Genomic DNA, 63,805 nt, shown 5'->3' with positions numbered 1-63,805 from the left:
TCATAGGTGGAGTCTGCGTTCCCCTCACGTTGAATCTGGACAGGCTTATGTTCCTTTGCTCAGTAGCGAATGGTGGAAATGACCATTTTTGGATCTGTGTGTTGATATCTCTTATAAGTTTGGAAGATTCCTAACCATTATTCTCTTTATATATGTCTTCTGTTCCATTTTCTTTGTCTTCTCCTTCTGCACACACAATACTCAATTTTGTCCCACAGATATCAGAGTCCAGGATGCATTTTTTCACTCTTTTTCTTTGTATTTTAGTTTGAGTAATTTCTGTTGGCCTACTTTCAACTGATTTTTTTCTTCTGTTTTATCCAGTTTGCTTAAATCACATTTAAAAAATTTTCTGAATGTATCTCTCATTTCATTTAAATTTTTTCCAACAGTCTTAATCTTTATGCTGAAATTCCCCATATGTTCCTGCATGTTTTTCACTGAATCTTTTAACATGTTTGTTGCAGTGAGTTTTCAGGACCTGTCTGATAATTCTAATATCAAGATCATATCTGGGTCTGATTCTATTGACCATTTCTTCTTTTGACCATAAGCCCAAATTTTTGGATCATCCAACATTTCATAATTTTGGATTATGTGTCAGATAGTATATATAAAAAACTATTGAGAATGAATCAAGGAATATTTACTCCCAGAAAATGGTACATGCCTTATTCTATTAGGTAGCTACTCTGGGTGCCTATCTCAGTCTAACTATAGTTGAGCTGGGTCAGAATTTGTTACAGGTTTAATTAGATTCAATCAGCATTGGCTTCAAATATTTTTGAGGGCATGATCAAGGCTTTTTTTCTACAGGAAGGAGGTTTGTGTAGAGAGCTCTTGTACCTTATGCCCAGTCACCAGCTTTCTGAGCCTTGGAAGGTCTCCGTGCTTTATAACCTAGCTGTTACCATTTTGTTTGCTGGATAGTGGTCTCTGTTCTCCAGTCATGTTCTTGACTTTCACTCATGTCCCTGTGAGATCTCTCCTTACCCTGCTATTCTATCTCAGGTTTGGAGGGCTGTTACAGAATACCGTAGAAGGATTTTACTCTTCTGCTACTCCCTTAGTCTTCAGCAGCCAATGCCCTGGATTAGTTAAAGACCTGGATTGCTCTGTAGGGGTCTTTCTCATTTGGGGAAGATCTGTGAACCTTGAGATAGTTGGGGAAAGAGCACTCTTCTCTGACCACAGACTTTGAAATGTGTAACCCTTGTACTAAGTGAAGGTTCATGAGTTAAAGCTGGCAAGTAGTTGTAGACTCACTCTGTGCCTGGGGCCTCCTGGAACTGTCATACTAGTTCACATATGGGCTTTAGAAGATGGTTAAATGATCAACTGGTTACTCTTTGTTTCTCATTCTATGCAGTCTTCTTTCTACAACCAATCCGTATGAGATAAAAGCAACTGTGAACTCTTCTTCCTAAGAATGTCTTATTTCTCCTGGATTTTGGTTCTTTTAGGTGTCTTTAGGTCTTCAGTTCTCTAATAGTTTTTTGTTTTGTTTTGTTTTTAACTATAAATTTATAGTGTTTCTGGCTCATTCTTGTTAGGATGGGACTAAATGGTCTTTTATAAATCCTAAAGAGATATTCATTTTTTTTTTCTAATTTGCAGTAGTTTCTCAGTTTTCTCTATTAAAGCCCATAACTCTTATCAGATAATGCTTCTACAGCTACAGTTCTTGCTTAACTTTTGTAACTGTTCCCTAAATTGCTGTTCAGACTTACAGGGAACTGTAACTACCTGTTCTTGTTAGATCTGAGCTGCTCCACTACCCTTTGTTGGTTTCCTTTAGACTTGTCCACACTTCTAAAAACAGTCTATTAAACTCTTTTTAATTATGCTATTTGAATGAGCCATATCCTTCCTCCTGGACCTCTGACCAATACATTGGTGGCATTTCTCTGAGACAAAGAGATTCAACTCACATGGAGAGAGGAGAGGGTATTATGAAGAAGACAAAGAAGAGTTGCCATGGTTGGGGGAGCAATGAAGTGGTAGCAATGTTGGCAGCATCCAGGAATGAACAGAGGAAAAATAGATCTCCCTGCTAGTACCTCTTTAGTAAGTCTCTGGCTTTTAAAATGGAAAGCTGAGCAACACTAGCTGAGCAACACTGTATTGTTTGGGTTGGAAGGTCATTTTCCAATTAATTTTTGGAATACTTCAATGGAGCCTTCTTGGTGTGGTGGAGTTTGGGGAGGTAAGGAGAGTTTAGAAGAGGGAGCAGAAAATTACACAAACACTATTTCAATCAGCTGCAGTATTCTATTTAACATATATTTAGCACTTTCTATCACGCAATTTACTCTACATGAACCCTTAGGTTCCACATAAGTATCTGAACATTTCTTTATATAAAAGGAACCTTTTTTTGGTAGAAGGTACTAAGAAACAACCAAGCCTTTATTGGCTTAGCTTACTGTATAGAACACAGTGTTAGGTATTAAAAAACTGTTAGATCTACTAATACTAGCTAACATGTATTGAGCACTCTGTGCCAGGCATTGTGCAAAAAATACTTAACATAATAACTCAATTTATGGGTGAGGAACCTGAGGATACAAGATGGTATTTCCACAGTAGACACTCAATAGTGTTAATGGACTGAGGTGAAGACTGTATCATTTAAAAATTTTTCACAATCCTTACTTGTGAAAAAAGAGAAGCTTATTGAAATTCAAAATTGAAAGACAAAAATTCTCTCCTGATTTTCTCTTGCATGAACATATTCATAGTTATTAGTATTTTGCAAATCCCTGTAGAATAAATTTGACCTGACAGGAGTCACATTTATAGGCCATGTACTTTACCTATTTTCTAAGAGTAGCAGAGATTTCATTCTCCTTTCATTCTGTCACTTATTTTCTTCCTTTCATTTTCCCCCACTTCATTGTCCCTTTTAAATCTTTCACATTCATTAATTTATTTCTCCACTAATTCCTTCATTCAAACAAGGCCAGGTGCTTAATTTTAAAATCTCATTCAAAATGGTGCCACGTCATCCACCAGGGCCAAGAACCGAGAGGTGCTGTCATATTTCTCCCTGCCAGCGTGGATCTCCGTCGAGCCCCGCCCTCTTCTCCTCACCTGCTCCCCAGGAAACGACAGCGAGGCCGCTGTCACACGCTCTGGCCTCCAGCTAGGTCCCCTACGGCCTCCGCCCCCTCCCCCTCGCCTCCGGGCCGCCCCGCCCCTCCCGGCTGCCGGCTGGCGGAGCGCATTTATTTGCATATTTCTACCTTTGTTCCCTGCCGGCGGCCAATCAGCGCGCGGGGCGAGGCGGCGGGGGGGGGGCCTGGGAGGGGCTCGGGCTCAGGCTCCAGCTGCGGCAGCCGCAGGTTCCAGAGCGGGTTCGAGTCGCGGCGGGCGCGCAGCGCACTGCAGCCCCAGCCCAGGGCCCCCCACCGCGGCTTCGGCCAGGCCCCAGAGGCAAGGACAAAGAGGCTGTCCCGGAGGCTCCGCCCGAGCCACGTTTACCTGAGGTTGCGGGAACCACAGGCTCCAAGATGGTTTGCGGGGGCTTCGCGTGTTCCAAGAACTGCCTGTGTGCGCTGAACCTGCTCTACACAGTGAGTACCCGGAGCCCGTTCCTCCCCTCCCGGGGGCTTTGCACCTGCTCGGTTGCTCCTTGGTTTTCCTGCCTGACCAGCGACTCTGACTTCATTCCGCACCCCTTTCCCGTCTTCCCACGCTCTGCGCGCCCCTGGCCTCCCCATCAGTGCCCGCCCGAGACCAGGAGCCGGCGCTTGTCGCAGTCTCTTCCTTTCCCTCATTGTGAAGCCGTCGTCTTTCTGGCTCACTGGCCGCGTCTCTGCCACATTGCTCTACCCCGCCCCCTCACCCACCGCCTTGTTTTTCAGTCTTTTGACCAGACCTTCCCACTTTCCCATCGCTATCCCTTCTGATACTCCCTCCTGGCTTCCAAACCCATCTGGGGCGAGTTTGGAGGCGGGAGAGCCGCCTCAGGTTTGAGGACAGTTTTGCAAAAATAGCGTGGTCTGAAACTGACAAGGCGGCATATGGATAGTGTGCATCTTGGTGAGCTCTACGTGCGCTTGTGATTTGAATTGAAGTCACCGAGTAGGTTCACAGGATATCCGCAGCTTCCGAACTTTGTTTCGTGCTTACATAAAGGGTTGTCTTTTTTCTTTTCTTTTTTTCTTTCTTCTTCTTTTTCTTTTTTCTTTTCTTTCCTTTTTTTTTTTTTGTCCGTTTGTTCATACTGGATGCTTTTTTCCATGGGGTCTCCCGTCTTAGTAATAACCTAACTCCATTTTAAGCGAAATCCTCCAGTAAATAAGCAAGCCTCCACCCAGGTCATTTCTTTCTTTGCCAACAAGCTTGGGCCTTTTAGTTTTAAGGGGCAGCCTATTTCTATGATTTCTGAGGCACAATTCTGGGCAAACAGGAGAATGGGGGAGCAGGTTGACGTTTATCGATTGCCTACCACATTCCAGGTTTTACATCCAGGTTTTACATTCCTCGTTCTGAAAGCCATCCGCGGCAAGGGGCATTGTCTACATTTTATATGTCAGATAACAGACCGAAAAGAGTTTTTTAAATAAGTTTACATAGATGGTAGTTGGCGAGTCAGGAATAGAACATAGACTGTGGGATCCAGATCTTTCCATAGGCTTCTCTCCCAGGTGGAAGAAACTTCCTCTTCTGTCATCATCCCTCCATCCTAGTCTTGCTCCCTTCTATAAATAACACCTGGCGGTTTGCAGCACCCACCCTGAAAACAAACCCAGCTCCCCTGCATTAGCAGAGAGCTAGGCCATCTGTGCAAGCTTAGGTTACATCCTTGGAATGGAGAGTCTGCCTGTGGTCACCAACAGGAGAGCGAGGTTGGATCGGTTTACCATCACTGTTCCTTTGTATATGAACATGCTTGCAAAGCTTTGAAGGCAAGTCAGTGAAATAAAGTATGCTTTTCTGGCCAGTTAGTAGGAATCTAATCAACATGGTCACTGATAGTAGATGTGGGGGGTAGGGGAATTGTAAAACACCTGGTGATTCAGCTCCTTGGAATTGGAGAGCCCTGTCAAGTTTCAGAGCAAAATCCACCTTTGTCTCACCTGAAGCATGTTGATGGTATTGATTGTTTATTAAGTAGGCGGTGACCAATTCTCCAGGTATTTTCTTTTATTAGCATGGATGGCCTGCTTAGAACTTCAAATTCACCATTTTGTGCCCTGACTTTTGCCCCCACCCCATGATTTAGTCATCTGTTCACCAGACACTTAGCCTTATACTGTGGGCTTACAGTAGAAGGTCTACTTTGCAGGCTTACTTGACTCAGAGGTCTATATAAATTAATGTGCAATATATATATATTACAGTTAATTATATAGATTAATGTGCAATATATATTAAAAGGCAAGTTATTTTCAGGTGTAGTTATTTTCAAAATATGTCCCTTCTAGTTGTGTTTTCTGTGTATCAGGAAAGCAAGGAGAAAGGTGATTCTAAAGGAACATTTTAAGATTTTTATAGCTAATCCAACTTATTGACCTTCAAAGTGTATTCTATTGATTTTAATAGCTATGCAGTAAACCTTAATTAATTAGAAATTCACAAGGCTATAAAATGGTTAGCATCCTTTTAAATCCTAGACTTTTTATATAAAAAGGATATTTCTTAAGATGAATTAATGTCTACTTCTTATGTATTGTGAATAAGCTTAAATAAGGTCAGTAGTTTAAATTGGAGGTGAATGAAGGGTAAAAGTTGGACTAGGTCTAAAATAGATGCTGAAAATGAGCCACTAGATTCCATATCTTCCCTTGTCTCTCCCTCAACAATTTAAGATGAGAAGTGTGAAGTAGTTGGGGGCAGGGCTGAAGTTGAGGACTTGGGAGACATTTCTTTCTAAGGTAGAAATAGGTGGACCTTTCATAGGTTCCAATCCCACCAGGGTAACTACCTCTAAAATGTGCACAGAGTTGCAGGATTGAGTCTGAGGTCATTTCTAGAAGTGTTAGTGAAGCCAGGATTGCATATGGGAGTGGCAGGTTAAAGGCCACGGCTTGCTTTTGTGTTGAAACATTTTCTTGAGGAACTTAGGACTCTATGAGCCAGACTGTCCACATGCTCAGGTGGCCTGCGGATGAGCCTCAGATGAGAGCAAAATTCATGATCAGGCCAGAAAGCATGTCCCTAAAATAGCTTGGAAGGAACATCCCCCAAACTTGTCATGGACTTCTGATCACTAGCCAAAGGTGCCGTTGATTTGTTGTGATTTATGGTTTGGTCCTTTTAATCAATAGGATCCCTAGTACTGAATAAACTAGTGTAGTGAATATAAATTGTTTATGGATATGGTAGGAAGAGGAGAAAGAGAATTCTCTTCCTCGCACCTTCATGGTGTTATAAGAAAGAGAAAGACTGGCTTCAGAACTTCAGTATAGTTAAAGAGACTGAATGTTTCTTTACTCAAAAAATATTTGACAGGCACTGTTCTCAGTTTGGGAAGACATCAGTGAAACAAACTGGGCTTTAAAATCAATATGGCTTTATGAAGCCTCTTTTTTTTAAATTTACTGTCTTTTCTCCATATGACCTCAGGAGCTTTATTCAGTCAATAAATATTTGCCTAATGTGTATATTCTGCTGGGAACTGTGGGAAGTAATAAACACCTACAAAGGCAAATACCTCCCAACTCTGTGAAAACAAGATCTAGTTGGGATTCATGGAGTCGGAAAATGTGATATAAGGGAATGACTGACTTTAGGTGCCTTAAAATTTAGGATGACGGGATATCTTTGTGGGTTAGAGAAGTTGGGGGAGTGAAGAAGGTATAACGAAACTGGGGAAAACGTAGAAATAGTGTCAATCTTTTTCATACTGCTTAGGATATAAATGCAAATGAAAACTGCTTTGGGAAAATGGTCTATTTTATGTTTAATAGTTTATTTTAGAATACTTTTGATTGAAAATGCTTTGATGAATAGTAACAAACAACTTTTTAAAATTATAATTTGTGGAGAATTTTAAGAATATGAAATAAATGTTATTCTAAAATATGTTAACATTTAGATGATTTATAATTTGTGTCCTTGTGCTTCCTAAGCAGAGAAGAGACTTCTAGGAGTTGCACTGCTGATTTTTAATATATGTATTAAATATTATATATAATACATATTCATATATATGAATAGTTTTTAATTGAGAATGTAAAGAACATAAATGACTGTGATCTTAAAATGAGAAGGGTCATTTCAGAAGTTTGTTTCCTTTTCTGTATTCATTCTTCTAAATTCTTTCCAAGTTTGTTTTATTGATTTTTTTTTTTTTTTTTTTTTGCAATTTTTCCCCCCTATACCTTTGCTTGCTTTGGAAAAAATCACCATACAGCATCAAAAATTATGCTGATTTACATCCATTCTCAGACCCTGATTGACAAAACTTTACATTTTGATATCTCTGAAACTGGATTGTCTTAAAATAGACAAAACATACCATATGTAAAGGTAAAAAAATTTATCTCTGCAGTCTATAGGGAGAGAAAGAATTGGGTTCAGGAAGAAAACTTAAGTTTGAATATCAACTGTACATCTTGCTTGGAATTTAACCTTGGGCAGACAGCTTACTTTATTCGAGCTTCAGTTTTTCCATTTATAAACTGGTGATATTTTTCATTCTCCTTCTTGAGTTTGTAGGATAAAATGGAAAAATATGGATAAATGCTTTGGATGCACTACAGAAGGAAAAAAATTAAGTTGTTACAGCTTCAAGAGTAAAAGGTTTATTTTAAATTTCTGAATTACAAACCTGCTTGTTATGATGAAGATTTTGAAGCAATTGGGATTTCTAGTACTTAACGCTAGCTGGTGTTGACTCAAGCAGGCCCTGTGGAGGCAGGAGTTCATGCCCTCAAAGTAGTAATATTAATCTTTTAGTTGTAAGAAAAAAATGACTGAGGTACAGTAAGTAAAAATATGGAATGATTTACCTGTACCTTTTTTTGAGTCCCATTCTGGTCATTAGAGTGCTAGAAAAATTTGATTTTGTTCAGTCTTAACTCCAAAATAAATGAGAAACACTAGTACTTCAGCCAAAGAAAAATCTACTCATTGCTGTTACTTTCAAATGATTGCACTGATGTCATTTTTCAGAATTCCAATCATCATTTTTCAGATTATTCTTGTTTAATATTTTCATGTGTGGTTAGGTTTATGTTATTTCTGTGTTCTCGTTCAAACTACGGAATGAATTTAAAATATTTAAGTGGTTCTTGGTTATTTTCTTGCATTTTGATTTAAAAATGATTCACTGTTTACAGAACCTGAGATTTTCATGTGATGCTGTTGTGCCGATATTTATAGTCTGCCTTTTTGCCAAGTGTGTTTGTAAAATTTCCCGGCTTTTGATGTAAAAATGGTAACAAAAATGTGCTATTTATGCCATTTCTCACTTGAAGTGAGGTTATTAACTTTCATAAAGTTTAACGACATAAGAGGCATTACAAAGAAAGAAACAATTCATTTTGGGAAAAATTGTATTTCAGCCCATATTCGAAAAGTGAGATTTGAATATTTCACTGGCTTGATTTATATACAGTTTTAAGTGGTTTAAAAATGGGCCATTATCACTTCAAACACATTTGCAGGACTGGTGAAGGCAAGTTAGGTTTAGATCCTCTTTGTTCGTGTTACATTTCATCTGAATTTATACTCCAAATTATTTTGCCACTGTAAAATGAGTGATCCAAACCCATTTGTGATAATAGATGAAAACTCTTAGAGAATCCATCCAAATTCTTTAGCATGCCCTTCGAGATCTTTCACCATCTGCCCCTCCCATCTGCAGCCCTTGACATCTTTTAGCCACAGAGAATTCCCCACACAAAATGCCCTTTGTTGCCTTTCTGTTTTTGCTGATCCTCTGCCCTCAACCTAGAATACCTTGCTCTGTCTTTGTAAAGTTACTCAAATACAGTCTCTTATTTCTTTAGTCAAAAGGCATTGTTTCCTTACATTTTTACTTGGAAATCTTAATACTTGAGTGCCACTCCAGACTAATTCATTCAGATCTGGGGAGAAAGGGAAGGCATGTGATTATTTTTTTACTACCTAATTCTAAATTACAGTGAGGGCTGAAAGTCAGTATTGTAAGATTTTGTTTTACTTTGTCTTTGCCATTGACCATCCCGACTCTCCATATCATAGGTATCTTTGTAGGTTTGCTTTTTTACTCCAGCTAGACCATTAACCATTTTTTTGTTGTTGTTGGCAGAGATCATAGCTTTCTCTTTGTTAGATCCTTCAGTGTGTAGCATTTTCTTTAAAAACAAACAAAGACAAAAAAAAAAAAACCACACACACACACACACACACACACACACACACAAAGGCTATACTCTCTAAATACTCCTTGAATTTAGTTTACAGAATAAGTTGCCCCCTTTTTACCACAGGCAAAACACACCTAATGAAAACTTCATAAAAATGATAAAATGATTATAATATTTAATCACAAAAATGATTAAATATTAGGGGTGCCTGGGTGGCTCAGTCAGTTGAGCACCCGACTTTTGATTTTGGTTCAGGTCATGATCTCAGGGTCATGAGATAGGGCCCTGTGTGGGGCTTGTCTTCCCAAGCAGGCTAATCCTGGCCATATATTAAATATGGACTTCTCTTCCTCTACCCACCCACAACTTCACCACTCTTCATTCTTCTTGCTTCATTTTTCTCCATTTTCATTTTGCTCACTTTCTTACCTTTTCATATGAGGTATCATTTATTTACTTATTTACTTATCATCCACTTCATCCCATAAATGTAAGACCCTCTCTCCTTTTTACATTATTGGCCTAATATATTTTTAGTCTTATATAAATATAAGATGAGCCCGAATAATGTTTTCTTTTATTCATTCCAATAATAAATATTAATTGAACATCAAGAGCAGTAAACAAACCAAACCAAAATGTGCTGCTTTCATGGGTCTTACATTTATGGGATGAAGTGGATGGTAAGCAGCTAAGTAAATAAATGATACATCATATGAAAAGGCAAGAAAGTGAGCAAAATGAAAATGGAGAAGAATGGAGCAAGAAGAATGAAGAGTGGTGAAGTTGTGGGTGGGTAGAGAAAGAGAAGTCCATATTTAATATATGCCCAGGATTAGGCTGCTTGAGAAGACAAGATGGGGACAAAAATTTGAAGGCGATGAAAGACATATCTGGGAAGAGTGTTTCATATAGATGGAACTTTGAAAAGATTGAGGAAGAGGAGCATTCCTGGTTTATGCAAGGGACAGAGATGAGTCCATTTTGACTGGGACAGAGTGAGCAGGGGGTGGAGTGGTGTAGGATGTGAGTCAGAAGGTGGGAGATGCAGATGAGGAAGGGCCTTGCGACCACTGGAAGGATTAGAGCTTTTATACAGAATGAAACGGTAGCCGTTGGTGGCTTTGGGCCTGATTTTTCATTTGAAAGATTGGCGACTGAATTGTGAATGGATTATAGACAGCCGCAGTGGAAGCAGTGAGATCACATGTAAGGCTATTGCAGTAATTCAGGCAAGAGGTATGGAGGGCTTGGACCAGTGTGATATCAGTGTAAGGGAAATAGTCCGATTTGGGGTGTATTTTGAAAGGGGAGCCAACATAATTTTCTGATGGGTTGGAACGGGGCATGAGAAAAAGAGAGGAGCCATGGATTACTCATGATTTATAGCCTAAGCAACTGGCAGGATGGATCTTCTATTAATAGGAATGGGGAGACTGTGGGTGGAAAAGGCTTTGGGAGGAAGATAAAGGGTTCAGTATTAGATGTGATGCCAATGAGATACCCAAATGGAGATATCACACAGCAGTTAGACTGACAATAATGGAGTTCAGGGGAAAGGAGTAGCCTGGAAGTTTAAATCCTGGGAACCATCAACATAGAGAATGGGATTTAGGGTTGATACTGCATTAGATCCACAAGTTATTGAAGATAGATGGAGAAGTGCAGTCATCTGTGGAATGAACCAAAGGCCCCTTTACAGTAAGAGCTTTAGGAGACAAGGAAGAACCAGGAAAGGGGCCTGAGAAGGTAAGAGGAAAACCTGGTAGAGGTTGGTATCCTAGAAGCCAAGTGCGAGTCATTTGAAGGAGGCAGAATTGAACATCTGTCTCAAATGCTGTTAAGTGAGATGAGAACTAAGACTTGGTCTTCAAATTGATCAAAGAAGTCATTGGAAAGAGCAGTTATCCTTTTGCTTTTCACAGGACAAGCTCTGTGACCCTCAGCAGTATGGACAGAGTCCTCATCACTTTCCTCTCCCAACGGCCCAGCACAACGCTGGCACATGGTTGACATTTAGTTGATTGAATGACAAAATCAGTGCAGGGCTGTTGTGCCCGTAGCCCCACTTCTGGTCTCCCAGAACTCCCCACAGCAGGCAGGGGTAGGGGTGCACTTGGCACTTGGTTGGCAGCTGTGAGTGCCACCTCGAACTGTTATCCTTGGAACATGACAAGTCAGGATCCCTTACTTTTGAATCCTTTTATATAACTTCTTCTTAGCAGATATTATGTAACACGTATATGTGTTTTGTGCCTGGTAAGTATAAAATCTGCTTGGCACCACGGAGAACATGAGGAAGGAAAATATGTGACAAAGGCATGTGAGGCTTCTTTGTATCCTTTGAAGAATGAAAACGAAACAAAGAATGGAGGTCCTGGTTTCAACATTAAACATGTAGATATTTGGCAATATCTAGATGATTTGTAGAGTTTTCAAATTTCTGTCCAGATATTTGGCATCATAGAAACACGTGCTTGATCATCGCTGAGTTGTTCTTCAGTTTTCCACAGTAGGCAGAAGTTCAGAGGGCGAGTTGAGTGTCCAAGTGCAGTTGCTCATGATGAACACTGAAGCGGGTACAGGGAAGCCTTTGCTTTCTTTATGTGTCTGTGGATGCTGGGCTACATTTTGGTGGTATAGTCCCTCTGAATCTTACTCCTGTTTTAAATTTCGTATCCTCCACTATTAGCACAACTTCTTTCTTATTTTAGTGCTGACAAAATATTTTTGAATAATTTAATACAAAATCAAATCCAGTTTTTTTCAAATGTTCTATATTCCTCTTTCATCCTCAAAGCAATTCACTTACCCTGGTAGAATTCAGATGCTAAAAAAAAATGTTGAAGTAATGAGAAATATTTTAGGAATAATTCAAGTTTCTCTTTGCATCTTGCTTTGAAATGTGGTGGATATTTGATGAAAGAATGAAAATCGTTTTTATAGGTTATATAGAGAAAGAATAATCTGGAACATCATTGGGCTGAATTTCTTTCCCCCAAATATTATATTAGTTAGGGAAGAAGCATTTCCCTGTCCTTAAAGCATAATGAGCAATTTCATGAGCTCTTTCATTCAGCAGTGTATTTTGAGTATCTCTTCTGTACCAGGCACTTAGCCAGGTGCTAGGAATATCAGAGAAGCATGTGCCTTGCTTATATGGCACTTAAAGTATAGAGGGTTCGTTAGAAGAATTTGAAGTATGGCTGGAGGTGGGGAATAGTGGCTAATGAATTACCTCCAGCAATAATCCAGGCTCCTCACATCCTTGGATTTTTTAACCTGGGATTTGGACTTTATTCTAAGATTAGAGACAACAGATCACCAGCCTGGGAATGACCAGATCTTCCTGGCTTTAGAAAAAGACGAAAGACCACCATATTAGGAGTAGAGTCCAGCCCTAGGTAATAGAAACCCAGCTACTGTTGCTTTAAATAGTAAGCTTTATTATTTTCATGTAGGTAAATGTCCAGATGTAGGTAGTCCAGAGCACGGGCATGATTCAAGAATCTTATCAAGGTCCCAGTCATCATTGATTTCCTGCTCTATCATTCTGGGCACATAACTTTCTTTCTTTTCACCAAATTGCATTGGCAACTCTAGGCATTATGATTTGTTCCATTCCCGAAGGAGGAGGAGACTGTAAAATGCTTATCCTTGGAAAGATGTGTCTTTTGTTGAAATAGTTTTATTGAGCCATTATTTACATACCATAAACTGCACATACAGTAGAAATTTAGTAAGTTTTGATATATGCATAAACCCCTAGCCCCATTGCCACATTCAAGACCTTGAACATATCTATTGCCCCCCATAGTTTGCTTATCCTTGTAATCCCTGCCTCCTGCTGCACAACCCCCTGCTTCCAATCTGCAAGCAACCATTGACCTGCTCTGTGGTGCAGTGTAGGCTGGAGTTAAATTTGCTAAGTCTAGACAGGGTGTTTGCAGACAGGAGATCATGTAGGGCATTTGTCTGGGTCATTGATTTCCCTTCTTGGTTTATCCTCAGAGTGAAGTTTCCAGGAGGTCTTTTCAGCTAAAAGGGAGTGCTCATATTTTTTAAAAGCTTACGTTCAAGGTGAAGGACTTAGCGTTAGTCTAGGTAGGGAAAGTGGTCTCAATTGTGAAGGTAGACAAAGTCTCTGCATGTTGGAAGGTATTAAAAGATTTATGATAAACACTTGGAAGACGAAGCTTGTATTAACCAGAATTCTTTATGGGTTATAGATGAGCTTAAAAGAATATGTTTTTGAGAGAGCACAAACTCTCGAAAGCATAGATAGAATTGGGACATCCAAATAGTTGGATTGTCAAGTATGGCTGGATCAAGGGGCTCAGAAAAGGTCAGAACTCTCTTGCTCCTTTTATCTACTTCTCAGCTCAGCTTGACACTGCTTAGTTTCTTTTTGAAGATAGATCTTTCCATGTGCCAAAACGGCCCCTGGCAGAATCAATGTTAATTGTTCTTATAGCTTGGTATGCCAGAGGAACCCATTTGTTTTTCTTTCAATATCCTTTTATTATGGAATGGAAGAACTGATTGACACCATTGGTTTATGGACCCATCCCATGGACCAATCACTGTGGATAGGAGGATGAGCACCCGTGGTTGATAGGCCTATGTTGTGTGTCTCTACTGCTGGTAGTGGTCAGATGGGACTTGTGAAACAACGTGATTCAGAGGTTTACAAGAGATGAATGTGCTGGGTGGTAAAGGCAAAATACATCTATAATAGAAGTCATTCCTCTTCTGGGCAGGAATTTGATTCTTCTATTCCTCATTCTAGAATATCCTAGCAACTTCATCATTTGAAAAGCTTAGTGTAGTAGTTTAATATTTCAAGACACACTTAAGCTAGATTATAAAGATCGTTATGCACAACGTATTTTTTCTTTTGTTCTGTAATGGCGTTACATGTATCCACAAGTGTACACGTGCACGCATGCTTATTAGTTTTGAACAATTTTATGTACTAGAGTGATGTTGAAGATAAACACTTTTCATTCTTGCTCCCTTATTCTGGGCAGTGCACTGGGCACTTTCGTGTGAATGTAAGTGTATGTGACAACATCCCTGGGTTGGGTTAAAGGAAAGTGAAAAGCACAAAATGAATTCGGTAGTTGACAAATGGAAAAGTCATATGACTAGAAGACTTCACTGTTCTTTTTATGCATGGCTGTGATGCAGCCAGGTCTCCTAGGGAGTAAGTTAAAGAGATGCTATGCAGACCCATAAGGATCTGGTGACAAAGCAAGAATGCTATCTTATGCATTATAACGTTGCTAGTATTATATCTCAGTGTTAAAAATTATTTAACTATAATGCTATGCACTATGATATGGCTCCACAGGGAAGGAAAAAAAACGCACTAAGCAGAAAGTTTGCCACAGTTCTGCCTCTCTGTCCTTGGGCAGGTAGTTTTGTGACTCTTTCACCTATAAGATGGAAGGGAATAGATCACTGGCCAGGTAGCATTGTGCCTTGGTGTTCTGTGAATTTGCACTGTCTTGTGAGCCCTAGTTGAGAATTGCCGTGACCCTTCCACTAGCGTCTTCCTCAGGGTCCATCGCCGTATGAACTGTGGCTTCTCCCAGCACCTCCCCTTTCAGAACTTTGGGAAGTAATGCCAGTCGTAGAGACTCTTCTAATCTTGCTTTGGTGTGTCTTTTCCATTATAGCTCTTCTAATCTCTCTTTTTAGAAGCTCTCTTTATGCGATACATTTCTCTTTGTTTTAAAGAGAAAACAGGAAAGGTTGGTGCTTCCTGCTCATAAAAACATTGCTATCAATGAGTTAACAGATCCATAATCTGTTTTTATCAGTATTCTGTCTCCCAAGGGAAGGAAACTATTTGTCATAGGTCTAAATTTACTTTCTATTACAATTGGTCTCATAGGAAACTGTTGTTATTATTGAACAAAGGATTCTTGCAGTTCCTTTGTCTACCAAGTTCTAGTGACAAACGTAGGCTTTTTAATTATACAGTTAGAATTAATTTTATTGGAATCAATAATTTTTAGATCACTAGTTTGGAAGACTTCATATAGCCCCATTCTCTTCAAAATTACAAACCAACCATAACATATAATTACCACTACTCAGAAATAAATAGTTTCATTACTATCTTTAAAGGGCTTCTTTACAGTAAAAGTTCAACTCTGATGGGCAAATTTAATTAGAGGCATATCATAAACCTTTGGGTGCTATTTCTAATTTTAAAAATTATGAATACTTGAGGGCTTTGTGTCGCAACGTGTCAGAAGCATTTGCCACACAGAACATAACATTTATGTTGTTTTCGATTATTTTGTTTAAAAAACCTAACATATTTTGGGAGTTTATCAGAAAATTGACTAGCCCAAATAAGTTGATGTTTGGACACTTTTACTGTTGTAGTTATAACTGCAGAATTTGTTTGGGATTGGATAGTTAACTCTATGTTCTCTTCCACCTTACAAATGAGAATGTGTATTTGTGGGTGTGCCAACATGCCTGTGCTTGGGAATTGGGTACAAGAAGGAGAGACAGGGTGGTGTCTTTTTCACACATGAGGCCATCCAAGTGTGATCAGTCCAGGGCTTTGTTTTCTGTTGTAAACAAGTGGAGATACAACAAATCATTGGCTACTGCACTCAAGTGTATACCCCCTTCATTCGAAAGCTTTCCATTTTTCTAACTGGGAGCCCATCGCAGGAGAGAATGTGGACAGTCCTTGAAGATGCACAGATGAAAATTAATTTGAAATATTAGAGAGATGAATGAGAATATCTTGATTTATGTGGCTGTGTTTGGGGAATAGTGGAAGCAAAGGCAAGATGAGGAAAGTTGGACCAGTTGACAGAGGAAAGCAAAGCAGGAGAATTTAGAATTGGTGCCATGGTAAGAAAGGGGCTGTTAAATTTTCAAGGCTGGTTTTAATTAGGAAATATTTCATGTGCAGAGAAGATACTATGGTAGACTCTTGGGAACCCAACAGGGTGATTCCATGGATGCCAGTGTTTTTGCCACATCTGCCTGTTTTTTAGAAGTTAGGTGTTATACAGCTAAAGGCCCATTCCATCCCCGTTTCCATTTATCCCCACTCAAAAGTCGTCACTGTCCTAAAATCAACATCTGTCATTTCCAGGCATGTGTATATACTTATGACTATTTGACCTATTAGTCAACCGCAAAGAATATAAGGTGACTTTTTGTGGGGCACCTGGATGGCTGAGTCAGTTACGCGTCCGACTCTGATCTCAGATTCGTGAGGTGGAGCCCTGTGTCAGGTTCTGTGCTGGGTGTGGAGCCTGCTTGAGATTCTCTCTCTTAAAAAATGGCTGCAAAAATTTACACTTTGTCTTGAATGAGTTCTAGGTTCTCCACCTCCTTCGTGTCGTCAGGCTTAATTTGTGCCAGTCTGGTGCATGTGAGAGGATATCCCATTGTTGTGGTTTTTGTTTTCCTGATATATAATGAGATTTAACATCTTTCAGGTATTGATTGCCTTTTGGATTCTTCTTTGGCGAATTGCCTCTTAACTACCTTTGGCTGCTTTACTGTGTGCTTTTTTGTCCTTTTAAATTGATTTGTAGGTATTCTTTGATATATATATGTGCTGCAAATACCTTCTAGTTCTAGGTTTATCCTACATTCGTCTGATGATTTTTATTGTGTAGAATTTTAAAATTTTAATGTGGTGTATAGTGTGATAGGTAAGAACACAGAATCTGTAGCTGTAAAGCCTGGGTTCGTATCCCAGTTCTGTCCCCTCCTTGCTGTGTAATCTTGGGGAAGTTACTTAACATCTCTGTGCATGACTTTCCCCATCTGGAAAATGAGGCAGTAGTACTACCTAACTCTAAGGATTATTGTGAAGATGAAATTAGTTAGTGAATGGAAAGCACTTAGAATACTTCTTTACACATAGTAAGCCCTACATTAGTATGATACTTGATTTTGCGGGGTTTTGTTTAAAAAGTTTTTCTTTAACTACAAAGTCAAAACGTTTTCCTCTATTTTTTTTTTTTCCTAAATGTTTAAGTTTTGCTTTTATATTTAGGGTTTAAATCTATGCTGTGAGGTAGGGACTGCTACTATTCATTTTCAAAACACCCAGGGCTATTAATTAAAGCCTCCACTCTTCCTACTGATTTGGAATTCCATCTCCCTCCAAGCCTACACTGGTGGCTTATTTAGATCTGTGTCAGGTACTTGGTTTTAATTTTTGAGTCATTACGACAAGTTATGATATTTGTTTCGATTTTTAACTTCCTTAGCTTTTTAGTTTTATTTGTATGTTTAATTTTAATAATTAAAAAAAATAAAACCTGTCTAAAAGATGTAGAGTCAGGCCCAGGTTTTGCAGAGCATGGTGAAAGCATGAGAAAGAGAGGTCTGGAACGGTGAGTTGAAGGCGCTGACAAAGGTTGATTTGCTACTAAGAGCGTTTCTTACATATGGTGCTGGTGAGAGTGCAGCTGGGCTGAGAAAGAGTGGAGCAGACACAGCCTCTCTATTTAACCTTAAAAATGTTCCTAGCCCTTTGGCAACAGGGGACATTCATTCTTCCATGGAAATTAATGGATCATTGTATCGAGTTCCACCCTAAAAAACCTGATTGAGACTTTGGCTAGAAATCCATTGAATTTGTAGACTACATTGGAGGTGAATTGATGCTTTATTATAAATAGTGTTTCCACCCATGAACTTGTTAGATCTCTTCATTTAAAGCAGTTTTTCATGTTCATCAATTAATTTCACAATTTTCTCCATGAAGGTCTTATAATACTTTTCTTAGATTTACTTATATGTACCTGATATTTGTGGGGCCTATTACAAATCGCATCCTAAAAAAATACATTAAAAAATTTTGGGGGGTGCATGAGCATGCTGTTGACGTTTGTTCATTGTTCCTATTTATAGCAACTTTTCTCATTCTTACCAATTTTAATATTTTTCAGTCTCTTGGATTTCCCATGTGGCTACTCCTATTAACATGAATAATAACAGCTGTGTTTCTCCTCATCTTTGTTCGATGTTCACTCTTATTCAGTTGTCTAAGATCTCCACTACAATGCAGACTAGAAGGGGTGATAGCCCCTAGTCTTATTCTTGAATTTTGAAGGAAATGTTTCTCAGGTTTTATTATTGAGTATGATTTTTGTTTTGAGTTTTTGATAGCTATTCTTCATCAGTTAAGGACATTTTGGGGAATTTAGCCTTGTTCTTTTTCTTAAAAAATAATTTTGCTGAAGGCCTGTCATTCTTTTCTTTTTTTAAGGAAGCCTTATTTATCTTCTTCTTTCTACTTTCTTTGGCTTTGCTCTATTGGCTCTTTTTCAAGTCTCTATTTTTAAATATGGTTTTGTCCATATTGTTTTAATTTCTTCTTTTATCTTTTTAGCCACTTTAAACATAATAATTTTAGTCTCGTTTGGTTAGTTCTATTACCTCCACTTCTTGGGGGCTCTAATTTTTCTTTTGCTGTTTCTGTTGTATCTCTCTAGTGGCAGATTTTTTTCCCTCTTCTTATATATTTTGTGATTTTTGATTGACAGCAAAGTTTTTCCTTTTTTCTTTGGGAATGGTGTGAGGGCCAGGATTTCCAAACGTCCCTCCTGAATCATTTTGGGTTTGCTTCTGTGAGTTTTCCTTCCCTAAATCCTGTTACTGCCTGTGATCAGCTTTTATCTGAATCGCTTGGCTGATTTATCAGAATCAGCTTCCTGCATGCCTGGGTAGTGACATTTAGACTGCAGACATTTAGACTCCAGACTCTAGGCTTAGAGTTTCTCTTTCTTGCAGAAAGCTTTTTGAAGGGACTGAGAAATCTTTGCTCTCACCCTGGGTGTGGTGGTGGTGTTTTTCTATAACGCCTTACACTGAAAATATAGCTTTCTAGAAATGCTCATAAATGGTCCTAGTTCTCCTTCCCAGTCCTGCCTGGATTGAAACCCAAGTCCCTCCTCTTTAGGGATTGTTCTGATCTGGGAACTCCTTCCTACCCTTCCCACCCAGAACTCCCGCCCACCCCCACCCATTGTATGCTTACACTTTTGACTTTGCATTTTCCCTTCCTTTCCGGCCTGTGGGACTTTCCCATAGTTTCTTGGTGCTCAGTTAAATAAAATATTACAACCTTTTACAATATTTTAAAGTATTTGGAGCAAGAGAGATTCTATGGTAGCTCAGTTGCCAATGATCCCAGAAACCTCTATGGTAGGCTGAATAATGTCCCTCTGCCCCCAAAGGTGCACATCCTAATCTTTGGATATGGATCGTTATGTGACCTTACATAGCAAAAGAAACTTTGAAATGTGATTAAATTAAGCATTTTGCCAAGGGGCAATTATCCTGAATTATCTGGGGAAGCCCTGTGTAATCACAAAGGTCCTTATAAGTGGGATGCAGGAGAGCTAGACTCAAAGAAAAGAGATGTGCTTAGGGAAACAGGGTGTAGACTAAGAGATTTGAATATGCTACGATGCTGGCTTTGAAGATGGAGAAAGTGGTTACAGGCAAAGGAATGCAAGTGTCTTCTAGAGGGTGGAAAAGGCAAAGAAAGGAATTCACCCCCAGAGCTTCCAGAAGGAATGCAGCCTTATTGACATTGTGATTAGCTTAGTAAGACCTATGTTGGACTTCTGACCTCCAGAACTGCAGCAGAATAAATTTGTGTTCTTTGAAGCCACTAAACTGGTGGTAATTTATTAAAGTGACAAGAGGAAACTGATAAAGTCTCTTCACTGTTTTTAAAGGAGGAGTGCTTTGTATTGGTGATAGGGACAGACGGACACCTATAGAGACACAGCAGAGTGAGCTTGGTGAAAAATACTTTTGACAGAGAGGTCTGTTGACGGGAGTAGTCTCTTTCTTCCCCTGCTCAGAAAAAAAAAATCAGAGCAGAGGTACTTGTGAATGTTCTAGATACTGTTTTCAATAATAGCATAATGCCTAGTCTGAGACCTGGAAGTTCTTATTGCTGTGATAAAGTATCCCTCTCTTTTAGTTGTAGATGTTATTTTTCAAAAGAGAAAAGATTCTCATTATTAACGAGTCTGTAAGGTGGTAACTGTGAGAGCAGAAGACAGTTTTCACGTTTTGCTGAGATGTTGCTGCTGTAAATAAAGGATTAGGTCTTCTAGGAGGGTGCCCACTAGGATACCTGAATACTTTACTCCAGCCTCATGGGAGGAGTCCATTAGTGGTAAACTATCAGGCAGCTTTCTGTAATAGTTACGGTTCCCGACCTGTCCAGTGCCCGCCGTGTGAATTGTTCTGTAGGGTTTCCTGGACGAATTGCCACAAACATGGCAGCTTAAACACAATAGAAATTTATTCCCCCAGTTTTGGAGACCAGAAGTCCAACACGAAGGTATCATCAGGGTTGCACTCTCTCTGAGAGCCTCTTCTGTCTTCGGGTGACTGCTGGCATTCCTTGGCTGGGAGCCACACCACCCTCTGCCTCTCCTCTCTCTGTGTCTCCCTCTGCTTCTCTCTTGTAAGGGTACTTGTGATCACATTTAGGGTCTACCTGATAATCCAGGATAAGCTCCTCCTTTTAAGATTTTTAATTTTGTCATATATTTTGCCATATAAAATATTTATAAAATACTTGATAAATATTATATGTTTATTACAAATAATAGAATATTTATATTATTTTTTTTAAAGATTTTATTTATTTATTTGATAGAGACAGCGAGAGAGGGAGCACAAGCAAGGGGAGTGTAAGAGGGAGAAGTAGGCTTCCCACTGAGCAGGGAGCCCGATGCAGGGCTTGATCCCAGGACCCTGGGATCATGACCTGAGCCGAAGGCAGACGCTTAACGGCTGAGCCACCCAGGCACCCCTAGAATATTTATATTCTGTTCTTTTGTTATATAAAGTAATATTCACAGTATGGTCATTTTTTCAGCCCATAACCTGCTCCTTTAGGATTTCTTTGCAGCCATTGGCCTCTTCTATTTATCTGGATTTTTCTGATTATCGTTCTGACCCATCTTGTAAAAATATCTGGTAAAGCAATTGTTAGTCCCATTGTAATTTTTTAGTCTCTGCTACCCTGACTTCTAGAGCAAGGGTCAGCAAACTATGGCTTATGGGTCACATCCATTCCACTGCCTATTACTGTATAGCCTGCCAACAAAGGATGGCTTTATATTTTTAATATATTTTAAAAAATCATAGGAAGAATAATATTTTGGTGCACATGAAAATTCCATGAATTTAAATTTCAGTATCCGGAAATGAAGTGACACTGGAACACAGCTCTGCTCATTCGTTTACCGCTGCTTTTGTGTTAGAGGAGCAGAGTCGAATAGATGGGGCAGAGACTGTGTGATCCATGAGGCCAGGTGATAAATATCTGGCAAGTTTGCCAACCTTTGCTCTAGTAGGGATATCTCATCTCTGGAGTGTATAGTGGGCACTAGTCATTTGTTGTTGGCTATTTGACTTGTGAGAATTTTGTTAATATACTAAGGATTTGGTAGGATTCCCAAAAGGATTCCTTAAAGCAATGGGGTTAGAAGAATTGTAATATCATATTATTCATGCTTCTGATCTTTTTGGCTCTAAGACTCAAATAGAGAAATAGTGATAATGCTGCTCCCAAAATTTAGTTGAATTAGGAAATAGGCATCAAACCCAGGAATTGAAGTTGGCAGGTGTGCTGCTTAATTTTATGTGTCAAATTGGCAAGGCCATGGTGCCCAAATGTTTGGTTGAATGCTAGCGTAGCTATTGATTTGAAGTCATTTTTTTAGACTTAGCATTTACACTCAATTGACTTTAAGTAAAGCAGATTACTCCCATTGTGGTAGGCCTCATCCAATCCGTTGAAAACCTTAAGAACAAAGACTGAGGTTTCCTTTTTTTTTCTTTTCTTAAAAAGGATTTTATTTATTAGACCATGCACATGAGCAGGGGGGAGGGGCAGAAGGAGAGGGAGAAGCAGGCTCCCCGCTGAGCAAGGAGCCCTATGTGGGGCTTGATCTAGGACGCTGAGATCATGACCTGAGCCGATGGCAGACGCTTAACTATCTGAGCCACCCAGGCTGGAGGTTCCTTTGGGAGACAGAATTCTGCCTCAAGACTGTATCATAGAAAACCTGCCTGAATTGTCAAGCTGCTGTCCTCCTACAAATTTGGGACGTGCTGGCCCCACAATTGCATGAGCCAATTCCTTAAAATAAATCTCTATTTCTAAATATATATCCTGTTAGTTCTCTTTCTCTGGAGAACCTGACTGATAGAGCGAGTCCCTCTGTGTGTTGCAAATGCGGAGCCCCTTCAGCGTTTGGTCCCACGACGCAGTGCGGATGCTGAGCACAGCCCAGGCGAAGGCCTGTCCCTGCATCCTCTCACCTTCTTCTTTCACCCCTTGTGGAAGGAAACATGCTATATTTGGATACCACAGAGTCAGGAGTAAGCTCGCTGGTGACGGAGCAGAGGACTTTTTCTCCATCACAGGTAGCTGGAAGTCATGAGAAGATGGCGAGTGAGAAGATAAAAACAAGACAGAAGCAAATGGACCTGCTGATAAGGAGCACTTGAGAAAATGAGAGGGGCCAAGCAATTTCTGGGTGGCAAAGGTTGTAAGAATTCTTCCCTTTCCTTCTCCCTCTGAAAACAAAATCTTTCTGTGTACTAACCACCGTGGAGAACAGCAAGTCCGTGTAACTCCCTAACTTGGTTCTATCATGCTACAAGCAGTTTTTTTCCTTCTCAAGATCTGCTTTGTAGTAAATGGACAAAAGTAAAATAGGTGGGGCACCTGGGTGGCTCCATCAGTTAAGCCTCTGCCTTCGGCTCAGGGATCGAGCCCCAGGTCGGGCTCCCTGCTCAGTGGGGAGTCTGCTTCTCCCCCTCCTACTCCCCCTGCTTGTGCTCTCTCATGCTCTCTCTCTCTGTCTAAAATAAATACAATCTTTTAAAGAATACAAATAGGTGTTCTTTGTCAATATTTAGCAGTTTTACTTGTATCTGTACACATGTAGGAGGTTTTAGATACCAAGATATTTAAAATTTGTGTTACTAAACTATGATTCCACGTATAAAAAATAAAATATTTGAGTAAAAATCCTTTTGAGTGAGTGGTGATTTATTTTATATTTCGAAACAAAGTTTATTGGGTCTTGAAATGGTGCTAGAAAGTTTATATTTTATGTATTTTGATTCCTCCCAACTATGTATTATATGGTCACCTGCTCCAGGAAATGGCTGACACTCAGTGAAGATACTGCCTCTTTCCTGCCCCACAACCCCAGCCCCCAACCCTCCCACATACCTGTTTCAGCTTTATCTTCTATCAGTTCAACATCATATTTACATGGCATGCTCTTTATTTGCTATTTTATTTATTTTTTATTTTTTATTTTTTTAAAGATTTTATTTATTCGACAGAGATAGAGACAGCCAGCGAGAGAGGGAACACAAGCAGGGGGAGTGGGAGAGGAAGAAGCAGTCTCCCAGCGGAGGAGCCTGATGTGGGGCTCAATCCCAGAACGCCAGGATCACGCCCTGAGCCGAAGGCAGACGCTTAACCGCTGTGCCACCCAGGCGCCCCCCTTTATTTGCTATTTTAAAGAAATAATTGTAACTTTGTGTCTTACAGGCGTTGACTGATTTTGAGGCATGCACTCCACCTCTTCACTGGGTTTTATTTTATAAGTGTATAAGTAGATGGAGTATAAAGTAATTTCATCCTGCTCAGAATACCACTTTACTTAAAATAGCTAAAGTCTCCTACGTTGTTTTTGTCCTAAGAGTTTAAATGACCTCTTTCTCTCTAAATTCTAATAGGATACCTGATGACATCTAGAGCAATTTTTTTCAATAATTCTTTGAGAAATTTTTGATTGTTTGCAAGACCCGAGTTCTGTGATAAGTTCTGGGGATATAGACAGATGAGAAGATGGGCCTTCCCTCTCAAGGTACTCCCAGCGTCCTAGGAGAGACAGGCTTGGCAACAGAATGAAGATGTGATGAGGGGAACAGTAGAACCATCTTCGAAGAGCAGTTTATAGAGGATGAGGAAGGCATCACAGAGGTTATAGTGCAACTGGCTTTAAAGGAAACATGGAAAAGTGATTTCCACATGAAGAAATCAATACGTTGGACTGAGATGTACTGGCATCTAGGAGTCTCACACATGCCATGATTTCAAAAGTTTAGGTAGAAATCATTTAGGCTTAGTAAACCAGATGACCTCGGAGGCTTCATATATAATTTCATAGATTATTATTAGGGCTTTTTTAAAGCATGCCTGAGGATGAATTTAATTTGTTAAAACATTACTATCTCCTAAGATCTTGTGTGTATACTAGTATTGAGTTTGAGCAGTCATTTGTAAGATACTGAAAACTGTTCTTGACATTATTATATAAATTGATGTATTCCTCCCCCCTCTGTCTTCCCGCTGCCCCCCTGCCCCATCCCTGGCCCTTTTGGTTGTTTTTGCAGTTGGTTAGTCTGTTGCTCATTGGAATCGCTGCATGGGGCATTGGTTTCGGGCTGATTTCCAGCCTCCGGGTGGTTGGTGTGGTCATCGCAGTGGGCATCTTCCTGTTCCTGATTGCGTTGGTAGGGCTGATTGGAGCCGTAAAACACCATCAGGTGTTGCTTTTTTTTGTATCCTTTTTTAAAAGCAGAATTTTTACCCCAATTGAGTTTGTTCTGACCTTTATCGATTACTCTTTTGATAACTATAACTGATTGGAAATTATCATTAGGAAATGAATTACCAGGGGGCAACTCCTAGCATGACCTATGTGTATTTGTTCCACCAACATAAGGAATGTTTCTTAGGGTGAAATTTGTATGTTCCCACTTTCTCCTTTTCACATCATGAAGCATGTATTCTACAAATTACAGTCCTATTTATATCTTGCAAATTCAGTTACACTGAACTGATTCAGTGACCTCTAGACCCCTTCCAAAAGGTTAATATGTAGTTGAGCATTTCAGTGATTGTTTTTTAGATTTTAATGCTAAGAAACCTTAAATACCTTTATCTATACTTATTTCTTGTTTTATATATGTAAGAATTTTTATTTTAATCTAAACGAAAATCTAATAGATCAGCTTTTAGTTAAATATTAGTATTTTTTATGAAATATCTACAGTGCATTAATAAAAATAATAGTATATATTCTTTGTAAACTTTCTCTAGGCCATTTGTTCTGTTTTCTGGTTGAATTCCTTCTAGTACATTCCGAAGTTGTCAATACCTCTATTTTATGTTATTTTAAGAGTATCGAGAAATACCTTAACTTGAATTCTCAGTACATGATCATTCTGTTACTTGTATTTATTGTTCAGTTTTCTGTATCATGTGCTTGCTTAGCCCTGAACCAGGAGCAACAGGTAAGCAAAGACTTTTTCCTTTTACTTTATTACACCTCATAGTATGTGTAGGAAAAGAGGGGGAGAAATGATCGGAATATAAGATTACTGCTCTTTGCTCAGAATGGCATTTCACTGTAGGCAGCTAAAATCTTTTGTTCCTGATGCATTAGTGGGGCTGACTGGACCCCAGAAGCGCCATCGGGTGTTGCTATTTTTCCCATCCTTGAAGTGGAATTTTCCCTTCCCTGGGTAAAAAGTGCTGCTGCTGAAAGATGGTCACCCAGTCTTTTCTCACCGTTATGCAGTGAAACATTTGTGATACCATTCTAGCAATTACACTTTCCACTCTCTTAATTTGTAAAACAATATACATCTCTGTTTAGAGCAATGGAAAATCTGTCTTGCTTCAGTCTGAGAATCTTTTGAACTAAGTGCTTCTTCTAAAGTGCATATGAAAATTAAGACTTTTCATTCTTGGGATAGAAGCAGTGCTTTAATTTTTGTTGCAGATTTAGGTATTGCCCTTTGAAAACTTTTAATCATCTTACAAAAAGTATTTATTTTAGGTACACTCAGTATTAAAAGCTGCAGGCTCTAGCTTTATACATTTTGTGCAGGGATAACACATTTCAGTGTATATATTAAATGCATTTTCTAGGGCCAGCTTCTGGAAGTTGGTTGGAACAATACAGCAAGTGCTCGAAATGATATCCAGAGAAATTTAAACTGCTGTGGGTTTCGAAGTTTTAACCCAAATGACACCTGTCTGGCTGTAAGTACAAAGTATAAAATATTTTTTGGAGATGTATTATATACAGATGAATAATGATTAACATGAAGGAAATGGAATTTCTAATGCCGAATTGTATTTTTAAAATGCTTTACATATACCCATATTATATTCCCTGTACAGTGTTGTATCATTTGTCTCTTCTCAAGTATCCACTCCTGAGGGTACTAAATATCCCAGAGCCCTGCCAGACCCAGATGCTTGTGGTTCTTTGCCCCTAATTTCTTCCCATTCAATTCCTCTTAGAACAAGTTGTGAAAGAAAAATAAGAGCAGATCAGCCTTAGAGGTACAGAAGAGCTGTAGAAATATCTTGGTTTTGAAGCATATCAGGGTAGTAGGAGGACAGTGGTCTATCCTAAATTGGGGGGCTCTTTAACCAGTGAAACATCCCCAGAGAGGAGAATCCATGGAACTAACCTTCTTTCCTCCCTCCCTTCTTCCCCATTACAGCTCCGTGCTCTTTCTGTGGGAGCCGAGCTAGTGATAGACAAATTAGAGCCATACTGTTGCCCCAGGCCAGACCCCGCTATGAGGATAGACTTGGAGCTTGACTCTGCTGGGAAGTTCACATGCGTTTATCCAGGGAAACTCCTATTACCATCTCTCTGAGCCCTGAGCTGGATTTTCCTTCAATGAGGCCTCTTGTATTAGTTTTCTAGTGCTATGTGACTCGTGAACGCCACTCATGTATTATCTCAGTTTCCATGGATCGGGAGTGTGAGAATGGCTTAGTTGGGTCCTCCACTGAGGAGCTCACCTGGGTGAAATCAAAGTGTTGGCCAGGGCTGCAGTCTCATCTGAGGCCGGGGGTGTTCTCCCAAGCTCAGTGGGTGTGGGCAAAATTTGGCTTCTGGTGGTTGTAGTGCTGAAGTCCCATTTTCTTGCTGGGGGTTCCTCAGTTCCTAGAGGCTGCTCTCAGGTTCTAACTATACAGCCATCTCACAACATGGCGGCATCCGAGTCAGCATGCTAATCTCCATTCTGTTAAGATGATGTCTTATGTAACCACACTGTAAACATGGGAGTGACTGTTTATGGTATCCACAAATCCCATCCACACTCAAAGTGGGGAGGCAATTACTCAAGGTGTGTATAGTGGGCTCGGGATCCTTGGGAGCCATTTAAGAATTTAGGACACTACTAAACAGCCAAGGCCCAAATTGGGTATAATACTCCAGCTACTCATTTTTAGGAGGGTTTAGTGTTTATCTGCTTTTTATAATTGTACTTTGATATAAAAATTCTTTTTTTTTTTTAAATTGATACAGAGCTGTGTCAAAAGCAGCCACCCGTGCTCACTGTGTGCTCCAATAATAGGAAAATATGCCGGAGAAGTTTTGAGATTTGTTGGTGGCATTGGCCTCTTCTTCAGCTTTACAGAGGTATGTACAAATAACTCACTCTCTTTCGACTTTTGTCATAAGGATCTCTGTTTTATATGGCAAGAGGGCATGGGATTTTACCTTAGCATGGCCCCTAACTTACAGAATGTATCTATAAGTATCCTCACTGAGAACCAGTATTGTAATCAGAGGAGCCCTGGCTTGAAATCAGAAGACCTCACAGACCTAGCATTAATATTATACAGAGTGAGATGCTTGATTATTAAATTATGTAAAATTTAATGAACAAATGAAATGAGTTTAGGCTGGGTTATTTCTAGAGTCTCTTCTATTTGTAGAGTTGTATGATAAATTATAATTTTAAATTTAATTTTGGCATAGGTAGGGTATTCACACTGTTTAATATGTATAGTATGTAACACACACATGTACATACATATAAAGATATGCTTTGAAAAATTGCCTCCAAGCCCATCCCCCATTATTTCTAGCCTTCCAAACCCTACAGGTAAACACTATTATTAATTTCTTATTAATTTACCAATCAATATTTATCATATTGATTAATGCACTTATGTTTAATATATGTGTCCATAAGCAAAACCATACTCGTATTGTTTGATAATTTTGGAGGAATGCTAATTCCTTTTGCAGTGTCTTTATTAAACTCTCAATATCTGTGGACATTTTTGATATGGTTGAGTTGACAATATGTATCAAAATTAATTTTTAAATTCCTACATTCTACTTACAGCGCTTTACTTCATGAAGATAATCATATGAGTATGTAAAATGAATAGAAAAGAATGTTCATTGTTTATAACACAAACCCTTGGCCAGCTTTTGTTCTTTGATAACGAGCTTGTTAAATTAGAGTGGGTGGGAAGAGACAGTTTTCTCTGCCCTTCAAGTTCCTTTAGCTAGACTAAGAGTCAGACTGACATGAGACAGATTAACAGGAGAAAATCAAATTTAATAATGTATATATAATGCATATACTGCATTTGTGTATATAATGCATACACTATATGTATATGATGGAGGGTCAATATATAGCACATTATATATATATGTGTATGTGGATATATTTTTTATTCTATTCAGTTTCCTTTTCTTGAGAATGAAAATTCACACCTGGCTGTTATTTAAAAAATGGAGATAAAGACCAAAGTTAATATTCATTTTTTAAAAGAAGTCTCCCTTGACATCTTTTCCTATTCTGAGCATTTTTTTCCGCTTCACTTTTTCTCATGAAAGAGCTGTCTTACTTGTGGGTTGGTTGTGACATTGATTCAAGAAAATTGATGTACTGTTTAAAAACAATTCTGTGCATTATTCCTTTGTTTCCTTTTAAAAGTAAGATTTTTTCCATGAAAACTTAAAAATATAGATAGGAGAAAAACCGGGATGAGCAATCTCCATATGGCCCATTAGCCAGATTTTGCCACATGGTTTCCTTTTTATATTTTGAATTTATTTTGAGAATTTAATTCTTTTGAGCAGCTCCGTTTTCTTCTCATCAGGTTACATTACCTTCAGTTATGCCTTTTTTTTTTTTTTTTTTAAGGACTTTTCTTTTTAAGAGCAGTTTTTGGTCCATAGCAAAATTGAAAGAAAGGTACAGAGATTTCCCATATATCCTTTGTCCTTATGTAGGCATAGTTTCCCCCATTATCACCATTACTCACCAGAGTGGGATGTTTGTTACAACTGATGAACCTCCATTGACATATCATAATCACCCATGGTCCGCAGTTTACATTAGGATTTACTTTTGTACATTTTATGGATTTGGACATGTGTATATGTATCCATCATTAGAATATAATATAGAATATTTTCACTGCCCTAAAAAGCTTCTCTGTTCTGCCTACTCATCCCTCCCCCTACTGTTTTTTTAAAGTATTAATTCTTTTAAGAATATAAACACATGGGGACACTCCTGGGTGGTTCAGTCAGTTGAAGGTCTGACTCTTGGTTGGAGCTTAAGTTGTGATCTCATGGGTCGTGGGATCGAGCCCCACGTCTGGCTCTGTGCTTAGTGAGGAGTCTGCTTGAAGATTCTCTCCCTCTGCCCCTCCTCCCACTCATGCACTCTCTCTCTTTCTCTTTCTCTCTAATAAATAAAATCTTTAAAAACAAAGAATATAAAATCATGAGTCTTAGGTATCTTAAGAGCTAAGAAGACTTGGTGTTCTTTCATGGAATCCTGCTCTATATTTTAATATTTGATATACCATATCCTTTGAAACCTGGCTAGAGATTTTAATAATAATTTATCCAACCTGATATTTTCTGGGTAGTGATTATTTTATAGGTATACTAACTTTTTAATTTTTTTTTTAAAGATTTTATTTATTTATGTGACAGACAGCCAGCGAGAGAGGGAACACAGCAGGGGGAGTGGGAGAGGAAGAAGCAGGCTCACAGCGGAGGAGCCCGATGTGGGACTCCATCCCGGTACGCCAGGATCACGCCCTGAGCCGAACGCAGACGCTTTAACGACTGCGCTACCCAGGCGCCCTAATTTTTTATTCAATATTTTACAGAATCAAAGGAATGAAGCTAACTAACCAATGATTTCCTTTCATTGGTGAGACAGACTTGATTTTGAACTATTTACAATAGCTAAAAATAAATTTAAACCACAAAAGAAACTTTGATTTAGAATCTGAAAAATAGCTGAGACATGTTAACTTTTAACATGTTAAAATTAGCACATGTTCTTTGTAGAAACTTTAGAAAATACAGAAAATTATGAACATGAAAAATTACATGTATTTACTAACTAAAATGGCAAATAACCACTGTTCATATTTTGGCATATTACCTCCTGCCTTTCTATATGTAATAAATAAACATAAAAATAATGTGTAGGCTCATTGCACATATTTCTATGTAATGAGCTGTATAATTTAGTGCCCCACGTACTAGGCCTAGGTTCTAGGGTCAGTGGAGTTCATGATCAGTTCTAGTCAAAATTACCCTTGAGAATCTTTAAATCATTTTAAGCAGCTTTGTAAACTTAAAATCCATGAGTTATCTAACTTTGATCTTTTTTGCATTTCGGGTGTGGTGTCCCTTCTAGACTCTCCCAGGGAGGGAGGGATGAGATCATGGTTCAACAATGGGGCAAAGGAAAAGATCCTCCCATTTTGTCATTTACCACTGAAACGGAGGTATGAACTTTTGGGAAAATGTGGCTTCCAATTATGAGTGTCTAATGTACCCATTTGCTTTGTTTTCCCTGTAACTTACACTATTGGCCTGTATTCAAGGCTGGTAATCAAACTATTTAAAACCTCAAAAATTCTCACCCAAAGCTCTCTCCCTATGTGCCCGTGTTTCTGAGACAGGGGAAAGGAAATGATGCTTGGGCAGGTTGGGGGGCGTCAGAGGAGTTGCTGTCCAGAACAGGTGTGTAAGTATTTCCACACTATAAAAACCAGCCTGACTGAGACGGTAGGTAGAATGTTAGCCTGAGAATGGCCTTCGGTACATCAGATTTCCCATACAACCCCGAACGTGATTGAGGGCAGGGATTCCAGGTTTGAACCACGGTTCTAGGCCTCATGACCTGTGTGACTGCTACCCTGTCGTTTAACCTCTTTGCCTCAGTTCCCTTGCTGATAAAATGAGGATAGTGTTCCATGATGTAGGGTGTTTGGGAGGATTGTTTGAATTTGTGAAGTGTGAAGAACAGAGCCGGTCACAAAGTACTCCTCTTGTGTTTATTAAGTAAATCCCTTTTCCCCTGTAATATATATATGGCAGCCCAAACTTCCCGCTTCCTTAAATTAGACTTAACTTTCCTTGATTCAACTCACAAATTATAGTTCCATCAGCTCTTACATGTTATAATTGAATCACTGCCAGTCGTGAATTTTACAGTAACACAGGGATTCTTACTGTTGTAATGGAGAAAATTTTGGATTGATCATAGTTCTCTAGAAGTAGTTTAAAGGGCTAATGAGTAGTTACGAAGTCAAATAAAATTTAGATGAAAAGTTGGCACAGATCTAAAGTGGAAAATATAATTTGAAATTCATTTTGTTCCATTAAAATTTTGTACCTTTTTCAGTCTAAGAATTTTTGATTATGTTAAGTAAATCAACTTTGAGGTAGCAGAAACAGAATGAGCACATTTCTTAATTTAAAAAAAAATTATATTGGTTAACGCTTTGGTGAACCTGGTGTGGGAAACGACACAGTAATAGGTCAGTACTTTTCTAAAATTAGAGATCCCTGTGCCTTGAGAGAGACAGGAATTATAATATTTTTTAAAGATCTGTGTTAGGAAAATTTGTTATTGTGGGGTTTTTGTTATTGCTGAATTTTTCCTCAACCCAGTTTCTCAATTATCAAGATAATGTCATATTTTAGCTACGCAGACAATTCAGTGCTTGTATTAAGCTCCTATTGCTGCTCTAACAATCACAAATGGAGTTGCATAAAGCAGCACAAATATATTCTCTCCTACTGCTAGAGGTCAGAAGCCTGAAATGCAGGCTCCTCCCGGAGGCTCTGTGGGAGAAGCTGTGTCCTTCCTTTCGCAGCTTCTAGAGGCTGCCTGCGCTCTGGCTCGCGGGCTCATCCTCCATCTTCAAGGCAGCCACGCAGCATCTTCTCTCCGACTCTGCTTCCTGCTGCTTCTGACATCACAGCGCCTTTTCTCGATGTTTCTGATTTTGTGTTGCCTGCCTCTCTTTCATAAGGACCCTTGTGACTACATCAGCGAGCCCGCGCACATAATCTCCCTGTCTCAGCAGCTTTCACCCCATCACTTCTGCCAAGTCCCTGTTACCATGTAAGGTCACCTATTCCCAGGTGCCGGGGCTCATGATGCAGACATCTCTGGAGGGCCAGTGTTCCTATTACTTGTAGTTAGGGCTTCTAATTTGGGCTACTTACAAGACTTGAAAGGGAAAAAGAAATCTCTTCCTCTTTGGACAAATAATGCCAAGAGCTTCAGAGGTTCCAAAGTATTTATTGATAAACCGAAGAAACAGATACAACTGTTACTTTCTCTTTCTTCTTTTTTTTTTTCTTCCATTCCAGATCCTGGGTGTTTGGCTGACCTACAGATACAGGAACCAGAAAGACCCTCGTGCTAATCCTAGTGCATTCCTTTGATGAGAAAACAAGGAACGTCTTTCATATTTGGATCTTGTTCACTTTCTCTAACTTAAAGTTCAACTAATTTGCCTGTTTAAGGAAGCAGTATCTGAGAAATTACATTATTATTGACAGTGGAATTATATATTTTTACTCTTATGTTTCTCTAAATGTTTTTCTTTTCCCATTGCTGAAAAAATTAGAAACTTGTGATCTCCTCTGACCCTCAGTGGTACCTGTAATCTACTGTATTCACAGTGTCTGGCACTGTCCACTGTGGCCTTTCTTAGCATTTTTACCTGCAGAAAACTTTGTATGGCACTATTGTGTTGATCATATTGTAAATCTAAATCTACATCTCACCAGAATAATTAATCGTATGTAGCACTGTGCTGTGTAGATAGTTCCTACTGGAAAAAAGAGTTGAAGTTTATTAAAGCCAGAAAGTATGAGATTGTATTATGTTAAATTCAGTAAGGGAAATCCAAAATCCTGCATTTTTTTTTTTTTTGTCTTTTTAGGAAAGATGTATTGTGGTGAAAATTGTTAACATAAAAGTGATAATTTAGTTCTCGTAGTCTTTTATGATTACACTAATGTAGCATAGAAATAGCTATATCTTTAGGAATGTGTGGTCTAGTTTTTGATTTTTATAGGTAAGTACAGAGGAGATATGATCTCATGAATGTTCTGATCTGTAATATTTGTCTTCAGCTTTTGAAATGGAATGGGTCTGAGAAATTCAGAAAGTATAGCTATATAATATTCATATTCTTTTATAATAATTTGAAGTCCAAAAGACTGCATTTTTAAACAAGTTACTGTTAATGCATTGGCCCACATAGCAAAAAGATATTTGATTATCTAACAAATTATTAAATACCTTTTTCATGAATTTTCTCAGTATTGTAACAGCAACTTGTCAAATCCAAGCATAATTGAATGTGAGGCTCCCATAATTTGAAATTGAAATAGTATTGTGGTTCCGTATATTATGTTAAAAAATTAAAGAATGGAAACCTTTCCTTGTGTATGAATGTTTCAATTAATAGAAAGTAATGGAAGAATTGCTAAATGGATTACGTGAAGTGGAATTTTTTCCTTTATTGCTTTTTCTTTGACCTAGAGCTGAGTGCTGCCCTTGCAGTGTATAATCCGGCCATGGAGATGCACTTCCAGCACTAATGTCTATTGGTCATCCTCTGCGAATTCATTCTTGAAATGTTTCAGTGTTTAATATTTTCTCCATAGTGAGAACTGTTTTTTAGAAGAGAAGTCATTCGTATTTATTTGGGGGAAAATATGTAAGCTCTTTCATGTTACTGACAATTATTAAGTTCTTGTCTTGCATTCTATGTAGAATATAGTGTTTTATTGGTAATTGTGATGATGGATTTTAGGCCAAGAAAGAGGGCAAATGGATGATCAGTAGAATTTTAGAGCATTCTGTGGCTGTGTCACCTCCACAACTCTGGAAGACTGGTTGATCTTTCAAGAAAACCCAATTGTGCAATTCCCATGATACAATAAGGGAGGAAAAGTAATTTTCCCTTTACTCTTCTGAGTTCTTGTCTTAGACCCTGTCTAATTCAAGTCAGATTAATAAGAGAAAAACAGGTTTATTAACATGCATATATATCTGTTAACATGTATGCCTATCTATGTATACGTAAGGTATTACCCAAAACTGAGTAATTCCCCAAGATGGCCCAAGACACCATATTAGATACTGTCTTAAGCTAAAGACTGAATAAAGGTGTGTGTGTTGGGGGTGTGGGAAATGGAGGAAAGGACAATTATGAGGGTTACCAGGAAGGGCACTATAAACAGAGGGAAGGCTTGTTAGCAGATTTAAGTCAGTGACTTCTGCAGTGCTAAGTCTCTTGTGAGTAAGAGTCATCCTTCTCTTCCTGGTACAAAGAAGGAGACACTCTTACATGCAGAGATCTCCTTTCTAAGTGTAAATTCCCCTTAATGAAGGGTTAACTTCTCTGTTTACAGAGCTACTCCTGTGTCTGCATTTTTTTTTTTTTTTCCAGAAACCATGAGCTCAAAATAATCTTGATGCCAAAGAGTGGCATAATCTGCCATCCTTCAATGCCATATTGAGCTCTGGGCAACCCTAACAATGTTCCTACTTACACCATAAGATGAGATTGTAAGTGACACATGGAGCAAGTGAGATTTTTGAATACTGTCTTTAAGGCATTCTGTATTTTCCTTGTTTGCTTTGTTACATTTTGAAGTTCCGTGAGATTCTGGTGTCTCTTAATGTAATACTTTCCTTGGTCCAAATGACTATATTGGAAAGAGCTCTTCCATAGCCGTAGTTTGTGCTCTAATTGCATTGGCCTTGTTTGGGCCAGCCCAGTGATAAATCAGGGCTTGGGAAGCATGAATCTTTAGGGCTACTAAACTATAGGATTATAAGAGTGGGTCGTAACTAACGACTAACCACTCCTCAAGAAATAATACATTTTCAAGGACCAAAAGCAGCCCTGTTAGATTAATTTGGGCTTTCTGTTCCCTCAGGCAGATCTGAAGGTGACGGATTGTCCTGGGAGTCCTCTTGCGATCTCGGTTTGTGTCTGCGTGCAGGGGTACAGCTCACATTGCACAGTTTGTTATAAACCTGCTGGAAAGGCCTCTGAATAGGGTCTCTCCTGAATCCCAAGTGGCTGCTAATGAGGCAGAGACGTCCGGCTGGCCCCAGGATTACAGGAGGGCTGCTACCCACGTGCATAGAAACGTTGTCCATAAATACACGGGATCAGAGGAGGTGTTCAGATCAGGGTCTGTCCTTAAATTACAACAAAGGTCCATATGTATACTCAAGAGCGCCTTTCTCTCTCCACTTAGCATTTACTTAAAAAAGGAAGCTCTAACTCTTTTTTTAAATTTATCTTACTCCTTATTTACATGTTCCATTTAAAGGAATCTTTGTTAGGACATTTGCCCGGTCTGTCTTGATGTGAAGGGTGAAACTTTAGTTAATAAAATGCTAATACAAAGGAAAACTATTAGGCTACAGTTTCCAAAATCAAAGTTCATGTGGCATAAATTCATCTCAGACACTCTGTGATCGGAACAACGAGTTTGGTCTGAAAACCAGTCCTGCATGTTAACCTACAGTAATATGCTGCCAAGTACAACCTTTCAGAGAGGGAAAAGAATCCAGAAGTAGGGCTTTGCGTCCCCAGCTTCCTGAAGCCAAGAACCTCCTCCTCCAGTTTTTCTAAATATTTGTTTAACCCTCTTTAAGTTTATTCATCCTTTTGAAAATGCACCAAGTAAATATGTGAAACAATTTCACTGTATAGCTGGTACTGAACAAATTAGAACCACATTTTTTTTCATAGTATTTCATAGAAAAAATACTTTTAGGCATCGCAATTGTACAAATATCATTCACATGTCAATTGTTTTATTCGAATTGACAATAAAGCTAAAGAGTGAGTTTTTCAGGTTTCTGGAAATGTGAGGGGATTTGTATAAAGTTGCTAAGCACTCGTTATGTTTGGGGCTGGCAGTTAATTTTTATACCTGGCTATGCCAAATGCAGTTAAGGTATGTGCCGTTGGTCAGTGTTTTCTAAACAATTTTAAGGAAACAACCCAATAATGTCCTTTACCCCATTTCTCCACTGAACCCCCAGAAAGAGAGAAAAGAGAACAGAGGTCTTCTTGTCACGATCACAACTGGGTAATTGTAATCATCGACGTACATCCTGAGACAGTGGGCAAGGGGGACAATCAGACTCTTCTACCCTATGCCAGGCTACTTTTCATCCACTTGCCTCTGGAAAATCAGCTTTTGGAATTCATTTTCAAATGACGGCAGGAGGGAGTTGCCTGAGTTAGGTTAGACGGCACACAGTGGGCTGTGGTATCACTTGGAGGGCGAAACCACCATTGCTTACTTTCAGTTTCTGGTTTTTACAGTTTATGAGGCCACAACCTGACAAGTGGCTTTTTAAAAAGTTAGGCTCACTTTACTTGAATTTTGAATTCAGCCTCCTTGGTGAGTAACTGAACGAAGTTCTGTTCTTGCCTTAGAGCCTTTTTTTTTTTTTTTTTAAACTCTCGCCCAGCTACTGTGCTCGCCAGTGACTGACTACTAAATGTAAGGACCTTAGAAGCTACTTAGGATTACCGAATGCCTGAAACACACAAAAACCCAAAGCAGAGCTGAACAGCCGTAGATGATCGTCTGAAGACTGCGGTTCTCGAACAGGTGGAGATGGTTTAACCAGGCACGTTGATCAGCCGTGTAAATGACTCACAGATGATTTATGTTACCAAGGTTTTTCTAAATTACTTACCCTTTCCCCCCCTACGCTGTGGGGCTCCGATAGAACTGATAAAACATCCTTTTTTTTTTTTTTTTTTTTTTTAGTGTGGTAAAATACACATAGCATACAATGTATCATTTTAACTATCTTTAAGTGCGTAATTCAGTGTCATTAAATACTTTCACATTGTGGCCCAACCATCATTCCCACGAGCTTTTTCATCTTCCCAAGCTGACGATGCACCTGGCAAACTATCCCACCCCCACCCCCACCCCCACCCCCTTCTGCTCTTCCTTAGCCACTGACGATTACCATTCTCCTCTGTGTGTCAGGGAATCTGACTCTTCTAGATCCCTCATGTAAGTGGAAACAAAGTGTTCGTCCTTATGTGACTGGTTACTTTACTCACTTAGCACCATGTTTTCGAGGTTCATCCATGTTGTAGCAGGTGGCAGACTCTCCTTCCTTCCAAGGGCTGAAAAGTGCTCCGTTGTAGGCATGCGCCATATTTTGTCGGTCCGTTCAGCCGCCCATGGACGTTTGGGTTGCCTCCACCTTCCGGCTGCCGCGAATCATGCTGCTACGAACATGAATGCACAGAGAGATTTTTCCTGCTTTCGCGTGTTTGGGGTACATACTCGGAAGTGGGATTACTGGATCCTGTGGTAATTCTATGCTTCAGTTTCTGAGGACAAGTCGTACAGTTTTTCACAGGGCTGCACCATTTTGTACTCCTCCTGTGTTACCGACATTTTTCTTCAGTTTGAAATAATGCTCTCTAGACTTACGGCTTTCTTCCTGTTCTCTGTAGTCAAATAGTCAAGATATGCTTTCATCTCAGTTTATTTGAACACAAAGGAAAAATTGTGAGATGACAAGAAAGAACAGGCTTTGCTAGTAATTCCATAAGCTTCATGTAGAAGTTCTTCCCTTTGCATCTTTATTTCTCATTCTAACTGGTGTGTGCACACACTTCCTAGAGTAACAGTTATCTGGAGATACCTAAATTCTTCTTCACTGATTCTTTATGTCTCTTCACAGTGTTTATGTTTATAGATGACACCATGGTGCACCTTGTTTAATACACTATGTAACCACTAGATTTGGTGGTTGCCATTTTTTTTAAAGTCTGTTTAAATTAAATTTAAATTATTTAATTAAATAATGTTGCCACTGGCATCTACACAGAACTCTTGTTTCTCTTGAATGATTTCCTGATTTGCATTAGGACACATTCTCAGAAGGAGAGGATACCATGGCTTTGTGTAACACTTTTCTAGGGGAGAGTCATCGTCTTTGCAATCTTGACATTTGACTTCCCAGAGATTTATTACATCTTAAAAATTATATGTGTTGTTAAAGAAATGTTTTGTCATTCAATAAATTTTAAGGACTTAGTCTTATATCAGCCCAATAAAAAACCCAATTTTTTAAATTTTTATTTTGCTATACTATAGAGGAAACTTGAATGTCTTAGAGGTTGTCATTCAAATTATTTGTTTATATAAGTGAAAACTCTTTTTTTTCCCCTTCCTTGACTCTCAGAGAACTTTCTAAATATAATATTTAACCTTTTTAAACATATGTATCTACTTGTAAGAAGAAAGTCCAATCCCTCTGTCAATATTTTTACTGAAGATTTGTATGTCATTAAATTAATCTTATGTACACAGAACCTATTAGTTAGTATATAGCTCTTTGGTAGTACTGTGAAAGAAAAAAAATTTAAGATGTATATTCTGCCCTGGAAAAGATAATAATGCCAAAGAAAATTTGTCAAGACAAGCAATAGATAATCAATATATCAATATTCAAAGCATTGTACAGACTACCACAGCCATTGATGAGCCAAAGAAGTCAGTGGGGGCTGGGTGATAAAGAAATTCCATGTGACAATGAATGTGAGATTAAACATGTAATGAAGAAATTAATACACAGTTCTAAATTTTGTCATTCAGAATCAAGAGTTGAAAGTAGCAAAAGCTGCTCCCCTATTTGATGCCACTACCTCTCTCAACTTCTCCAAAGGTGAGTAGTGACCTCTGATCTCTGCTCCATAGACATGATGTCATTGCCCTTTGCTCTTCTTCCAGCTTGTCACGTTTTGGTGAAGATGGGAACCACTCAACTAAATTTATTCCAGGGTAGTTGCTCTAAAATCTTGAGAGACCAAATGTATTATAAGGCGAATTCTTAGGATTTCTTTAGGGTATGTTCATGGCTACAGATGTTCTTCAAATGACCTTTTCACAAAATTAGGGCTCTGATGGAGAAAGCTACCTGTCAGAGAATTTTTCTGAGAGGGTTCAATTGCGCAAAATCTAACTAAAGTTGAATTCTTGAAGTAAAGTGTGTACATAGGAATTTCCAGCCAGGGTGGGGAGGGGTTGTCTTCAAAAGAGCACCTGATCTTGGGATGGCTTTCTACATATTCTTTTATGCTAACACACATTCTGTTTTGATACTTCTGTTGATTAAGCTCATGTCTACTTCTCGTCACCCAGTGAGAAACTATCTAGTGAAGTGATAACTCTGTCTTTGGCTTTCATTTCTCCAGTTAAGTCTGTTTTGTCTCCTCTTTGAACATTTAGTGTGTCCAGAAATTCTATGGGGTGAATGAACTAAATAGCTTTTCTCTGAAGGACTAAGTTGAAGGAAAAATAACAGTCTGAACACCCCCAAAAGGATTTATTTATTTTTTTTAAAAAAGCATGGCTTACTATGGTATGCAATATTGTTCTCATACATGTATACTTAAAACCAGATTTTTTAAAAATAGCTGTTGTACTAACAATAACCATAATCTAATCAGCATGTCCATCAGTGTGCCGGTGTTCTCCAAAGTCTTCTAGGATCTTCTCTGGTTCCAAGTCTCAGGGCTAGGCACAGAGGGAAAAGCTTGCAGATGTTTTTTCTCTACAATTCAGTCTTCAGCAACTTGAGAGCTTTCTTCATGTTGTCGAGCACTAATGGGGAAAAAGTTGCCACAGTTGAGATGTCACCAGAAATTATAAAAAATTATAAAAATATAAAAATTATAAAACCCCCTAAACTTGGGTACTTTATCATTGTTGAATGGGGTGCTATTTCATGATAGAGTGAATGGTTGGTAATTTTGTTATACATTTTTTTCCGGAAGTATGTGACATGGCTTTTCCTACAATCCAGTTCTCTTCCAATATTGATCACATGCCTGTTCTACAAAGCACTGTGATATAACCTGTGCAGGATACATGCCATTAAGGAGTCCAAAGTCTTATTAAGAAATATGCCATTATCTTGAGAATGGCCAGGACGTGGAATGGGCTTCTCCGGTCCTCCCCACCCCCACTGGAGGCATCACTCGCTAGTGGACCACGATAATCCTTGCTGTTGCCCAGATGCAGCCTCAGGCCTTCCCCCGCATAATGTTCTAGGTCAGCGCCACTCAATAGTATTTCTGTGATGATGAAAAATATTCAGTGTCAGTGCATTGAGTACTTAAAGTGTGGTTAGTGTGCCTGAGGAATTGAATTTTAAATTTTAATTAATGTAACATTACAGAGCTACATGGAGCTCACGGCTCTCATACTGAGCAGAACTGGTTCTTAGCACGAAACCCAATTGTCTTCCCAGAAGGACTAATTAGATGTCACAACTAGGTACAGTCTCCTGTTGAGGTGCTTTGTCTGCCCTGAGTTTCTTAACTTTTTTTTTTTTTCTTTCCATTTCATGGCAACTCCAGGGAAAATGAGTAGCTTGCCAACTCCTGGGAAACATCCTTCCCTACTGATCTTTAAAATTGAGCTTAAACTCAGCATCAACAAACTGGACTACATTATTTCACTTTCATTATTTGGAAAAAGTATTTAAGGCACGCAGGTTCCTATTACTGTTGTAATAGTACAGTTACCAGTGCACTTGATTCTGTGGTAGGACTTTGTACGATAGGGTGCCTAAGGAAACACTGGAAAGCAGGTAATATGGTCATAGAATCCTCCAAGAGAAAAAGATAGCCAACCTAAAGAATCTTTCATTGAGATTTAAATAAATGAGACCCACGTGACTATGCTTTGCCTGAGGGCACAAGGCTAGTTAGGGTCAAACTGACTCTCTGTGTGTCTGAGCCCAGCTTTCTCCCTCCTCATCGTGGACGCTACTCTTAGTGCAACAGCAATAGACATGTTCACAGGGTGACACTTACGTAGAGGTGCATCTGAAGGTTCATAAGCGTAGAGACGATTCGAGTATCTTCCAGTGATGTCAGCTCTAACTGTCAGGGATGGGTCTACAAAGAAAAACAAATGGGAATGGAGTCGATGTTTCCAAGTAAGCTCTGTTGCATGAGGAAGCCCACGCCCTTGTCCACGGCCAAGGAAGGGAACACAGCGTGTGATCTGCCTCTTGGAGTTCTAGTCCATCTACTCTGCAACCTGGCCTGTCCTGTGGCTGTCAGTCCCCAAAGCAGGGCCTGGAGCCCTCGACAGCTGCTCAGTGCTATTTGTGGGAAGGGTTATGAACCCTGCTGTCCTATCTATAGCAACCTGAAAATAGAAGAAGACATACTGTCAGGGAGGGTGTTGGGTGCTTTGGTGAAAACACGGGCATTCTCCACTAAAGAATTATTTTAAACTTTTGAAATGTTCATGCTGTAACCGCAATGTGTTACCAACAGCAACTTAGATAATTAGAAACCCACATCCAATGCTAGTTTTCAAAACCAAAGGTTGTTTTTAATGAGTAAAAGAATGCAAACCCTTAAGAGCAGCAGAGGTCAAATAAGCATGCAGGGCCCCTATTTTTCACTTTATTGTTATCTAGCTGCATTAAAAAATGGAGATTTAGGAGTCTTCCCTTATGCTTACCTATGTCCCTAGAGGTTTAAATCCATTTTTCCATGTTTCATATTGAATTTGAAGCTATACACTAATGAGAAAAGAAGGGATTTTAAAAATAAGATGTATTGACAAAGGAGGTACGAGGATCTGCACAGGCCTAGAAACCTTTCCTTGTCAGGGAGGATTGAAGGGGCCTAAGTTACTTGTCCTGAAAATCGAATGAAGGAGGCACGTGAGAACCAGTGGCTTGTATGCAGTCTGCCCCTGGTACTTAAGTGGACAATCTGTCATTTCAGAATGTTGGAATGGGCCCCACCGATGTTAATTACAAAAAGCAGACATTTATTTGTTCAACAAAGACTTAAAACCTATTATGCTTCTGCTACGTGCAGAGGATACAAACACAGGGTTAACTCTTTGTAATAAATTAACATAAGAAAAGCTTTTGAAACACCCAACCGTGGGCTCACAGGGCACCGGCAGCCGGCTGCTCCCGGTACCGCCGCCACCTCCAGAGCTTCAGGAAATACCTCCTGCCTCCCATCCCTGCAAGATTCTGATTTAATTGGTTAGAGGTGTGGCCGGAGCAGCTTGGTTTTTTAAATCTTCTAGGTGATTCTAATATGTAGCCAGTGTCTACACTCCTGAGCTGAGTTGGGTTTTTTTTGGAAGGAAGTGAATGTGGGTTAAAATGCCCTTAGACAGAAATAAATTCTATGAAAAGAACTCCTGCACAGAGTGTCACCAGATGACCTATAAAGTCCCTATATAAACGCTCTAGATTTTCTAAATCCTAGCATAACTGAATTTATAAAATTAGCTCGAGTTCAGCCTTCCTCCTTTTATCCGTCATGCGTTCCTCTCCCCTGTTCTGTGTATTTAGTGTGAACTTGGGAGGGGCGCAGAAGAGCACGGCTTGATTAGTGTGAGCTCTGCCTAGTGATGGGTTTATTTATGAATTGTTCTTAAATCAGTATGACTTGGCTCAAAGCCAATCTCAATTCATGTGTCCAATCATTTAACAGATATTTATGCCAGCCTACCACAGGCGCTGAAAGTATGATGGTCAGAAGAAACAGACACTGTCCAGGCCACAAGGAGCTGTAGTCGTACGGGGGAAAATAGATACTGAAAAATCACCCAGTAAGGACAAAATTATAACTGAGGGAAGAGTGACTACTGAGAAGAGCATGGTGCCACAAGAGCACATAGTGGCGATTGTGCCAAGTCAGTGAATGACAGTGGTGACTAGGTGACGGGGAGGCACATGGGGGAAGCAGAAAAAGCTTTCCAGCAGAGGGAACAGCCTATGAAAAGTACCAGTGGCTGAAAGGAGCATGGCTCCTCTGATTTCTTTTCTGCCAGGCCATATTCCTAACTTGCTCACAAGTAATTACCAAAAAATGTCAGAAAGAAAAATCCAACATACAGATTGGAAGGTTGCCTGATGAAAAATAAGAATTTACCTGCCTGATGTATTCAGGAAAATGGGCACTACATTTAAACAGCTAACAAGGTGCTTCCTTCTCCGACGTATTTGTGACAGGACATGAGTTCATGTTAGCAGATGAGAAACAAATGTGGAAATAGATCGAAGCTTGAGTTTTCTAATGAAGAAATGTGGAGAAATGTAAAGGAATGTTACAGCCCTTACTAGGGCGCGGCAGTGGCATCGGCCATGATGGAGTGGCAGATGAGGGAGGGGGCATCAGAGGAAGAGGTACGGCAGCCCTTGGGCAATTATCGGTTTGCTTAATCCCGTTGTCATTTTTACTCACCAACAAACATGATCCTGGGGACATATTGGCCATCAGGAGAAAGGTGTTTGTCAGTTGTTTCATACTAAGATTAAAAGAAAAGACAGCTATTAGTTTGTCTTCTCCAGGTATTATCAAACTCGTTAATATAGAAATGGGTCTGTTCCTGGGCTAGGTGTCTTGAGATGCCATAAGGCACATCTCTTCCACAGAGAGCTTATAATACAGAGTTACACACCTGAAATAATAAACAAGAGTCAACCGTAATGCAGAACCTGAGATAGCTGAATGAGTATGATAAAGAGCAAAAAAGTTCAAGAAGGGAGAATATGGAAGGAGTTGTTTGGGGAAGACATCTTGGATGAGATAGGAAGAAATAGTGAAAAAAGTCATTTTTGGAGAAATTGCAGAAACAAACAGGCTTATCTTACGACACTCATCTTTAAGGAATGCACGTCAGTTGAGAGACACAGGAAGGAAATTGAGTATTGAGGATCCCGTTGGTGCGGTGTTAGGAAGGATGACGCGCAGGTGCGGTGGGTGACCAGAGCAGGGCATTTAACCCTGTGTGCAAGTTCGACTAAGCTCTCTGAAGTGGGTAGGGAGGAGTCCTTAAAAAATGAAGAGAAGTCAGGTACGTGGAAAACAAGTTTACTCCAGGCAGCGGGTAGAGATTGCCCAAAGGTAGAGGAAATGCACAGCACTTTCTGGTAGAACCATGGGTTTTGGGAGGACTGAAGTACAGAGGACGCATGGGGCAGTGGCGAGAGAAGATGCTAGGGAACTGCTTCTGGGGCCGGCTCTTGAGAGGTCTTGCACCCTGTGCCAGTGATTTGCATGCGTTCATAAATAAATCAGAACCCCTGGAGGGATTTAGAAGTACCGTAATCCCAGTTTGGGTTGTAGAGTCATTACCCTGATGGCCATGTGGGGTTAGCTGGGACTTATTTTGTAGGCAGGGAGCCACTTAGTAATACAGTAGTAAACTAGGCAAAGAGAAATTCTTACACTAAACAATGGTCGTCACTTTATAGGGAAGTAACTGATAGCAAGAGTATTTAGAAGTTAGAAGCACAAAGTTTCTTCACTGCTGGAGGTGAGTAGGAGAACACAATCTTGAATGCAACTTTTAGTAAAACACAGAATAGGGAAAGAAGAGCTGGCAGAAAATCCTGCACCTAGCTGGTAAATTCCGTGTTGAACATGTTGAGTTTCAGCTAATAATGCGGAAGCTGGACCACGGTTGCACACAGAGTTGGAAATTGCTGCGTGTTTGGGTAAGATTTGGGAATTACCAGGGTGTGGGCATTGATTCAAGGCAGATGTGGATAAAGTTGTCCACAGAGAATATAAAATATTAAAAAGAGAATATAAAATAGTAAGAAGAAAAGTAAGTCAAGCAGAGATTCACCAAGTCACTAATAATAAAAGGTAGAAAGAGGAAGAGGAGCCTGTGGAAGGGAGGCGAGGACGAAGTACTGATATGAATGCTCTTTGAAGAACCAACCTTTGTCAGCTTGTGAAGGGGGGGAAAAGGAGAGAAGGAGGAGGGAGGTGGGGGAGAAGCGAGGGAGAGGACGTAGGGTTTGGTGGAGTAGTTTTGTGAGTTGTTGATTGTGTGCTTGTTTCCTTTTGGAAGGAAAGTGGAACCTGTTTGTATCTGAGTAGAAAGAACTTGGGAGACAGAAAGCTTGACCTCAGGAAGGGTGTTGATGGTGAAGTAAGGTGGGGCTGCGTGAGGCTAAAGCTTGTGCGCCGACTGGCTTTACACAGCCGGTAAACTGCCACTCCCGGGAGAGAGGAGCTGAGGACTACGGAGGGGTGAAGAGAGGCAGGACTGAAGGGAAAGGGGCACAGGAAGAGATCTGCAAAGACAAAAGCCTTCTAATTTTTACAGCAATAGAGAAAATCCTGACCACAAGAGCCTATTTTTCAGACATCCTAAAATTGCTAATTACTAAATAAAAGTACAGCCATGCCAGATAGATTATTAGTAAAATATCTTTTTTTCTCTGTAATCTGTGAGATGAGATCTCTGGAACAGACCCCAGTCAGTGGCAGTGTGACTAACATACATAAGAGAAATGAATCATCCGTTTTGAGTAATGAGCCACGGAGAAATGTCAGGGATGATGACAAGTGAACTTACAACCAGATTGAGGAGGACAAACTGCTCTGCCAATTTCTGGATTTCTTTATTTTCAGCAAACACTTTCTTTAAAGCTAGAATAGACAAAAGAGTCATTAAGTATCCATCTCATTGCTGGCCAAAACCATTGCTCTCTAGTATATTTTAAGCTGAGCTGTATTTTTAATATAAGATCCAACTTTGCCTTTTTAGCAAATGATTAGGGAAGTACTGTCTAGGCCATTGACTACCTTTGCTGCTTGCCATTCCCTCATTCATTCATCCATTTTTTTAACCCATATTTATTGAGTGATTATCATGTGGTACAACCTGTTTTATGAAAAAAAAGAAGAAGAAGAAAGAAAGTAATGCGCTGTCTTCCTACAGCTCAAATGCTTATGTGGGGAACAGACCATAAACAAGCAAACAAATACATTATCTAATAACTTCAGGTGGAGATATGTACTTTGAAGAAAAACAAAGCAGGGCAAGAGATTTAAGAGCTATAGAATGTTCAAGGTAGAGCTCTCAGAGGAGGGACGTTAAAAGAGAGAAAGATCCATTCGAAGAATTTGGGGGTCTGTCATGCTAGGCAGAGGCTGCAAGAGCAAAAAAGCCCTAAGGCAGGAATGAGCTTAGGTCTCAGAGGAAAAGCATGAAGGCCAGGCTAGATGGTGGAAAGAAAAAACAATGGCACACGGGAAGAAAGCAGAGATAGCCAGGGGACAGGGTATGTCCAGCCTTGTAGGCCATGATCAGGAATTTAGATTTTATTTACTTGCGATAAGAAGCCACGAGCACGTGAGTGAAAGGGTCTGATTTCTGTTTAACAGCCTCGCTCTGGAGTCGGTATGGAGAGCTAAGTGTGGGGTGATCAGTTAGGTGGCTGTAAACAGTTTACTAGACAAGATGTGATCTTGGCTTGGATCGGGGCCATAGAAATGAGTCAATAAGAAGTGTTGGCTTCGGGCAGGACCTACAGGATATACGGAGCCCAGGACAAAACAATATTATGGAGCCCCTTATTCAAAAATTACTACGAATTTTAAGGCGGCAACAACCAGAGTTTTAAATCCAGCAGAAGACACTTCCAGGCACCGGGCCTTGTGTGACCACACCACTTGCACACCCATCAAGCTGGGGCTGGCTTCTGGATCTATTTGGAAAGTAAAGCAGTGGTATTTGCGGAGGTAGTAGATATGAGATATAAGAGAAAGCAAGAAGCCAGGGATGAAGCCTAGAGTTTGATTTTTTCAAAATGCACATCACTGGTGAACACAAAGTACGGAAATATTTCAAGTTACTTTGTAATAGGGTTTTATTACATAAGGTGTTCTGTTTTACTTAACTGTACTAGGTGCTAAGGATGAAAAGATGAACGACCTGAACCTTGTCCCTAAAGCTAAAAGCCTATAAAGGAAACGATAGAAGAATAAATTACCTTGACTGTGGGGGCATTCATCCAAGTGATGAATAATCATTAAGGGTTTGTTGCTGCCGGAGACAAGGAGAGATTGGGTAATTCTTAATGAGTTAAGACTTCACGTATAGCTGCCTACCACTAGATGGTGCTCTTGTGAGCTTTGAGGGAGCGCTACCCCTTGTCTTTACCTTGTCTTGGATTTGTACAAAGCTTCTTCGTAGGTCTGAGTCCAGATGAGTTGATCACCCCAGCCTAGAACAAAAGGAACCGGGATAGTTAAAGCTATTACAATTTCCGACTAAAGCTGTTGAAAAGCAATGGTAAAGACTGGCATAAATATAGACTAGATACTAATCGAATGCAAAACCCTCTACAGAAAGTAGAAACAATGATAAGCTTCAATAAATTTAGAAGAAACACGTTCAAAAATATTTTTGGCACACAAGCCTCGGTTGCTCAATGAGGTGGCACCGAAAGCCCACCGGAAGCTGACTCCTACCTCTGGAGAGGGTCTGGGGCAGTTTGGGTCCAGAGTCCTTGGTGTCTTTCTTAGCTCCTGATTTTGCTGTGATATCTTTGGCCAGAGTGTAAGAGAGGGCGACAAGGAGCAAGAATGCTGACACCGAGATCTTCTCCATGGCAAATCTGATGGGGAAAACAAACAAGGAAAATGTCAGTAAAACAAAAGGGAATTAGCAGCCTCCTCAGCCTTCAGTCTGCATCAGGGCCCTGGGATACGAAGGAATTGACGTTTAGCTGAGACTGAACACCCTCAGCCGGTAGGAAAAATCTCCCTTCCGCAGTTTCCCCGAAGGATGCTAGTGCGACTCTCTATCGACTTTCCTATCTATCAACAGATACAGACCCGTGCAGATATAAATGTACCGACCGACTTCTTCACAGACACCTACAGTATACAAATAGGTATACAGATGTATTTTAAGAAAATAGATGTATATACTCTTACTGCTAAGCTGTATATACTCTTAATTTACATTCAAATTTTGTATTTCAAAAATTTTACTCTTGGAAGCCACCTTAGGGGTTACCCCCTCCATTTGCACTCCCCATGGCTCATTTCATAGATGAAGAATCCGCAATTCAGGGAGATGAAGGCTCAGGAGAAGGGTACAGAGCCAAGTACTCTGGATCTTGCCATTTTTTCGTGCTGGCTCCCATCCTCGCATCCTGAAACAGTTACACTAAACACACACACTTCTTTAGCCTTCTGTTGAAATGGGGACGTGGACATTAAATAGTAAGATCTAAGCGAAACGAATCTTATTTAAATTCAAACCTGCCAACTTCGTCACTTAACTGAAAGCTTAAGCCCAGATAACTCTCCCCAGTGTAACATAGACTCAAATTCCATTTACTAGTTCTGAGTTGACTGAAATATGTCCACGCAAGTTTGTTCTATGAAACAATTCTTGGACCTTCTCTATGGGCCTGTATCAGTAGGTGACTGTGGGCATGTCTTTTCATGCCCAAAAATATTCTATGGGTCTTGTAACACAGAGAAACCAACCCCGCATGTGTCTGTTTGTCAATTTTTTTTCCCTTCTAGTATTTCAGTTATTTCTTCAGGAAACTTATGCAACTACAAAGCAGATGCCTATAGACAGGAAAGTGAACGGTGAGGTAAGCTCGATGAGTAAGTGAGAGAGTGCGCTGACTAGTAAAGAGAGTTGAACCAGCAAATCACTGTGATTATCTGTCACGTGCAGAATTGGAGCTGGGATTCCAGGAAAGACAAAGACTGGAATCGCTTGACAAAGAATGAAATCGCTTCACAAAGGCTCACTAATATCAGAGTAGGTCTCAGTAAACTCTGCAGAGGAAGCTGGATGGCCTTTCAATGCTCAGTATTTTTAAGGGGGGGAAGTTACTCAGGTTCTGATACCTTGAGTGGGAATCTTTGCTAGGCGTTAGCTGTTTTTTAAAAAAGCATATGAAGTTACCAAATTTGGATGATGCATTGGTTCCAACTGACCAGTTATCATCTATCCAAATCATAGTACGTGGCCACAAAATGTCTTACTCAAAAAGACAAAGAAAAAGCAAGGATACACTTTCTTCATTTTCTACTCGGATAAAAATGTGTACTATAGGTCAACAATTCCCAGCCTTCTTAGTACAAAGACTTCTTTTTAACATAGAAGAGGAAAAAACAACAACAGGAACTTTGATGTGAGAATAATTGTACCTTTAAAATATGAAAGTTGATTCAGAAACATATGACAACTGCTTGGAATTTATCAACAAACATTTGGTTTTTGTATTTTATTTAGAGCAACAACATCTCTTTATATCAGAAATAATCGTGACTCAGGCGGTGAAGCATTTTATCTACGTGGCTCATCAAGGGTTCTTGCTGCATGCTGCCCTTGTCATGCTCCCCTCGTCATAGCCCCCTCGTCATACCCCCCACTCGTCATACCCCCCTCTTCTTACCCCCCCCCGTCATACCCCCCCCCCCCCCGCCGCCATACCCCCCTCGTCATAGCTCCGCAGCTCACCGGTTGGAACTATTGACATAATGCATGGGTTTTATGGCAGGATGACTCACTGAAACCTAATTGTCACTCCCGCTGTATAAATACACTGCTGCAGGTTCACTTTCTGGGATTCATTCTATCGAGTTTTCAGAAGTAGACTCTGCTCTGCAAGGGTCCTGCATAAACCGCCTCAAACTAAGCATGGGAGACAGAATTTGGATGCGTGCACACACGCACTCTAAGGAACCCGCCCTTTTTACGGGTCACTGTATGTCTGTCTTCTTATCCTTAGCAGGGAATGGACTTGCAGGAGGTGTCAGTATCCCTGCTCATAAATGCTTCAGGAATGGTCAGATCCCTCCACTTAGAGCCCCTCCCATGAATTTCAAGGCTGAAGATGCAATAAGAACCTCTTTACAGCAGACGGAGAAAGAGAACTGTTTTTTTCTGATGTGCAGTAATATTGTGAATTGCAGTTCCTAGCGGGCAGTCCGAGCTGAGATTTGCCAGGCCTGGGGCCTGTGAGAAGCAGAGCATTAGATGGTGAGCAGTGCACGATGACAGAAGATGTTAGGCCCTATCCTAGGCCTGAACCCGGTTAGAGCTCACCCACTCTTACACCTCTTGTTTCTAGAGGGAGAAAGCATTACCTTGAAACAGCTCAGGAATGCAGCCCTCTACCAGCTCTGGCTACAGAAAGGCCCCAGTAAGCTTTTGATGGAAATTCCATTATTCCCCCTCCAGATCCCTGGGAGATACCTTGCACTTGTCTCTCTGTTGATTCCTACAACTTTACAAAGTAATCAGAGCGAGTGCCCTGCGGAACAGCCTGGTCAGGAGCCTTACCTGATTTCCCCACCCACCTGTCCGTGTGCGCCAGCCGGCCTCAGTGCGGTCCAAGCCTCCTAGTGTGCTGCCTCAGCCCGAGCCTCTATTTATGCAGGGAGCACACCTCAATCCCACCCACTAATCCCATATTTGCATGTTGCCAACTCAGAAAGCAGCTTTCCTTTTCCCCAGCAAGGATCTTCCCAGGGCTAAAGAGTTCCTTGTTTTTAAAAATAACATTGCAAAGGATCTGCTTTTCAGTATGCATGTTTTTAACTGTTTGTGAAAGTATATTGTTAAGAGATTTGGAAAACATGGGCAGAGTGCCAAATCCAGGTAAACTTTAAATGAAGACATTTGATTTGCCTGAAGGCTGATTTGTCTTTACAGGATTGGATGGAGTGTGCGGTTTGTAGATTTTTTCCCTCCCCCTTGGGCAGATTGCCTTTAGTTGAGAACACACAAGAGATGATTCACAATTCTAACTCCTCCAGTCATTTGACCTGCTACCCTCCATTGTAGTACAAATTATTTTCCACCATACACTTCCTCTTCCTGGCAAACAAAATGTACATTCCCAATGGCTATGAAGAAATTACAAATCAAGCAGTCACGAAGTATTTCAAAGCTGAGGAAGTTATTGAAAAAAGATACCTAATACTGAGTTTTTATTAATTACACTGTAGTTGAATAAATATATGCAGCAACTTCCCACAAAAAAGTGCAAAATTCACAGGCACTCTCTTAGTTAATGGCAAACTTTCCTGCTAGGCATGCAGAAAGTCATTTACCTCATTTTTCAGACCTCGAAACTAAGATCTGCAACTAGTTTTTTTCACTCAAGATTATGCAATTATCCACTAAAGATTTTAAGACTGAACTCAGATTTTCTATAAAAAATTTCAGTCCTGAGTTTTGTTCATGAAGCTATATGCAATCCTTAAAGCTCGGAATGGATAAATCTTTAGCAAAATAAAATTAACTAATGGGATACAAACCCTATAAAAATAATTTTTTAAAATGAGTTAAGGTCATAGTACTACAGAACATTTTCAAGTATATATATTTTTTGATAAAGCCAAAATTCTCATGGGCAAAATAGTGACTCCCCAAATACTGAATTTTCTTTCACTTCTAAATAAGTTTACAGAGGTAATTTCTTTAGAAGTTTGATTGAAGACTCGTTGGCTCAGTTGGTTGAGCTTCTGACTCTTGATTTCTGCTTAGGTCATGATCTCAGGATTGTGGGATGAGCCCCGCGTGGGGCTCTATACTCAGCAGGGAGTCTACTTGAAATTCTCTCTCTCTCTCTCTCTCTCTCTCTCTCTCCCTCTCCCTCTCCCTCTCCTTCTCCCTCTCCCTCTGTCCCTCCCCTGCTTGCACGTGCCCTGCATGCTCTCTCCCTCTCAAATAAATAAATCTTAAAAAAAAAAAGTTTGAAGACAATGATTTGAGCTAAACTTTAAAACTGGAAAAGCTTTTATATAAACCCTTAGTCTATGCAGCCCTTAGAATAGTCAACTCAACCCCCTCAACTGTGCAGATGAAAAAACAAAGATGTTAAAAAGTTAATGACTCCGAATTTCCCCACAACTCCTTTAGGGTATTGCTGGAACCAAAGCCCAGAGGTTCCCTAGTCCATCACCTGCTCAGAGTGGAAAGTGGGCAGGGTTTGGGGTCACAAGATTTTAGTCTGAATCCTGCATCCTGGTGCGTGCTCACCAGACAGGCAGAGATGCCATTTAACTTCTCTGAAACTTCGGTTTCCTTTTCTAGAAAACGGGGATACTGTTACCATATATGACTGTTTTGAGTACTAAATGAGATTTAATGAATTAAGAAATGATATACCAGTTACCTGGTATATGAGTTTGCTAGATGTGCTGGAACAAAGAACCACAGAGCGGGTGGCCTAGACAACAGAAATTCATTTTCTCACAGTTCTGGAGATTGGAAGGCTGAGATCAAGATACTGGCAAATTTGATTTCTTCTGAGGCCTCTCCTTGGCTCCTCGATGCCATCTTCTTCCTACATATTCACGTGGCCTTCCTTCCATACCTATGTCCTAATTTCCTCTTATAAGGACACCAGTTGTCTTAGATTAGGGCCCATCCTAATGACTTATTTTACCTTAATTACATCTCTAAAGACTTTATCTCCAAATATGGTCATATTCTGAGGTGCTGGGCGTTATGATTTCAACGTGTGAATTTTGAGGGGACGACTCAGCTCATACACTTGGTAATTAAAAATGTCTTGTGTTTGTTATAATTAATTAATTATAATGGTATCATAACTATTCAGCTGTACTCCTGTGCCTGATCTTGTGTCATTAAATACCCGATGTTTGTTGTAGTGACTAAGATATGACAGAGAGGGAGTAAGTATTAGAATATATCTTACACGCATCATGATGATTGTGGTATCTTCGGCATACGTAGCTGTCTTGGTGTGAAGCAACGAGGGTTTTGTCGATGGTACAAGTTTTTCTTATATGTTATTAAATATCATTACTTATAACAGTGATGTCATGTGATTAGTCAGATTTGCCAAATACTGTAAAAATTTGTTGTTAATAAATAATTTTTTTTTTAAATGGGCTCCACAGTGGGAAGCCCAACTTGGGGCTTGATCTCATGACTCTGAGATCAAGATCTGAGCTGAGATCAAGAGGCAGACACTTAACTGACTGAGCCACTCAGGCACCCCAATACATAAACATTTTGATTTCCCCAAGTAGGATTTGATAATGTGATATTTAAGGTAATATTTGGCAAGTGAAACTACACATAGTACCAATGACGCTAATAATAGGTTAGTTAAGTGCATGCTATACCGTTGTGTTTTATACATTTATGTCATCATACTTTTAGAGGATTTTATTTTAGCAGATTGTAAAGTAGATTACTTTCTATTTTTCAGCAGAATTTGGAGACTTATAACAATAACTAGCAATTACTGAATATCCAGTATGCACTGGGTACTTGACTACATTATTTCATTTATTCACACATTTTTTTTGTTTCTTCACCAAGTAGTTATTGAACCTATTTGTGCAGCAAATAGTATGCCAGGCACTAAAGATATAAAGGTGAAAAAGAAATGGTTAGTTATTGAGGTAGCCAGACATGTACATAGACAATTATCATTCAGGGTATTAAGCCATGTCAGGGGAAAACCAAAGATGAAGACATTGTCCCTGTCCTAAGGTTACTTATGATCTGATTGAAAAATGAAGATAGAAACTCACTAAAAATTAACCATCTATGTGGGAGTATCATGCAATAAGGGACAAGTAATTGATACAGACATCAGCTGTTGTTATTTTATAGAGAAGGTAGAGATTGCTTTCCACTCGAATGTTTATAATGATAGTGGAAAGTAAGATTTCCAGATAGAAAAAAAATGATAAAGAATTTGCAAAATATGCTTGTTGGATATTTTTTGTTTGTTTGTTTATTTGTTGGATATTTCATGGAACTAGTCCTCTAGAGTCCACTAGGATCTATCTGGGTAACTCATAGACAATAGGTTCAGAAACGTGTTTTCAGGCTATGTGCCTATATCCTTGGATGTCATTGTAAGGAGTTTAGATTTCAACCTTAAGAGGAAGTGTCCTGTGGTGGTAAAGAGGGCCAGTTGTAGATTCAGATTGGTTTGAGTTCAAATCCAGCTTTATGATTATTGCATTCTCTACTAACCCCTGCAGATCACTTAAACTTTCCGTACTTTAGTCATCTCACTTGTAAAGTGGGGATAGTTAGCAAGACCTGCTTTCTATTATCCACGGAAGATTATATAAAATAACAGGTAAAATGCTTTGAATGGTGCATAGCACATAGTAAGTGCTCAGAAATATTAGTTACTGTTACAAAATGTATCACTTGCTTCTCTCTGTTACAATCATTTAGGCCTCAGTCCGTTAACTCCATTACGTACTATTAAGTTGGTGAACTCCCTGACAGCAGAGTCTTTGATTCCTCTTTGATTATACCTATCATGAGGCTTAGGCTTTCAACACACACTGTTGGAAAAATTGATTTGTCCTCATAACAACCACGCCAGATATGATTCTTTTAAAAATAAGAAAAATAAATTCAGATGTGTGGATGTTATTGACTCAACAACACAAAACTGATGAGTGGACAGATGACTGAAAGCCCCCATAATTGCTGATAATTAATCTAATATTCCTTTCTGTCTACCCAACTGCCTTCTGCTGTCAGGAAGTAAAGAGATAAACCTGTAAGCAAATGTTAACCCTCTCCCCTGCAAACGGAACAATGATGAGCTTTACGTAGATGAAAAGAAGAATAGCTTCTTGTCCTCAAGGACTTTGCCTCTAATGGAGGCTTTTCAAAAATAATTATCTAACTGCAGACCAGGCTGCTGAATAAGTATGCTTTCCCTAAACTCTAGGTTGGAGAAATAGACACAGAGCATTTGTGTTTTGACATATAGGATGAGTTGATTGCCATTTTAATTTATCTCAGTGTTTGATTGGGGGCTTTTGTGGACAAAAATAACCCCACTTTGTGGGGTTTAATTCCTATTCGGTGTATTAAAGGTAAAAATTTAAAGCCTAGGTTTTCCTAAGTCTACAGGTTTAAGAATCAATTTCAGTAGATTAAATTTACTGGATTAAATTTGACCTATGGACTTTGATAGATTTGATTAAACAATCACAAATTGATTTTTTTAGTGTCAATAGATTTAAATTCAGTGGATCAATAACCTCTTTTACAAACTTTGCCAATGGGACTTTCCCAAATATTGTTAACTACAATTTACGAATTTAATACCAGTACATCTAATTCTCTTCAACTTTTAAAATGCCCCAATAGGGCACATTTGCAGACATAATTAGCAAAACATTTCTAAGCACTTTAGCAATTCTTGTAAATATCATAGATAAAAATGACTGGATATTAATTTCAGTTTTATGAGCCATTTAAATATTGCTCACAAACGGTCAAATATATCTTCCAAATTAAGATTCTAATTCTAGCTTATTTTTAATGAGTCACAGACTACCAGATTCTTTAAAATGTCAGATTTTCTTATATCTTACAAATACTTCAATAAAGAACACATGAAGGTTATCCCAGTACTTTCAAAACTTTTTCTTCAACTTCACACATAGAAGTCTTAATCCTGAGCTGAAGAATAATATCTGAGGCACTTCATCAGTTTTAGTCTTATTTTCATTCCTTCCAGGGGCCAGCAAAGAGAGAGCAGATTTGCCTCTCACGGGGGCAAAGGTTCCATCGTCTAAACTTTAGATTATGGGGCTATGAGATGCATCCAAGGCTGCAAAGTAGCCATTGGCATGTTCTGTTTAAGGTTGTGCGACTGGATGTGTTTCTCAAGGGAAAGCGTGGAGCAGACAGCTCAGCACCGAGCCTTGGTAATACTCGTCCATTTAGGAGGGTGAGAAAAAGAGCGCTTGTAAAGCACAAAAAGAAGCAGACCAAAAGGTCTGAGGACAGCCAGGATAGTGCCATGCCCTGAACCCAAGTGTAGCAGGACCCACAAGCGTGAGTCAACAACAGGCATGAAACGCAAGTAAGACAGTTTAGGGGGGTTGGAGAAGGGCATCCACAGCCTTTAAGCATTCGAGTGGTTTCCAGAGCAGTCTGACTTGTAGCCAGACACTTGGAGAAGACATCTGATTGCATAAAATGAATTGCCTTAAATCAAAATTCATGAACGACAAGGGTCAAAATATTGAAAGGCCAAATTCTCTGCTGTGGTAGTGTATTCTCTTCTTGGGTCATGAATACAGTGATTCTATGTCCCAGTTTGTCCAGAAAAGTCTCATTTTAGGCCTGTTGCTGAGTACAGTAATTAAAAATAGCCTCTTTTACTCATAAAAGTAGTATGAATTGGACAGTAAATCATACGGTCTAGAGGATGAAATCTATCAATGTTATCAAAGGAAAAATGCTCACACACGCTTCTCCTTTGAGGAATCCATGCACCCCAGCTTAAGCACTCTTGCTCGAGTGTTCATGTGTCTGTTAGCCGTCTCAAGGAGCCCACAGCCTGAGAATTTTGCAGTTAGCTCTCCATACTTGTTTTATAGCACAGTCCGACATTTCTTCCTGTTATCAGAAATTTTATACCTTGTGCTCAATTGGAAGGAATCCTAGTCTCATAGGCATTGAAGTCTCTTGTTTTACCTCAATAAAGGTCCACATTCAGAAACCCTTTTAGATCATGGTGGAGATGTGCCTTATAGGAAAGAAGACATAAAAAGTAAGATCAAATGTATCCAGTGTGGGTAAGTGCTTTCCCTATGAATTCTAATCTTTTTGAAGATGAGTATTTATAAAGGAAGCATTAATATCATCCTGTTAAGTTGAATCAAAATTCAGTGGAATTTGAAGAGAATAATCTCATCAATACCCAGACCTGTTGAAGTGACACACTACTGATGAGTCTGCATAGGCGGGAAACAGGGGTAATTTAAAAATATATGTATTTGGATCTAGTAACTTCTTTAGCCATGTATGAAAGGAGTTCAAATACATTAAGGAGACGTGTCCTTAGCAGTTGGAGTCTGACCCTAGAGTCAATATTGTTACATGACAAATACACTTCCGAGGGTGTGGCCCTGAACAAGCAGAGATGTCGTCCGAAGCTGTCATTCCTCCTTAGGCAAGTGACTTTTTAAAAGCCTAATTCTGCCTTCTGAGATAGCTTTACTTTGACTTCAGTTCTAGAAAATTCCTTCTGGGAATTTTTTAAGTTTCCTCCTTTAAAAACTATTATACCACTATTTTCCTATCCAAAGTGAACAAGCACATTGTTGTGTAGTCATGACTAGAGTTTTCTCTCTTATTTTCTGGCTGTCTGTGCACTGATATGGCAGGTGTTTTGTAAGGGACGGTGGCAAATGAATCCCAAAGTAATATGGAAACAACAAAAATATTACATATCAATAGTAGCTTGGTAAATAAAACACATGGTATACTCTATCATATGATTTAACACTTCAAAGTTGGAGAAGTTTTCTCTAACAAGCAAAAAACTCGTGAATCTTAATCTTTTAACCTACAGCAGAAAACACTCATTACTATTAAGTGTGTTCAAAAAGAAAGTACTATTATGCTTATAATTTTCTCATCTGTCAAATAGTAATATATAATTTTCCAAACCCTCAACATTTTTTGTGCATATAATTGAATTATTAATTGTGAATATATTTGATCTTTCTTGGAAGATCAAAATAATCCTTTTGTGATGTGTGATTCCAAATTTGCCTTGAGTGCACTTGTGTGTGTTATATTGTTTCTCCAAATGGAAGAATTGGTTTCAAAATCTGAGTTTGGATAATTTTGAAGTTTTCAAAAAAAAAAGAAAAGAAAAGAAAAGAAAACCTTCTCTAATGGTTATTTAAAGAAATGCAGGGACGCCTGGGTGGCTCGGTTAGTTTAGTGTCTGCCCTCGGCTCAGGTCATGATCCCAAGGTCCTGGGATTGAGTCCCTCATCGGGCTCCCTGCTCAGTGGGAAGTGTGCTTCTCCCTCTCTCTAGACCTGCTTCTCCCCGCTGCTTGTGCTCTCTCTCTGTCAAATAAATAAAATCTTAAAAAAAAAAAGAAAAGAAATGCAATCACTTATTGCTTTCACAAATTAATCTTTTTGGGACACTTTGCAGTATCCAATTTTTATGTTTTATCCTTAAAGTTAAGTACCAATGAAAGAGTAACACGTACTCGTGTTCTCAGCATTCTTCTATTTACCTGTGTTTTCCAGGTGACTCATTCTGTAATAACTTTATTCTCATAGTCCTCAGCAATAAGTCAGCCCTGAAAGCAAACAGAGAACATTTACTTTCTTCCAGACTTCTTTAAGACCTCGTCATCATTTCAAGACTAAGTTTTGTGGTGTTCACCACATTGCATTTTTTCTAATCTGTCCTTATAGGACAATATCATATTTGTTCACTACTTATTACCTTTTAGACTCTGCACAATGGGAAAAAATGTGTTCTAATTCAGTGAATATTTAGGATGTAATTTTAGAAGTGTGTCTTAATTACACTTAAACCAGTTTTCTATTTTTCTTATTTTATATTGGATTGCCAAATGAAAATCTTCATACCAACTAATTACTGTAAATGTTAAGCCAATAGATGAATCTGGTCAATTTCCTGAGGCTGTAAAGATAGTTTGAAGGATTTTGAGTATCTCCAAGGCAGGAAATGCAGATATACTATAAGGAGGTTTTCATATGGAATCATTCAGGTCATTTGTTTAAAATGCTAGAATTCATATTAGGATAGTTTTTGTTTTTTAAGCCTCAAACTATGGATGGGAAATTTTTTAAAAATTCAAATGGATACATGGACATCTTATATATGACTTAAAGTCTAGTCTTATCTGATTCATTTCACTAGTCCTACTCAGGCTCATTTTATACTGCTCTTCAATGAAAATCTTCATTTCCTCAAAGTGATTGCAAAGGATTTTTATGTGACATGTCCAGAATTTGTATTTCTACAGCTCAGATTGGTGTAGAAAACTGGGGCTAATGGCTTTCTAAAGATGGGGAAAGGAAATAAAGCAAAAAAATCTGTGAAAATAATTAAAATATCTGAAATCATACATTTTAATGTATGTCATAAGTTGTTATTAATAACTACAGCTGTGATTTTTGAAGTTTTATTAAGGTGCTAACAATAGCACAATTTTCTCAAAATGTAATTGGCCACTCATCCTGTGTTGAATATTCTCTTGATTCTTGGTAGTAAATTGGGTGCCATGGTTAGACCATTGTCCCCTCTCAGCCCCATTTGTCAATGTTTAACACAAGCTTTTCCTGCATAATTTTGCCTATTAGAGTCATTTAGATAGTTTAGTGCTACTGGACTATGGAAAAGTGGATAAAAGGACTTAAAAGGATTGCTTTGGGATTATTAAACTAACCCGTGAATTTTAATGAGGAATTTTTTCTGCAAAATTTTTTTCTGTCATAAGTAAAAATGAAATTTTTATTTCTAATGGCGTTGGGTGTTACTTTTGTAACCATTTCAAGTAGTATACCTTACTGAATTTTGGCAAAACTGCCTCACTTTGTTGACTAACTACATGTTCTGAGCTAGATTAAATCAGAGATCTAGTATGAAGTAATATAATATTTATTCTGGCATGTGATGCAAGAAAGACTAAACTTAAAAAAACGAATCCCCAAAGCGTATTGTACTAGAAACAATGGCACATCCTCTGACATCCTGTCACTAGGAAGCACTTCAGGGTTCAGTGGAACAACAGATCGAGGTAGCTCACAATTAAAAAAAAAAAAATGACAGCTTTCAGAGGGAGCTTTGCACACCATTCTGAGGTTCTGATTCTGTGGCTATTTTGCCTTTTGCAAGGCACTCTGGAGGAACATTTCAGGTTAGGTGCTAATGCAATAAAGATATATTATGCTCAGAAGAAGGACATTACTGTTGCAGAAGTGGTGCCCAGGGGGTCACTTGATGCTAGTTTATTGCAGGTGCTGGGTAAGTATAAAGAGTTTAATATTTTCTTTCCAATCACAGGTCAGCATCAAAGATATGGCTACAAAAATGCATTGTGTAGTCTGTTTTGTTAAGTAAAGTCTGAGAAAAAAGTAATTCTAGGGTCATATATCTTTACTCAGGGCTTATTGCCAAAGGAGAAGAAATGAGACAGTGCTTCTTCCACCTACCAGTAAGACCCAGAAGACCCCCAGGCCCTCTTTGTACCCTCGGCATCTGTCTCAGCAGCTCAACTTGCTGTCCTCAAAGCTCCTCTTCCAAAGATGCCTGTGTATTCACTAGACAGAGCACTATGTTATGACAAGTTGTATAAACCAGAACTGAGTCGGGATCCTCCTACGCTGTTCCTCTGTCAGTATCATGCCACTGGGGCTCTGAAGAGAATTATTGTGCTTTCTCATTGCTAGAATTGGGGCAGAGTGCTGGCCTTTGACATCTTGGAAAAGTTCCTTCTTATAGAATACAAATGGACTCACTTGACGTTTTCCTGGAGAGCAACAGGGTGATGTCCCACTTTTACCACCCCAGTTCATGGATATGGTATGCTCTGATTATTTGTAAATGATGTTATTTTTTGTTTCTAGAAGTTCAGTTGAGTTCTTTATTGGTCCACCTCCTTAGAGCATTATACCATTATTGTTTCTTTCCTCTTAAATATTTCTTTAACAATTTCAAACATACTTATTTGAATTGGCAGTGCTAAACAAAATTCTTATTTGTTTTCCTTGTTGACTCTCCCTTGGGGAACTCCCCCCCCCCCCCCCCAGAAGTCTATACACTTTACTTGTGAACTCATCTTCCCTTGGGATGATTTTTCGGCAGGAATCCAGTTGCTGAGTTGTAGCTAAGTTTCTTTTCTTTTTTTTTTTTTTTTTAAAGATTTTATTTATTTATTTGACAGAGATAGAGACAGCCAGCGAGAGAGGGAACACAAGCAGGGGGAGTGGGAGAGGAAGAAGCAGGCTCACAGTGGAGGAGCCTGATGTGGGGCTCAATCCCATAAGGCTGGGATCACGCCCTGAGCCGAAGGCAGACGCTTAACTGCTGTGCCACCCAGGCGCCCCTGTAGCTAAGTTTCTATAGAGGAGTTTTGAGTTTGTGTGTGGCAAGTGCCTGAGTAGTATCTTTGGTGAGGGCAATTTTTATGCTATTCTCTTCTAGAAGATTCCAGAATAATGGGGATAATGTAAACTTCATTTCCATACCCACACATAAGATACATGAAGAGTTTTGCTTTTTCACAAGACCGTGTTTACTTTATTTTGACTTCCTTTACCAGGTCTCTGCAAAGATAAGTTGTTTTCCTATGTTTCTTGGCCATAGGGTGGAATTTTCTAACCCCTTTTCCCAGGGCCCTAGTTTCAGCAGAGCTCTCAGTTTTAGCTCTCTACCTTGAACCAAAATCACTTTTCCTAAACCATTTGTCTGGAACTGTCAGTTGGAGATGAGAAGGGTATAAAAGCAACCTGCTATATCCAGGTCTGAATTGATTTGTGTTCATGGAAGCTCTTGTGATTACTTTTTACTCAGTATTTGCTTGATACTTCAAGGGGATCCAGTGGGACAGCATAGAAAGTGTTGTCTAAGGGGTGATTATTGCCGTGGTAATGAGGGAGTGTCTTTATTTAAGGTCCTGGTGGAGCCAGGCTTAACTCATTGATTGAAGAGAGGGAGACTAAGGAAGGGAAGTAGGTGAGGAGGGGAGCTGGCAGCAAGCCTGGGATGAGCCAGGTGGTAATTACAAATGTACTGCACAGCAGATGGGTACCCAGATAGAGGCCTGATTTGGGGTGGGTAGAATGATGATACTATCTAATTCTTTCTGGAGGGGTAGAAGAAGGCCTCTATTTCCTGCTTTTATATATTTATTCTCTGAATGAGAAGTGATAACATTCAGGATATGTGTGCCCCAGTGTAAACATCTAAGAAAGCAAGCTAAAGGAATAGAGTGTAAGTTAGAATATTTCTTAGGATGTGTGTCTTTATTCCAAGAACACTCAGTGTTTAATATTAATCATGTTCTTAATATATCTAATACACTATCCAGGAGTATACGTACGTGTGTGTGTATATGCGTATATATATATATATATATATATATATATATACGCATATACATGCATATTTATGTGTGTGTATGACTCTATTTCTATATCTATGTACATATCAAGTGCATAAGTATTTTTGGTGATAATGAATCATTAATAAAAGTGAAGGAAACTTTATTCAGTCAAAAAGTAATTGTGGTGTGCTGCCATTTCCAGGTACTTTTATAAGCATAGGGATTCAGTAGTGATTAAAGCAGCAAAATTATTGGCCTTATGAAATTTATGTTCTAGTGCAGGAAGGCAGACAATAAATAAGTTAGCCAAACGTACAGTGTGTTAGATGGAGGTAAGTAGGATAGAGGAAAACGGGGCAAGTGAAGGGATGTGGAGCGGTGGTAGTGGGCATCTGTCATTTTGGGAAGACCGCACAGAATAAAAGGTAGGGGTGCCAGCCAGAGGCAAGAGCAAGGGCAAAAGCACTGAGGAAGGAGTGTCCGTGGAGTGGCGGGGGCCAGCTGGCTGAAGCTGAGTGCATGAGAAGGGGGGAGTGGGATCCAAAACCAGAGAGACCCCGAGGGGCTGTGGAAATTTCCCGATGCATCAGAAGGCACCACGTCCAGCCTCCATGAAGTGAGAACACTGGGCAACAGCCCTGTAATATTTGTGTGAACGAATTCTTTAGATTAAAGGGTGGAGCAGAATTCTGGGTGGGTGTTGGTGAGGGCACACTTTGTTCCCAGGGTTAGCCCTAGGAATGGCGGAGCCCAGGAAGCTTCTCTCTGAAAGCCACGTCACTTCCTGTTTCAGCAGGCCCGGCCCATCTTGTATCCCTGCAGCACTGCCCTGGGGTCCTTGCTCTGCAGCAACCTGAGTCATCTGATAAGCCTGTCCTTGCCTGGTCCTGGCTAATATTAGTCTCAGGTTGTTACCCACTTCGCCTCTTTAGGATGCTTGAGGTTAAACTTCCTTTCAGACTCCCAGAGAATTTAATTTGAGTTCTTGCACGTAGAAATTTACTTTTGTATTTCATTGCATGTATGGCATTGTGCTAGGTCCCTCGGGGAGGTACAAAGAGGAAGGAGACACAAAACCTGCCTGCAGGGAATTTACTATATAAGACAGGAATGGGGAGGAAAGAGACTTGCACAACAGCAGCAGACTCTAATGACAGACTTCAGGGATGGTTGCCCACACTATGCGAGATCTGTTTTGGGAGGGAAAACATACTGGTAATTTTTAAAACATAAAAACCTGTGGCCATCAGTGTCCCACATCAGCCTGGGCGGTGGGGTCCTATAGGACAGTGGGATGCCGTGTTAAGAGCATGGGGCAGGAAGACAGCTCTTGGGTTTGAATCCTTGTTACTAACTGAGGGACCTTAGGTAACTTACTAATCTTTCTGTAATTCAGTTTCCTCATGGTAAACTAACTATAAAATAGTAGCTACTGTACAGAGTGTTTTAGAAGAAAAAAATGATATCACATCTCTAATGTGCTAATAACAGCACCTCGAACACAACAAGGCCTTTGTCAATGTTTCATATTATCCCAAGCAACAGTTTCCCTCCTCCTTCCCCTTTTCTAACCATTACTTTTCTCT

General features: G+C 39.5%; 2 protein-coding genes across 3 annotated transcripts; one reads left to right on the top strand and one right to left on the bottom strand.

Moving 5' to 3' along the window:
* Positions 1-3,327: 3,327 nt before the first annotated feature.
* Positions 3,328-33,404, top strand: TSPAN13 (tetraspanin 13). Its single transcript, XM_045793098.2, has 6 exons — positions 3,328-3,575; positions 24,753-24,920; positions 25,575-25,655; positions 26,296-26,409; positions 27,698-27,811; positions 32,831-33,404. The coding sequence occupies exons 1-6, from the start codon at positions 3,513-3,515 to the stop codon at positions 32,903-32,905; spliced, it is 615 nt and encodes a 204-aa protein (XP_045649054.1). The 5' UTR covers positions 3,328-3,512; the 3' UTR covers positions 32,906-33,404.
* Positions 33,405-39,847: 6,443 nt separating this feature from the next.
* Positions 39,848-50,729, bottom strand: AGR2 (anterior gradient 2, protein disulphide isomerase family member). Of its 2 annotated transcripts, none has more exons than XM_087861001.1 (8): positions 50,665-50,729; positions 47,803-47,948; positions 47,492-47,555; positions 47,322-47,374; positions 45,902-45,975; positions 43,774-43,837; positions 41,362-41,445; positions 39,848-40,144 (listed from the first exon to the last, which is right to left on the bottom strand). In XM_087861001.1, the coding sequence occupies exons 2-8, from the start codon at positions 47,939-47,941 to the stop codon at positions 40,095-40,097; spliced, it is 528 nt and encodes a 175-aa protein (XP_087717127.1). In that variant the 5' UTR covers positions 47,942-47,948; positions 50,665-50,729; the 3' UTR covers positions 39,848-40,094. The 2 variants fall into 2 exon arrangements, with proteins under 2 accessions (XP_087717127.1, XP_045649612.1); XM_045793656.2 differs by having other exon boundaries at positions 50,648-50,698.
* Positions 50,730-63,805: the final 13,076 nt, after the last annotated feature.

The sequence above is a fragment of the Ursus americanus genome, chromosome 3 (genome assembly GCF_024610735.1).
Source record: "Ursus americanus isolate L20-20 chromosome 3, mUrsAme1.1.p, whole genome shotgun sequence".
NCBI classification, from domain to species: domain Eukaryota; kingdom Metazoa; phylum Chordata; class Mammalia; order Carnivora; family Ursidae; genus Ursus; species Ursus americanus.
Note: the sequence above shows the minus strand (reverse complement) of the source record. Positions and strands in the feature narration are given on the sequence as shown.

What these genes read in the sequence shown, in the direction of transcription:
- TSPAN13 (XM_045793098.2), top strand. Translation starts at nt 3,513, where the DNA reads ATGGTTTGCGGGGGCTTCGCGTGTTCCAAGAACTGCCTGTGTGCGCTG. An exon ending in CGCTGAACCTGCTCTACACA is followed by an intron (nt 3,576 to 24,752) that starts GTGAGTACCCGG and finishes TTGTTTTTGCAG; the next exon opens with TTGGTTAGTCTGTTGCTCAT. An exon ending in CCCTGAACCAGGAGCAACAG is followed by an intron (nt 25,656 to 26,295) that starts GTAAGCAAAGAC and finishes TGCATTTTCTAG; the next exon opens with GGCCAGCTTCTGGAAGTTGG.
- AGR2 (XM_087861001.1), bottom strand. Translation starts at nt 47,941, where the DNA reads ATGGAGAAGATCTCGGTGTCAGCATTCTTGCTCCTTGTCGCCCTCTCT. An exon ending in TTGTCCTCCTCAATCTGGTT is followed by an intron (nt 43,838 to 45,901) that starts GTAAGTTCACTT and finishes TTTTAATCTTAG; the next exon opens with TATGAAACAACTGACAAACA. An exon ending in ACCTTCAGATGCACCTCTAC is followed by an intron (nt 40,145 to 41,361) that starts GTAAGTGTCACC and finishes TTTCCCCATTAG; the next exon opens with TGCTCGACAACATGAAGAAA.